Source organism: Barbus barbus, assembly GCF_936440315.1.
Source record: "Barbus barbus genome assembly, chromosome: 14".
Classification (NCBI taxonomy): domain Eukaryota; kingdom Metazoa; phylum Chordata; class Actinopteri; order Cypriniformes; family Cyprinidae; genus Barbus; species Barbus barbus.
The window spans coordinates 15,704,532-15,776,620 of record NC_136742.1 but is presented as its reverse complement, the minus strand read 5'-3'; the positions used below and the strand labels follow the sequence as shown (position 1 = coordinate 15,776,620).

Genomic DNA, 72,089 nt, shown 5'->3' with positions numbered 1-72,089 from the left:
GTCAAATTCAGCACATGAGGAATAGAATGTGACGGCTTCTCCAAAAACAATAAGATATCATCAGCAAACAAAGAAATATGATGATGAGTATTCCGTATATTTATGGGAGAAATAGTTTCAGATTGTTGGACCGCTTGAGCTAAGGGGTCCAAGGATAGGGCAAATAACAGAGGACACAGCAGGCAACCCTGACGAGTACCTGGACGTATAAAGAATGGGTTAGAGTGAACAGCACCTGTGAGAACAGTGGCTGCTGGATTGGCATACAGAACTTTTATCATATTTATGAAACTCGATCCTAGACCCAGATGCTGTAGAACCGCCCATAAATAGTTCCATTCTAGCTGGTAAAACGCTTTCATCGCATCTAGAGATAATACTGCGCAAGGAGAGGACAAACTATTCTTTGAATTAATAATATGCTATAACCTGCGTAAGTTATCCGAAGCTGAACGAGATTTAATGAATCCTGTTTGGTCATGATGAACTAGGCTTTTCATAAATTTCTCTAGATAACGAGATAGGGACTGATGTTAAATGATATGCTAAAGTACTATCAAAGAAAGTGGCCGGTAACTAGAACAGGAAGTCGGATCTTTATCTTTTTTTTAACAAGAGAGAAATAACAGCTATATTAATGGATGGGTGAAATGAGCCTTGAGTAACTGAAAGATTTATCATATCTAACATGAGGGGGCCTAAATCCGACCAAAAAGTAGTATACAATTCGATTGGAATGCCATCTATGCGTGGGGATTTCCCCTTGTTCATAGATCGAATTACTGACTCCAGCTCCTGAAGAGAGATCGGTTCAGCCAGGTATTCCGAATCCGAATCTGAATCTGACAGCCTAGATAAATCAAGGTTGGACCGAAAAGATGCAAAAGAGTCAGGGTCACCATCAGCGGAAGAAGTATAGAGGTTAGAGTAAAAAGAGTGAAAGGCGATATTAATGTCTTTTGGGTCTGTCATAATGAGACCAGATTGGGATTTCACTGCTGAAATATTAGGAAACGTTTCATTGTTGTGTAATCTTAGGGCTAAAAGGTGGCTTGGTCTACTCCCTTGAAAATAATAATTCTGCCTGGATCTTTGGATCAGGAATTCTGCCCTGGATCTCAGTTATGAATTGAGTAATGACCTAACCGCCATGATTTTACTGAGTGTATTATCTGAGAAACAACGCTGATTATCTCTAGTCAGATTCTGGAGCTGTGATTCCAGTTCAACTATCTTTTTGTGTCGGTTTTTCTGAAGGAAAGAGTCATATGAAATTGAGTTGTTCCTTATAAACCTTTTAACTGCATTCCAAAGTGTTCGAGGATCATCCACCGAACCTTGGTTAATTTCAATAAACTCAGCAAATTTATTTCTGAATTGACTGCAGAAGTTTTCATCCTGTAACAATTTAGGGTTAAATCGCCATCTAGTGGCACGAGATGGTCGAGGGATTAAAGATAATCTGCACAAATTTTGAGTCTGTCCTCGCTGCAGCCTGTAGCACGTTGACGGACTGGATCAGATCCAATACGTAGTGGATGTTTTACGCGCATGCGCAGTATTTGATTTTAATGCTCATGCGCAAAGTGGAGCTGTCATGGATGCCAGCGTCTCTCATCTCCTTCCTAATTGGCGCAAATGCACTACTTCTTTTTGCGGTGACCGGATAAAAATCTGGAAAGAAAGACAGCGTTGCTCCGTCAGAAGTTTTCACCGGGGCATGAAGTCTGACGGACCGTAGAATGAGCTCCCTGTCCATGTCCCGCTACAGTTTAAAGATGAAAACCTGTGGTTTAGCGCAATCTGAGGAGAGCCTTGTGTACACGCGATGCGCTCGCTCCACTTCAATCTCTTTGCCCGCCAGAGACGGGAGCCACGTCGGTAGCGATCTTTTCAAAAAACCCATAGGGTCGTCCTTTTCGGAACCTTCAGGCAATCCGACCAGACGCAGATTGCTGCACCTATTGTGATCCTGTAAGTCCACAACCTGTTGCTCGAGCGCGGCTACTCACCTATCGTGATCTGCAACAACTTTCCTTTGTTCTCTCATCTCCCCTGTAAGAAGATCCAGTTTAGAGCATAGTGACTGAACAACTGACATGTGAGAAGTGAACTCGTTCCGCATCGCCTTCAACTCGGTTCTTAGAATGTCCTCAAAGTCTGTAACAGTGTTTGCCATCTTGTCCATCATATCGCTCGCGGTCGGTGGCTTGGATTTCTTCTTAATCAGAGAAGGCAATGGAGACAACTCCTGCTGTTTACGACTGCATGCCATCAGGTAAAGCACCACCAATGAATAAAACTTCAAACAAAATGAAAAAATCAGCAAAAAGAGGCCAAACGTACAGAGCTCTACTCGAGTGCGACTAGGTTCATGAGCACGTCACGTGACTCCTTTTAAATAAATATAATTTTGATTACATTTGGGTGAAGACATTTGTCATTGAATAAGGATTTGTCATCTGATTGGTAGATGTTTAACCAATAGTTTGCATTTGTCCCAAAGCTCCGCTCTATCCAGATGAGGATGCGCCCAAAAAGAAGCCAGTGTTGTATGAGGAACTGCGTAGCAAGAATAGAGAGAACTATGAGGTCACGCTCACACAGAAAGCTGAAACACTGATGAAACCACAAACAGTGGCACCAGTACCTAAGAAGGACGGTGAGCTTCAGCTTCAACTGATTTCCCTAAAATTTTAATAGGTCCATGCGCATAATGATTTGTGAGACTTACAAAGATTCTAAAAGCCAATCAATTTGAATATTTAACCTCTAAATGTCAAAGCATCCATGAATTAATTAAAAAACAGTAGTGTTGGGTTGCCAACTGATGTTCAATCAATGTAACAAAGGTCCTGAAGCAATTCTAGTTTTGAACCACTGATAGATGGCAAATACACTTGTTGATACTCCCACTTCAACTGACAGGAGTGTTGAAGCTTGACTTTAATTTTGCGTTTATATGAATATTGGTCTAGTTAATAAATATTTTATAATTTCAATGTACTTGTATGTTTTAATCTTTAAACCAGTTTCTTTCTTCCCCCTCCAGTTAAAAAGAACAAATATGGAGATGCTTGGGAAGAGTAATCAACTGTCTGAGGAGCTCAAGATCTGATCTGAGATTGTCATGACTCCTGCCAGATTAGACCAAAAGCTGCAATCAAATGCTGAATGTACTTTAAGGAGTAAAACTCCATTTTTGAAATTAATGCAAAATTTTCTTTTGATAGCACATTTGTGGTTTGAAAACAAATGTTTCTCATTTTGACTTCTTGCTTTACGCAGACTTAAGATAAATAATTTTAACAAACTATCAGTGTTTTTATTGATTAGGAATTTCTGGCCAGATGTGCTTAAGAATTGCGTAAGATTCTGATAAACCCAGAAAAGAGGTAATAAAAAGACAGCATCAAGTTTGATTCTCCACTAGAAATTTAGGCCATCATAATGCAAAAAGATGTGCACAAGTGACAATTACAACAGTATTATTATGACAGTAGATGTTTAGACTTGGACTCATGATGATGATAATAATGGCATCACTCCTTGATGTTACAGTTATTACAGTCTTCAGAGCTGAAGATAAAGATATGCTTGCTCTGTAAATTCTTTTAATGAAAATTCACATTTAAATGATCAAACCTTTCAAATAAAGCCTGTGACAATTCATTCACTGCACATTAATTATTGTCTGTGAAGGTTATACATATACATTCAACTCTGATAAAAGGCAGCTGCTTACTGTCATAATTCTACAGGAACCTCCATTCCCTTCTTTATATTCTAAAAAAATAAAAATCAAATATCATTGGAATATAACATAAGAACTTAAAAATAATGTACTGATTCCTATGAGGTGGATTAATTATGCCAGATTTGACACTCTACGACAGCATACATTTCTTATTGTTACATTGTCCCCTCAAATCCACCTCAAACACTACATCTCTTAGTGCTAAAATGTTACTTCTATTTGACACACCTATCTCAATAATTGGAAAAGGTTGTCTAAATTGTCCACATAGCTGCAGTGTCTCATACTCGTAGTGTCTTAGCGTCCCCTGCTGGTTAGTTAGCATTAAGGTCCATTCAAAATGATTTTAGCTGCATTGTTTTGCATTATTTCCAAAAGAACTAAAAATTTTAGTTTTCATTAGTTTATTTCTTATTTAAAAAATGATGAGGTAATGAGTGGTGTCCTGTGGATCTCAGAGACTCTGCAACAGAAAAACAAATAGATTTAACTTTAGCATTGATTACATGGTGTTCTCTTGAACAACATGAGGTAAGGGGTGTTTGGTGGGCATGTGGTTTAAAATGTGAATGAATAGTGGCTGATGGGTGTGGTTTAGTGTGAACTGAGGTGGATCTTTTGTGTTTAGGTATATGGGTGTGTTATGTTTCTTCACCTCAGCTCTGAGTGGGTGCATCAGGCGCTGTTCCTGCGGCTTGTGCTTCTTCTTGTTTGCACTTTTCACACACATGGATGCAGTGTCTGTATAAAGGAAACCATAAACAGATATTTCAAACAACAAAATTACTGCAAAAAGCTCATGACATGACTAATCCTCATGATAATTACTTATGTCCGGGTTTACAGCCACCAGGTCCAAATCCAGCTGTACCAAACCCTTTGGCGAAATCTGGTCCCAGTTTATTGTTGAATTTCTCTCTGCAGGTCCCGACATAGGAAGCTTTGCCTACTGCATAACCCACAAAACCAGCCACTGCAGAGCAAAGTTGATTGATGGGTTTGTTTCCCCACTGTATGTTACCAAGTACAGTAATAATAGAAAACATGCCATAATAATAAGCGGTGGGAAATTATTATTCAATAGGGACTTACAAAGCAGTTTAGGGAAGTACCCAAATCGCTTGGACTTTTTCCAGACGCCTGTTTAAAAACAACAAAAAAAGCAAACTGGATTATACATTTTCAATACAGTCAATAAAAAAGACCTTTCACGCAGAATGCATTTTTGCATTCCACTGTTGTTTTTGTGCTAAACAGAAATTTTGTGCTCATGTCTTTTGAATCGTCTGGCTCAAGCAAAGAAAGTGACTTTGGCTCAAACAAAAACACATTCTGTGTTCATAAAGTGTTTCATTCATAAAGCATAAGACTGTAATTTTAAAAATTAGTTTTTTATTAATATCTTTAAATGTAATTGTTTTATTTCATATATTTTGTTTACATTTAATTTGTTAAAGCGTTTGGTTTTTATTAATTGCTTAAATTATTAGTTTCATTTTAGTACACTGAGGTAAACTAAATTTTGAGAAATGCTGCCTTGGCAACTAACTGAAATGAGTTCGTTTTTTATCTATATTATTTCATTTCAGTTAACATTTAAACAAACTCATGGCTCAAGCCTAACAGCTTTGTGTTACAACTGCTTGTTTAGATTATTCGTAGGATGAATCTTACCGCTGTATATGAGGCCAGCAGTCACAGCCATGCTGCCGCCAGAGAGTGGAAGAGCTGTGGAGACATTAACAGAGGTTAAAAAGCAACACATTATTACTCCAAATCTAGATCTAAACATTCAACATCTGAATACCAAATGGTTCCTTTGGTAAATTTAGATTCAGAAATCACCACTCAATGTATATATGTCAATTCTCTATCAGAGATGCAAGACAAGAAGCAATCTGAGGACAATTCAGTGTTTCAAATGACTTACTGAGGCTCTAGGAATTAGTATTAGTAAATTAGTAGATTCCTGCTATACTCCAGAGGGGCTGGTCAGATAAAATGTTGCTTGCATTGATGATGGATATTTTACATCTTAATTTTACCATGCAATTCTGAGTATTTGGTTACAGTGGACAACTGGGTCACAGATCACTGTCAGCTGGAAGACTTAACATGAGGCTCATGTTTCCACCAACACAAACAGTGCTAGAGTAAAACCAAATTCCAGCCATGTCAAAACATAAGCACTGGATAATAAAGGCACCACTGCTTTGCTCCATTAGCTCTTTTTTGGACAAACGTTCTTGAAAAAAACATGTACACACCTGTCAAGTCCTTTTTACAAAAGCAAACAACCTCTCAACGAATCTCTCAACGTTTTGTCCAAAACTAACTGAACAGAAACATCATGGTCTATCTCTATTAAAGGGATAGTTCACCCCAAAAAATGAAAAATATTTATTCAGTGGAACAGAAGAAATCTGAAGTCAACCAAAACAGTTTGCCTACCAAAATTCTTCAAAACATCTTCTTTAGTGTTCAGCAGAAGAAAGTAAGTCATACAGGTTTGGATTGACATGAGGGTGAGTAAATGATTATGGCATTTTCATTTTTGGGGTCAACTGTCAGTTTGAGGGATAGTAAATGAGTACAAGCGTGTCTATGTTTCTTTACCTCGATACCAGAAGCTCTCGTACTGACACTCCTTCCATATCTGCTTTATATCTTCCCTAGGAACGCGTGGATCAGCTATGGGGCACTGGAATTGCTGTAACAACAAAAAGGTCAGAGAAAAGTAAATCCTCTCTTAATGGAGATGCTTATAAGGGTTACAGGAAGCCCCATTCATCAAGCTAATTTCCCTGTTAAACAATCATCACGTGGTTCTCTAAAACCTGGTAGCTGGTTTCAAAGGATCTTCTGTACTTTCGACCATATTTCTAAATGTGTCTAAATTCTACAAAACTTAATTTACAGCTTTCTGGCTCTGTGTGAACATGGAGACCATACAGCAAATCCAGGCCTGATATAGCAGGAAGTGAGGTGAACACCTGGTTACTATCAGTCTACATGTTATCAACCACATGAACGTTGGTCTGAACAAACAATTGCTAAATGTGAATTTTACAAGCTACTCTCCATGAAGGTCCACATTAATGTTAAAGATATTTTTATTCATTATTATAAGCAACCATATGAATAGCTGCAGTCTTTCTGAAAAATAAACAAACTTCTCTTACCTTCCACCCAGACTGGCCAGGTTTTGTGTCCACCCCTCCTTCTCCACCCGTACTCTGATTTCCTTCTGTACTCATATCGTTTTCATTCAAGCGCTCCTCTCTTTTCTATTTGTCTGCTATGCTTCTCACAAAGCCACTCTTTTTGCTCTTTTATTTTGACCCCATAGAGCTCCTCCTCTCCTTCAGTGTAATGCACCTCCTATTAAGGGAAGTGCCTCGATGTCCTGTAGTTTCAACCCAAATCCAACGTCATGGTTGCATTGCAAATTTCACACATGTAATGTGTAAAATTAGATTAACACATAGATTAAGACATAAAAATGGTGTAGGATTTGCTTTGAAACTATTTTTCACACAGAAATTGATAGTAAATTTCACAAGTTATTACAAAGAAAGAAGTAACATTGAATTAAACATGACATTTTTAAGTAGAAATATTTTCTTGAAAAACCTATTCCAATAATCTTTGTTTTATTTACAACTTCGAAAAAACAAACAAAAAAAAAAACATTTTTAATACTGCAGCATCTACAGCTCAAATGAGGTGATATGATTTAACCTGAAATTGCTTATATTTTACCAATGTCAAAATTCCCTTTCATTGTGTTTTGAAGCCGATTTCCTGTTTTGACATATTCTGGTGTCAGTGAGCTCACCTCTGTCCAACATTCACCACCTGCTCTGATAAATCTTTATCAGACAATATTGCCCTAGACGCACCCTTGGCCAAATTCATACTGCTTTAAAACACTCTGTATCTCCCATTTTCATAAACCTGGAAGAATAGGTTCTAGGTTATAAAAACTTCTCCAAGAGAATCTTTTAAACTTCAGCAGCTGAGGGCCTGACCAATCCAAGAAAGACATTTGTTCATTTTAGGTCATAAAGCAGAGAAGAAGGAAGAAGAAGAGAAGACAGAGGAAACATTAATATAGACTTTCAGATACATAAGGGTGCATCAGCTCAGATGTGTATATTACACACATTGTGTATGATAAAACTACATATTCTATCTTGTGAAAACCCTCTTCAATAGACATGAATATTCAAAGTCACAGTTTTATTATGTTTATAATAACTTTTTCACATGTGCTTTATTAAATACCCATGACAGTGAATCCATCGTTGTTAAAAAATAAAAATACTGGCAACAGTTATGCTGATCCTTGGCAAGTAATGCATAACATGTCTTTTTAAAATGAAAAGGTGAACATATTTTCTTCATTCAAAATTACAGAAAAGTAAAATGACAGAAAGAGTTAGAAACCACTTGTATAGATATAGCTACCATAACGTCTCAAGACTTGGTTATCATTTCTATCTTTTAACATTCAGTAGGTCTACAGCACCAAGATTGGTTGATTCTCCCGAGAAATTGTTTTGTAAACGGCGAGACTTGTGAAGAAAACCTGCGATAAATCTGTAAACAAACGACAAGAAACGAAACCAGCGTTACAACCACACTTATGAATTAATTAATTAAGCTTGTTTATTTTCTTTGTTAACAGACATTGCTGCTTCTCTATGAAGCAGACCACACACAAATAATTTCTGCTCATTGCTCAAATTACTCAATATTTTAGTAAAACGCTCTGAGGCAAAACGTAATGAACATATACCGCCCACCGGGAACATGAGTCTCAGAGACGGGGGCTACTACAATATGACTTCAACTTCCAGTCAAACACATGGAGCTGCCTTTACAGTAAAAAGAGTAGATACTCTACTTTGAATTTTGTATTAACACACGAACAGAGTTTACTGAGGCTATCATCACACTAGAAAATAATTGCATTAAACAACATAAAACTGTACTGTGTACGAGGAAGACAATATGAGATACAAATCTCAGTGACATTACTGTGACATCAAGAAATGACCACTTTTACTCAAAAATCAACTTTAAGCACGCTTGTGTGAAATACAACATTATTGAAAATATAACACTTCAACTAACCGTTTCAATAAATGTATGTATTCTTTTCTTTAAACTTATGATCAGCCCCGCATGAAGCAGAGCATCAAAAAATTAGATTATACTCATTGTGTTCCTCCCCACGGAAATCTTTAGTAAAAGGCGAAAGATTTATACGATCTGAGGTGAAACATGAGTGTATTGGTAAGAAACTAGTCCGGGTTCAGTATTAGAGGAGACGAGACACAAACATCAATGACGGTAACTACATAGCGACCTTTAGAAATAACACTAAACAAATATATACAATATTATAAACACATCAATCTACCATAAATGATATTTAAGATGCATATAAGCACATAAACCACTAAATATGATACTAGCAATTTAAAGTTGAGCGTGCAATGCATTCTGGGAGATCAAACTGTGGCGAGGCTGTTTGCCCCAAATAGGGCTCGCTGTAGCCCACAAGATCCAGGGGGCGTGGTTGGATCCACATCTAGGGGATGGAGATGGGTAGGTTTAGGGGTGGAGATGGGGTGGGTTCAAGAATCAGGGGGTGGAGATGGATAGGTTTAGGCATATGTAAGGTGGGAAGAGTTGGATCTGGATTCAACCACGCCCCCTGTATCTTGTGGGCTATCTCCAAACGGGGTGGGAGCTCCATAATAGGGCATAGCTTCCTCCCATTAGGTGCGTTCGACTTGAAGCACGGCTACAGACGGTGGTTAACGAGAGTAGCCGCTTGCAGTCAGGGGCGGAGTTGAAAACGGAGTCGTCAAGTCGGACACTTCGGGGCTCTCGTAGTTTGCTGCATCTACCTCAGTCATGGCAGATCACGTGGCGTTTGCTTGCTTTATTGCAGACGAACTGGAAGCTATAGAAATGCCGTTATTGTTGTATGAAATTGAGCACAATGAGCAACGAAAGTGAGTAAAGGTTCAATGTAATAAGTATTGTTTTTATATATCCAAAGGGACATGGGACCATACCCAACACCAGTGTGACTCGTTATTTCTAATACTAACCAATCAATGCAATTATACTTAACAATTTTCATTAGAAGTGATTCTTTTTTTATTACTATGTTGGTTTATGTTTTAATAAACCTTTAAGATGTATGTAATATTTTGAAAGGGTGTCATCACGACAGAAACGAGTTTTAAGTAAATAAATAGAACATATTGAAAATTTGACTTGTGCAGTATGATTCATTATGTGTGTTTTTGCTACTGCAACTTAATAAAAATAATCTATGAAGATAATAATTGTATGTACTAAATGTGGTTTTCATTACAGATAAAAGAATTAGGATGTTACATATTTGTTTACTTATTTGACTATTTCTCCAGTTAGGTAAGCACATTTTAGTAAGACAAAACACCATGAGCATTCATACGTGAACACCATGAACAGGCCTACGGATAAGCCCAATTTATTTGCCTTTCTATTATGATTTATACCAGCTTATGAAAGTGTTCTGAATGTTGTATTAAGTTGACATCCAGCCAGAGTTGTTGGCAGTAATCACATGCAAGTGAAGATGGATGAACCCAGCAACTAGACAATTAGTATCAATCAGAATCCATGATGACCACATTATATTAAAGTCTGTAAGATTGACATTTGATTTATTCCATAAAAAAATGATCTAAATAGGTTATATATGCAGCTACTGTAAAGGGTCTGTATGAAAAAGGTCCAAAATAAACCTATGCACAAAACCTATATAAACAAATTAACAAAAAAGTGATTGCAGTAAAAATAATTGTAATCTTTTAATAAACATGATTTACGAGATGAAGATGACATGAAAAGTTAATTTATTTTTATTTTTTTGAAAGTCCGTATATGAGCATTAGTGGGACTGAAGTTGTCAGAATAAACCCGAAATACACGTCCTTGTTGTCATGTGGTGAATTTGGCCAATCGTGAAACAGCTGTGTCGTCATCAGCGCTCCCGCAGTCGCTCTGGAGAAATTGCGCCGGCTGAGTCAGCCGGCTGCTCTCGAAAAGCTATCGCGGTACTTTGATGCCACACGTGACAGTGACGTGTGGTCGGCGCCGGTTCAAGTCGGACTAAATTTCTAACCGGCATGCACTGCTTCAAGTCAGCCGCCGATCGGTCTGCTAAGTGCTGCATGAAGTCGAACGCACCTAATTTCTCCAGAGCGACTGCGGGAGCGCTGATGACGACACAGCTGTTTCACGATTGGCCAAATTCACCACATGACAACAACGACGTGTATTTCGGGTTTATTCTGACAACTTCAGTCCCACTAATGCTCATATACGGACTTTCAAGAAAATAAAAATAAAAATAAATTAACTTTTCATGTCATCTTCATCTCGTAAATCATGTTTATTAAAAGATTACAATTATTTTTACTGCAATCACTTTTTTGTTAATTTGTTTATATAGGTTTTGTGCATAGGTTTATTTTGGACCTTTTTCATACAGACCCTTTACAGTAGCTGCATATATAACCTATTTAGATCATTTTTTTATGGAATAAATCAAATGTCAATCTTACAGACTTTAATATAATGTGGTCATCATGGATTCTGATTGATACTAATTGTCTAGTTGCTGGGTTCATCCATCTTCACTTGCATGTGATTACTGCCAACAACTCTGGCTGGATGTCAACTTAATACAACATTCAGAACACTTTCATAAGCTGGTATAAATCATAATAGAAAGGCAAATAAATTGGGCTTATCCGTAGGCCTGTTCATGGTGTTCACGTATGAATGCTCATGGTGTTTTGTCTTACTAAAATGTGCTTACCTAACTGGAGAAATAGTCAAATAAGTAAACAAATATGTAACATCCTAATTCTTTTATCTGTAATGAAAACCACATTTAGTACATACAATTATTATCTTCATAGATTATTTTTATTAAGTTGCAGTAGCAAAAACACACATAATGAATCATACTGCACAAGTCAAATTTTCAATATGTTCTATTTATTTACTTAAAACTCGTTTCTGTCGTGATGACACCCTTTCAAAATATTACATACATCTTAAAGGTTTATTAAAACATAAACCAACATAGTAATAAAAAAAGAATCACTTCTAATGAAAATTGTTAAGTATAATTGCATTGATTGGTTAGTATTAGAAATAACGAGTCACACTGGTGTTGGGTATGGTCCCATGTCCCTTTGGATATATAAAAACAATACTTATTACATTGAACCTTTACTCACTTTCGTTGCTCATTGTGCTCAATTTCATACAACAATAACGGCATTTCTATAGCTTCCAGTTCGTCTGCAATAAAGCAAGCAAACGCCACGTGATCTGCCATGACTGAGGTAGATGCAGCAAACTACGAGAGCCCCGAAGTGTCCGACTTGACGACTCCGTTTTCAACTCCGCCCCTGACTGCAAGCGGCTACTCTCGTTGACCACCGTCTGTAGCCGTGCTTCAAGTCGAACGCACCTATTGCGCCGGCTGAGTCAGAACGCTATCGCGGTACTTTGATGCCACACGTGACAGTGACGTGTGGTCGGCGCCGGTTCAAGTCGGACTAAATTTCTAACCGGCATGCACTGCTTCAAGTCAGCCGCCGATCGGTCTGCTAAGTGCTGCATGAAGTCGAACGCACCTATTGACAGACAGGCACATGACACGCATCCACCATTTTTTTCTCCCAATCAACTTCAGCGCAAACTCCGCCCCACAGCTGATTCTAAAGATTTTATTGCTTGTGTCAATCACAGTGTTAATTTCCTACACTATGCAACAAAAATGCTAACCCCTGTTTGCTGCGGTATTCATAGATTTTTGTATGCTGGAGTTAATGAAAAAATCTGGAAACATTGTAGCTGCTGTTGAAGATAGATTACAAACTATATATATCAAGCATTTGTCCCAGTACATACAGTACTGATGGATCTAAAGATCCTAATACAGGGAGAATAGGTTTTGCTTTCAGTATTCCATCCTTACTGCAGCCTACATTACAAACTGTCCAGATTGAAGTGTAGCCTTAATGCAATTGGTCAAATCGGTGTTGTTTTGAGCAAATAAATAGCATTCCCGCTGAAAAACAAACGTTGTAGCGGGAAAATGTCCCCTATAATTTGTATTTACTTATGTCCCTGTACACAAACAGGGACACGTCAAATATTATCGGGAAACCCGCCACAGCAATAATTAATCTCTCTTCCTTTTTGCTTTGGAACTAATGTGGTCGGAACCAAAGTTTACAAGGCTGCGTTCTCTGGAACCCTCTCAAGCGGAGGACTTCTACATTCCGATTGGTTGCTGCCCAACCGCGTCATAGCTCATTACCATAAAGTTGACCTGACTTCAACTCTCCTCAACGCCCTCACCGTCCAAGACTCGCCGCACCGCTCTCACCGGAGCTCACCGCCGGCTCACATTGAAAATGAGTTACGTCCGGCCACTTTGACACTCTCGCCGGCGGCGGTGTAGGAGAACATCAGATCATGTATCAATATACACAATAGAGATGATGGCAATAGACAATTTGTAAGTCGCTTTGGATAAAAGCGTCTGCTAAATTACTAAATAAATAAATAAATAGCAACAGCAGTGGATAGAAGTGACTCAAATCAAAAAGGTTATACTTTGTACAGGTTCATGTTTGGCATTAAAGTAATTGAAATCATTCACATCGCACAGTTGAGGATATAGTAAATGAGATATATGAAAATCTGTATAGATTTAAGAATAAGAACATCATGATAATATTAATGTGGATAACGGCTCATAGGGGGATAAAAGGTAATGAAATGGTTGATGGATTGGCAAAACAGGCTTTGGAAAATGAAGAGATCATGGATATCTCACTTAGAGACTATATATGAAGCAAAAGCAATAATTAAAGCATATACCACTAAGGAATGGCAACATAAATACTGGACGTCAACTTTATGAAATACAACGAGAAGCAGGAGTAGTGAGGATAACTAAAAGAAGCACCAAAGAGGAAAATATTCTGACAAGATTAAGGGTTGGACATATTATGCTGAATAAAACCTTAAAAATCATAAATAAACATCCAGCAGGATTATGTGAGCACTGTGGAATAGAGGAATCAGTAGAACATGTTATTTGTGTTTATCAAAAGCATACTAATGAACGAGAAACAATGAAGAATGGATTTAGGAAGGTGGGATTGGATGAAATAAATCTTAAAATATATATTTACTTATGGATTAGAGTTTATTTCTTTATCTCAAGAGAACAAAGCTCATTAAGAGAATTTAGAGGGGTTTCATTTAAATAATTTATAAATAATCGGGTTTATTTGTTTATTTTGAAGGATTTTATTATTTTTTTAATTATTATGAAATGGGTAAACTCTAGTTCGCACTCCAATACAGTAGGAGGCGATAATGCCATTAAGGTTAATGTTGGTGCTACCCGTCATAAAACAGAAGAAGACGAAGAAGAAGAAGAAAAAGAAAAAGAAGAAGAAGAAGAAGAAGAATGCTAACCCCTAAACCTACCCCACACCTGACCCTAACCAGTGAATTTGGCTGCTTGGCGGGATCGGCGCTGAATAGGATGGTAAAGAAAGTTGCAGTTCAGGAGATAATCAGTTAATAAGATTATGCGATATGAGATGACCGTTCCGTAACTCCCCGACCGGACCTCACCGGACAATGGCACCTTTTTAGTTACACCCAGCGTCACTACCCCATCCTACCCTGCGACTTTAGAGCCCCGGGATGCCCCTGTTGCTTAAAACAAAGCGATAGAGTAAAATGTTTCCCCTGCGCTGGGACTATTCTCATTTATATCATTAAGAGGTTCACTCCGGTCCGAAACAGCACTGGCCACGAGCTATGGGCTCTGCTCTCACGGAGAATACTGATCTATATAGCAAATTTGATTTTAGATCAACTAGAAATTATGTTTAATTTCTAAAGTTGTATTTGGTCTTTGCGCGAATAGACCCCACACCATTTACCCTTCTCGAGACCCTATTTTCCAATGCGAAATAACTGAACTGGGGTTATATACCATATTTGTAAGAGCTTTAAGATACATAGTTTTAAATAAATATAATATCGCACAAATCAAACTTGCTCCTACACACAAGTCCTATCAATGAATTATATGGCGACACCTAGTGGTCATATGATGTAGGCCTACTAAGCTGCTGCTTGAATCACGAGCAACCCAAACAAAATGAGAAGTTACTGCAGTCAGAATAGGCTCACTATGATGATAGTTAACACTGTATAAAGGCCAACTAAAAGTTTTCTTTCTTTTATGGTATGTTAAAACTATTTATATATCAAACTGCTTACAGACATGTCGTCTTACTTCGCCGTGTTTAACCTAACACAGTGTAGAAAACAAAAAGTAAGAGAATGGATGAGGCAAGAGAAACGTACTAGCAATCAACATAGAGTGCTGGTATGACTCTTCTAACCTCACCACATAAATTCAAAAAAACTCTATAATCAACCTAACTGCACTACATCCTCACGGTGCTCTGGTTCCCACTTCCATCAACAGGATAGAGTGCGGTTTGAATGATTAACCCCTAATTACGGGGTCCTAATATTTTGTCCTTTTTCCTGACTTGTACAGGGCTTTCAAACGTTTCAGTAACCAGCTAATCAAGGAAAATAGCTTCCACCAGCTTCCCAGATGCTGGTCAGCTTGAGTCCTTTCTGTTTCTTTCAGATCATCAGCAGAGAGAACTTTGACAAAACGTAAATACTGACATATAAATGTACCACAAAACCATAGTTTGTTTTTTTGTTGGAATATATAGAGCTTAGTCAATATAGCACATTATATAATTTCTGACAGGAATGAACACAAGGCTGGAATTGCTGTTTGTGGATGTCAGAGGGTTCAATGGATTGCTTAAAAACATACTGATTGTTCGGCTGATGAAACGTCTTTCCGATAGATTTTCAGTAGGCAAAACGGTTTTTAAAAGTTGTGAAAATTACATGTGATCTAAGCCCTCTACAGCACATTGTAAAATTTAACATGGCATCTACCCTAAGGTCTATGGTTCCATTAAGAGCCTTTTAACATCCGTGGAAACAACAGCACACTGCACAAAAGATTCTTTATAGTGGAAAAGGTTCTTCATATTATTAAAATGTTTTACACTAAGAAAAAAAGTTTCTTTTAAGAGCTGTTTACAGAAAGGTTCTCTCTGTAAGAGCTACCGGTGCTAGGGGTGCCAAGAGACAAATGGCTTTACACGAGATAAACATGCATCCCTGTTTGGGGAATTTACACTTTATATATTTTTATTAGGAACCCAAAATGTATGTAATAGTATAGTAACTCTTAAAGTAGGCTAAAATAATGCCATATTTGCTCAGAAGCTTATTTGCCAGTGGTTAACTTCACAACAGCCCAGAACCTGACACTCAGTGTGCATAGGTCAGAGACTGTCCTTCAGGCCTCTAGTTAAAATATAAATCAACTAAAGTTTTTTACTTTTTGACAAAGAATTCAACAACTTTGATGGGTTCCTTGTACTTGTTAAGGAAAGTATTATATGTGAAAGTGTGAAAATGAAAAATGTTATTCAGAGAAAATAGATGTTTAACATCTTCATTACATTCCAAACAGCATAACTGATGCCGGTTGAACACTAGTAAATGTAGGATAAATAATGGTTTGAGGAAAGAACTGACTTGAGAAGCATAGCTACCACACAAAATAAATATTGTAACAGCAAGCACAGTATAAAGATTTTGTGTAGATTAAAGACTGGGTTACGAAATACCCTTTCATATAGCATACACAATGATTCACCATTTGTCTTTATAGTATATTGCCAGTGAATACATTGAAAGTAAATGGTGACTGGATCACTGATAAATGGCCAACAGATAAATACTGGTTCTAAACAACATTAGGGACAGATGATGGTGATCTTTGGGTGTGAACAACCCCTTTAATCACAATGGCTAACATAGTTGTGGTTCCTATAGGGTTCCTGCTCATTGTGATGTTTTTCATTGACTTTTGCAACTTTTCATAGAAATGTTTGGATGACAGAAGCGCAGAAACAAGCAAAAGCAACCTCGTTCAGTAATGTTTTTCACTGTATTCTCTCACCATTGTTTTGTTAACCCAAGTGGGCTCTGTGTTGGTGCACAGCTGAGCCAATAGCGTGTCATCGTGGGCTGGCTTTCTGCTGTGCACGAGGAAACTATCGTACTTGATGGGTGTAGACATACTTCTCAGCCAATCATGGGCGTCGAGAGGAGGAGCTATAGGACCGTTTCAACCAATCACGTTGGTTTAGAGGCGGGAGGTACGCAGTGTTACTTGCGCAATGTATTTGACACTCCTCTCGACCAATCATAGGCAAAAGTGGGCGTGGTTGCTGAAAATGTTGTCCATCTAAATCATTTGTGGGCATGTATAATATTGACATGTCCCGCCTACTGGCCGGTCTGCAGACTCGCACAAATACAGTTGTGTGTTTCATAAAAATGCACTCAGATGCGTCAAGTAAGTACAATAGTACGTTTTCACTGCTATTCGTATTCTGTCGACCTGTGATGGCAATTGCGAACTTGCTGCACCCAGACAAGTCGCCGTGACTTCTTTTAAGATGTATGATTCGCTGTATTGACGCATTTTGTGAGTAAAGTAGCCGTTCGTTACCCGAGCATAGAAATCATCAGATTGACTCTGAGCTTGCGAGCTGCTCTCTTTGTGTTTTTACTCCGATATCTAGGGCGCTTGCAAGCGACAACGACCTTGCAAGGAATAACGCTGCATTTTAGCCTGCTTTGCTTGAGTATATACAGCAATCCGAGCAAGGTATCTGATCCTATTTACACAATACACTTGTACACTAATTACCTTTAATACCCAAATAACCATAAGGGATCCATCTCCTCACAACTCGAGTGAGCAGTGCAAAGCAACCGAAGAGCAAGTGAAAGATTGTTTTTTTTAAGAGCTAAACAGGTCGGTTTTTTCGAGAAAACTGCGGAAAAATGACAGGGGGTGAAAATTGTGACGCAGTTGTGTAAAAAATTAGTGCTTGCAAACACGATCTGGCGCATTACTGTACGTCCATCTGACAGATCAACTGCATATCGTTGTGAAAGAAATGTCTTTGATCAAAGATAGAAAATCTTTTTTGCAGCATTTGGGTCGCATTCATCAGTTGGGGAGAGTACCGATTGAAATTATGATTTGAGGAATTCTGGGAAATGTGGTTTATTCAGCCGAACCATTTCATTGGCAAACACAGGCGTTGTTTGTCATTAGACTACATTCCCCAGAAGTCCACAGACTCCAGATACTTTGTAAAGTCGTTGCAAGTTGTGCGTGTATACACTTATATGCGAACTATGTGGCAGAAAATCCTATTTTTAACTGCAGTCGGTTATATAGATGTGAATGTTTGAAATGTGTTGGTGTGAATTCGAGTAATACTGATTCTTACATGTTTGGGGTATTTCATATTCACTGGCATTCCTGACAACTGTGTCACACGCTCACAAATAGTCTCATTTTATGTCGAGTTTGCTTTAATAAGGTCCTGGATTATATACCGGACTATGTTTAAACTGGATCTCGTTCATCAACTCTGAATTTAATGTTGTTTCAGGGGCTTGTCTACTCGCACAGCGCTTGTACAGAAAGGCCTGCACCGATACGTAATTTTCTAGATCTGAAAAACGACAACGTGGAAGTTTATAATGTGTGCAAAATGAATCATATGCGTATGTCATTTTCACATTGCTACTTTGTCTTTAATCCCTCTGAAAATTCATAATACTAACCTAGTTTTCATGCGCCAGCACATTGTTTTATTCTTTGAGCATTGTAATTAGTTTTTTCCACTTCGACTAAATCAAAAACAGTCTAATAAATACCTAATATATTATTCATTTTATTTGAAAACAAGCGTCAAAACAAGTAAAGTTAATGAAATAAAAGTTACATCAAATATAAGCAGTATAGAAGGGATTACTATGGTGTCTGATCCACCTTTGCCATAAAAATAAGATCCATGCACTTCAAAATAGAGCTTCTTTATGCTTTAGAATATGATATTTACTTCCATTGCACTGCATGAGGACAATTCTTAGACACTGAGGTATAGTGGACCTTTACAAAGATGCCATTGACTTTTCACAACCCACATCTATTCATATCTGAATATCATTTTTGATATTTCGGCTATATTATCTTGAAGAAACCCCTGAATGAAAAACTCTGGATCTAAAGGTAAGTTGATGACGAAAGAGAATTGGCATTACTGACTTTCTACGAAAAAATTCAGTTGCATCACATTATCACATACAGTGAATTAATGCATCTTCTGAAGTGTTAGGTTACAAGATTATGGAATATTGCTGCGTACCTTTTGTCCAACTGGTGTTTAAGTATATCTTTGTAAGCCTGTTTCAATCTGTACTTGGCTCTCTGTGCATATATATTCTTAAATGTATCTAATCCCAAATCTTTTTTCACAAATTCGCTAGGACCTGATATTAACATGCTAGAGAAATATGGCCTCCACACTGGCATTTACTTTCTTGATGAAACCATACTTGATAATATAAAGATTATGGATGACAGTGTTGGTAGCCGGCTGTATTCGTAATGAAGACACATAGAGCAGTTAAATGCATAGTGTATGCATTAGCCTATTAGAAACACTTCAGAATCTCACATGGCCTATCATGTTTCCCTGTCATTTTACAGGCTGACTGGAGCAGATGCTTCTTTCCTATGTCCTCAATAATTTCAATGTATACACGGTGCGAACATATATATACACACCACAACAAGCAACAAACAGAAACCCATGTACAGCCCAGATGCTTGTACATAACTGCCAGGAGTAACAGATGTTTATTTTTATATGTCCCTCACAGATTTCCAGCTGAACTCTCATTTGTCCACACTGGCCAGTATCCACAAGATCTACCACACCCTGCACAGGCTGGTAAATATGGACTCCGTTTGCATGCACTTAAATACTCATCGGCTTTATTGGCAGATTTAACATTCATGCCTTTAAATAGTTTAAACCAAGAGCATTTATACAGGTGTGATTTGTGCACGTTTTCATCACTAGATAATTGACTTTTTTGTTTCAGTGTGATTCTGGCAGGTAAGCCAATAAACCAACCTGAAATCAACAAAGTATTCAGTTTTATTCAAAACATGCTTGCTTTAAGGCCCTTACTGAAGTATAAGAACCAGTGTATCAAGACTGATCAAACTCTCTGAAATGCTAAATTTATTCTTTGCTATAGTTGAATTCAGCAAATAAAGGTTTGTGATTATGATTACGATTTGAATGCACTTGGACATTTGTCTGATTTGTCAGCCTTCAAACTGTCCTCAAACGTGACTTTTAAAAGAAAACTTTAGAATTTTCTAGAACTATGTTTAGAATAGATAGTTCATGCAGATTTTGAGACACATCTGTATTTGATAAATTAGCATAATCATGATTGTTTTTGACAAAAAAAACCTAAACAAACAGGCGAGGGATAGCAGATGTGTTAAACTATATGCATATATATATATATATATATATATATATATATATATATATATATATATATATATATATATATATATATATATATAAATAATAAAACTGCATGCAGAATTTAGCAGATGTGATGACAGCTGACATTGTTGTGTGAATATTATTAAAACAGGCCATAAATCTCTATTCCTTGGTTATAGGACAGTTGTAGTTCTTATATTGAGATTAATGCAAAAGCTGACAGTGCTGTACTGGCCGTTGTTGCTTGTCTTGGTAGATTAGCATTGTGGGATAGCAATGTTTGGCTATATGTGGAGTTGGGACACTCAACGGCATTATTACATACTACATATTAACCTTTGATCAAGTAATTTACTTAAATAACTACCCTCATAACCCTGATTCACACAGAATTTTGTTCTACATTAGCTTATTTCCAGAACTGTCCTCCGAGAAGAGCACAGGCAGCATCTATAAAGGTTACAAGAAAAAATGACGATCAGCCACCTACATCACACAAATACTCATGATTACTTTATTCTTTTTATGGTGCGGTGCTAATAGCTGCTACTCTGCTGCAGAATGTTGTTTGAGTAAGAGAGAGAGAGAGAGAGAGTGATTGTGGGTGTTTCTTTTTCACCATAGAACCTGACAGAAGACGTCGGCCCAGAGACTCACGGTACAGGTAGTGACCTCAAATCCGACATGGCGTGCTCCTCCATCCCTCCATAATCTTATCAACTAATATCAAACATAATTAAAAAAAAAATGGTACTTAATGCTGGAAACATGCATCATATGTATCAGTTTTTTTTCTTCTACACAACTATTAAAAAATGTTGGAGTCAGTAAGATTTTAATGCTTTTATTTAGCAGGGATACGTTAAATGGATCGTAAATATCATCAGATTTATGCATCAAATAAATTCTGTTCTTTTGAACATTCTATTCATCAAACAGTCCTGAAAACATGCAGGCCAACTTGGGAATGACTGAAAAAGGGGAAAAAAAAAAAATCTTTGTCTCTCTTTTCCAGCCTGCTGCTCCAGAGCCATGCCCCCCAGGAAAAAGAGGAGACCCACTGCTGGAGATGACCTGTCTGCTAAGAAGAGCCGGCAGGATAAGTATGCTCAAAACATTCACCTTTCCATTCATCCATCCATATCTCCAGGCCTTCAGCTCTGTCCATTCCATCAGTCCGTTAATTTTCCTTTAATTCACTCAAACATACACGCTTATCCATCTATCTGACTTCTTGATTAACAAATAAACTAGTTGTCTGTCAAAGCATGTCAATTAAGAAATTCTGTATTTATGAACAAAAGGAATTGAATGTTGTTATAATAAAATAATGTCAAAAGAAAGTTGCAATTATCATAACTGTTAATTGTACCATCCTTCCACCTCTTTGTGTGGGTGGATTTCTGCCCTCAGAGCATGTGTCTCTTCTTGTTTGTATCAGATGTAGCACGTTCGTGCTTTAATGTGTATACAAGTGTGTGTTAATGTGTATTTAAATAGCCTCCGCTCAGTCCTTGTCTATTCATTTCAGTGTTTACAGAAAACAGGAGACATTGCAAATCCAGGAGGCGGAAGCTTTTTCTAGCAAGAGATGTCTAGAATGGTTCTACGAATACACAGGTACGTGGGCATAATTGTAAGTCATATTGGGTTTGTCACAATACTATGAACTATTGCAATTGTATATCTCTTTGATTTCATTAGTAAGGTCTTAAAAAGAGTATAATCACATCAGAATCTGGTAAGTTTCTAGAAGGCAGTGCATAATGTCAGCTAAATGTAGGCTTTTTTTGGATTCAGAATTACATCCTTGTGTCTTCAGACACTTTCCAAATGAAGTTAAGATGTAAATGTATGGTATAAGTATATACTAGCATGTATTTGGAAACTTAAGTCGCACTTAAAAATGTCTGAATTTCATTGCATTGCATTGCATGCAAAATATGAAGATAAAAAATATCAAACCAAGTGGCATCTGAAAAAAATATGCTTTTCTTAGAACTAACTTCACTTTTTCAATTATTTATAACCATTTGGTCTCAGAGTCATTCTTTTTGTGAATATATAAAGTCAGTTCCTGTTAAGTTCAAAGTGCCCTGGCACATCAACATGTGAACATGTTCCACAGAAGTTTGACAACTAGAAAGTGTCCGAGACTTTTTGTTTTTATTTTAAACGGTATAGCTATTGCTTCATATTTTGAAACCTAAGTTAACAAACTTGCATTTTTGTAAAAATGTTTTGATTTAATTATTCTTGTTCTGCAGTTCTTTAAAATAGATGCCATGTTTTTAATGTAATACAAAGACATTTATGCATTTTTAATTGTGGCTTAATTGTATAAACACGTTTTGGGGCCTCTGTATATAATAGTAAATTGTGTCTGAATGTGTTGTATAAATAGGGTGCGAAGATGTTGTTGGACCTGAGGGGATGGAGAAATTCTGTGAAGACATTGGAGTGGAGCCAGAGAATGTAAGAACTAAACTGAGCTCATAGTTTCATAGTTTATTCTAAAAATAAATCGTCTGTAGTTTTACATTTTAATGCATGTTTCTACGCAGGTAGTGATGCTGGTATTGGCCTGGAAGCTTGACGCCCAGAGTATGGGTTACTTCACTTTACAGGAGTGGCTCAAGGGAATGGGTTCATTGCAGTATGTCTGGCCAAACATGGAACTTAAATGCATCTACTACCATGCTACTTCACTTATTCTTATCCCAACCTTCACTTTTCCTCTTCTTCTTTCATACGCAGATGTGACTCTACTGAAAAACTCAGGAACTCTCTAGACTACCTGAGGTCTGTCCTCAATGATGTCACCAGTTTCAAGCTCATTTACCGATATGCCTTCGACTTTGCCAGGGTAAGAGTGACAGTGTATATGCATTAGGACAGATGATTGATGAACATTAATCACCATTCACTTTAGAAGCTCTGGTCTTCTTTTAATACTTCAACACTATATTTGGTTATGCCAGTGGCTGTGCATCTGGAACCTTTCTTTGTTTTTTTTCCCTGCGTGCATGCTGGGCACATCACAGTCCTTCAGTTACAGTAGACAAGGGCTTGAGACTGCTGAGAGATGGTGCTATTTTGGGTTGTTTCACCTCTTTGTCTGCTCAGCAGAAGTATCTCTTGTCCATATAGTTGATTTTTTTTTTTACTTCCTTGGTATGAATTGTAAAGCGACTGGACCTTTGCTGAGTGAAGCTCTTACTGGAGCCATTCGATAGGGCCAATAAAGTGGAGGAGTACAAATAAATAGCTTGTGGCAACTTTGAATGGATAACATGACATTCATCCTGTCTAGATGAAACAGAATTGTTCATGTCTGGACTCATCTTGAATAGAGCATTTTGTCCTTTCTTGTGCACTAGTAACATATTATGGCAGTTAGTGATTTTTAAAGACATTGATATCTATTTTTGCTTATCAAGGTGCAGGGACAATAATCGTGTCTGCCCTCAGGTGGTTATATTATAATATGTTCAAGTTCTGACTGCTTAGAATATAGAGTACAGAGTACACTAAATTCCAAAGCGAAGCAACCTAGTTTTAAGTACCTTGGCAATAATGGGTCATTTACAGATTGTTACCTCACCACCATAAATTGCCAGCTAAGTATTTTTATTGTGATGTGTGAACTTGTATTCAGACTCGTTTAACTTTAATATGCTTCCACCCCTTTGTAGGAGAAGGATCAAAGGAGTTTAGACTTAAATACTGCCAAGTGCATGCTGGGACTTCTGCTTGGGAAGACCTGGCCATTGTTTCCAGTGTTTAACCAGTTTCTAGAAGTAAATAATTTAATCTTTACAGTCTATCAGTGCCACTTCAGTTATTTTACAAGATCAGTCAAATGTTTGAACACAACTTCACATCCATTATTACTACTCATTATTATTATTAAAGACATAGTTGGCTCAAAAATGAAAATTCTGTCATCATTCACTCACCCTGATGTCATTCCAAAACAGTATGACCTTTTTCTTCTGTAGAACATAAAATAAGATATTTTGAAGAATGTAGGTAACATTCTTCAACAGCAACAACAGAACACTTCTTTCACCAAAAAGCAAATAAGTCATACAGTTTTAGAACAACACAAGGCACAGTAAATGTTGACATTTCACTTCATTATCACTTTAAAGTCATGAAAATGACAATGGAATAATACAAACTTTGAAACTACATAAACCTCAAACAGATAACATGTAAGACTAATTTTAAAAAATAGTTTCTTATATTTGAGCATATATTTGATGTTAAGCCAATTTCATGCATCATGGGATGCTTTTTAAATGGTATTGAAAGCATTGACTGCTTTTTTGTTCCAACTCATCCTTTTAAGGGATAGTTCACCCAAAAATGAAAATTGTCATTTACTCAACCAGCTGTTTGGCTCTTCAAAATTCTTCAAAATATCGTCTTTTATGTTCAACAAAAGAAAGAAACTCGTACAGGTTTGGAACGACATGAAGTTGAGTCAGTGATATGAGCATGAAAATTATGCAATTTTTGTGAGTACAAATATTTGGCTGGTAGTTTATACAGATTTATGCACATCAGTACATATTGTCTTATAATTAAGTCTGAAATCTTTAACAATTTTCCCCATTTTTTTCCACAGCAATCTAAGTATAAGGTTATAAATAAAGATCAATGGTGCAATGTTCTAGAGTTCAGTAGGACTATCAACCTTGATCTCAGTAACTATGATGAGGACGGGGCCTGTGAGTACAAGCACTCACACATAAACATGCCTCTCAATTTAGACCTCCATCATTCTTTTGTACAATACAGCTGGAAGTACATCAGATTTGTCTTTCGTCTTATTTTTCCTCTTTCCTCAGGGCCAGTGCTTTTGGACGAGTTTGTGGAGTGGTATAAAGACCGAGAGATGTCGTAGCGACAGCTTCCCCATGCCTACCACCATCACCAACTAGATAGACCAACTAATCGCCAACAATCACCATGACAATGACGACAGAAACGGTTTTGAAACAAACATCTAGAAAACTGAAGTGTTAGGGACGGACTGATGGTGGCCCATGGCGCTGAGGGCTTGAGTGTGTGAGTGTTTGCATAGAATGTAATTATCAATGCACATGTTTGTATGTCGCCCTTTTAGCCGGGGCCATAGGAGGGTCACTGGTGGTTGTGTGTTGGAGAAACAGCACCTCACCGACTCCACCTAATGTCCCCCATAGCCCACAATGCATTGTGGGTAAGCACACGGCCAGTCTTGGTGCCGCCTTCCCACCCCACTGTGATGTTTCATATTGCTGTGAATGTTTCAATAGGCTCTTATAAGGAGGATGAATTTGGATTCTCCACAAGGCAGGGTAGGTAAAAACTCCCATACTGTATGAAGTTTAGGTAATTTAGGCCTGAAAGGGAAAAAGAAGAACCTGCTTGGCTTTTTACTGAAGGTCAGTGACTTATTACTAAGGTTCAAAATGGAAATAGCTTACAGTGTCGCTCTGCTGATGTGGTCCAAACACTGTTTACTACAGTTTTCATGTTGGAGGATGATGACAGTCAGGGCATGTTACCATAGATACACAGCGACCTTTGCCATAAGTTTTATTTTTACCAGCCTCACTGCACTTGGATGCCATTTAATAAAGCGCACCACATGCAAGAGTGTCAAAGACATTCTGCTGTAAGTACTTCCATTGGTGTTGTTATATCAGTATCCCTTTCACCACTTACATTCTTGATTTTGATTATGAGATCAACAAGAACAGCTTTACTGTTCACAACATTAAGAACAGTGGGTTATACTTATCATGAGCATAGAGCCCAGTATCTTTTTCCTGGCTCGCATGACCATTGTGTATTCGCACAGCAATGGCAAGATATGGGCATCTTGTAGAGGAGTGTGAGCAGGTTAAAGTGACTGTGGAATGCATTCACTATATCATTTGATTCCTTAGCAATGCAACTGTACTGTGCATGTCATGGTTAAAATGACAGGACATGGATCTAAGGGAGAGACAACGAGAGAAAGCTGTTAAAAGTGCACTTTTGATTTCTGTGATGAATTGCCACAAAAATATTAAAAACAGGTATCCTGCCCTAAACACTGGCACTATGGCAAGCCGTTTTGACTTTTATTCCTTCACATGATATTAATTCTTGATATCACCAATTCAATTTGTACTAGTTAAAATGCTAATTCTTGATATCAGGAATAACATTTCTACTAGTAACAATGTTAATTTCTGATATCAAGAATTAAATTGTTGATATCAAGTATTAAATTTTTGATATGAGATATTACCCTCCCAATTGTTGATATCAGAAATACATTTTCAGATATCAGAAATGAACATTGTCACTAGTGACAATTAAATGGTTGATATCAAGAATAGACATTTTTACTAGATTTACAAGAATTGTATTTCTGATATGTGAAATTGGAATTTAAGTAAGAAATGAATTCTTGATATCAACAATTGATTTTCAACGGCAGCCTATGATGACATTTAACTAGTGAAAATACAATTACAGATAACAACAATTTAATTATTGATATCAAGAATTAGCATTTTAACTAGTGAAAATTTAATTGATATCAAGAATTAACATTTTTACTAGTGGAAATCTAATTCCTGATATCAAGAATTAGCATTTTAACTAGTAAAAATTTAATTGTTGATATCAAGAATTCATATCCTGAGAAGTAATAAAAGTCAAAACGGCTTTCCATACTGGCACTCCTTTGGCCACATCTTCTTCCACAGATCTTGTGGTCAAATGTGATCACCTTAACCCATAGTGACCAATACCTAGCAACTATTTAACGTTCTAGTTATGTTTGTAAAACTGTTGAGTTTTGTCTATGGCTGTGGCGTGAAGCTAACTTGTCATCTGAACACGAAAAAAAATGCATGCATGCATTCTGCAATTAGAGCCGTCTTTGTGAATGAATGAGGTTTTTTTATTATTTTTTTGCTCTTATTTTTTGTACAGGTATTTGTAGAAGTGGACTTTTTTGTGCTTAATTTGGGTATCCGCGGTCATGCAGTCTTAACGCTTTATGAAAAACATGATTGTGTGATTGTATTTAAAGCTTAAACACACTTGTAACCTCATCTGTTGAGATGTTCTACTCTGCATTGCCTTCTCCACCAAGTGCTAAACTACCATGTGCATGAGTGAATGCAGCATTTCAGTATATCTGCAATTTCATGTAAACATACTAATTTTATGTTAATGTCATACAGAGGCAGAGTATGACAAAATCATTATTAACTTTATTAAAGCTTATTTAGGGTAACAAAAAAGGGTTACAAGACATTTTTGTTCTGTTTTAGGATTTTTTTTTTTTTCTACTTTCTGAAAAGGTTTCTAACCATAAATTATTTATCAAGTATTCCCCCAGCATCTAAGAAGCCAACAGTCTATGTATGCTGTGCATGCTGACCAGAATCCATTAGAAAAACGTCTACAGACACTTGTTATAATCCCATTCATCTGCACCTGTTTGTGCCTGAGGGAAAAGTGGTTTTAAAATTATTTCAACAGATACAAGTTCCCTGTGTTATGACCGTTGCTTTTGTTGGGGGAGTATGTAATGCAGAGGGCTGAGCATTCTCATCTGACTGTATATATGTATGGATGTGTGTGTATATGTGTTTGTTTTCACTGTAACCTCTCTACATTCAATATATATAAAGGGGTTTATTAACGAAACGTGGAGTCATTTAATCTGTTTTAGATAAAGGGATGGAAGACTTGGATTAACAACTGTTCTGAAGTCATGCTGAGACTTTTCCCCTGTTTGCTGGAAAGCTAGTATTCAACAAAAACATTAAGATTTAATGAAAGTGACCAAGAAACAGTCATTCAACCGCGTTGGAAGAAAGTTTATTGCCCCATTAATGGATTAAAATGTCTTGTCATTGAGTGCAGTTTATAGCCTCTGGATTTTCTTTTAGTGCTGCACATGACTGATAAAATCAAGTGTTCATATTCTTAGACAATACATATTCTTATGTACATTCATACATTGTTTCGATGCAAAAAGAACAGAATTTCTATTTATGAAATACTGAAGTTTAGGTTATGTTCAAAATTATATTACAGTTTTACAATACTTCGTAAAAAGCAAATCCCTACCCTCAAAAGCTGTGGTTTTGAAAGCATCAGCTCAAAATGAACTCTTGAGCTAAATTAAATATTCCCTATACTTTGGAGTGGACTTGGAATCAAGTGTTGATGTACTCTTAGTTTTAAGGCCCCGTAAAACTGGGGCTTCGGCTCCTTCTGCGTTACTGGAAGTTAAGGTGTTCCTTGTAGAAACACTGCTGTAAATATGTTCTGGTTCGAATGATGGTGGTACTTCTCCATAATCTGCTGGTAATCTGTCCTGCTGTTCGCCGTTTTGTTGAATGGGGGATAGGGATGCAATGTTAAACTCATCCATTTCCTTTCTCCTTTGCTGCTGTAATCTTCTGCGTTCTTGCCTTTGGATTTCAGAATTTTCTCTGAGATACTCTCTGGCATCCCCCTGTTCTAGGGGAGGTGGCGATGTCTGTGGAACTGCTGGTGGCTCATATTGTGGTGCTGGTACATCCACATCCACAACCTCATGTCCTACAGAGTGTTTGTCACTGGATGAGGAACTTGACTTCTTTGACTTCAGGCCAGTCTGTTCTACTGCACTGTCTATAAGCTGTCCTTTCGTAATATTGTCCTTGGAAGTAAACTCAGAGGTCCATGATTCTGACTGGGTCTTTATTATTGATGCAGAACCTTTTTTCATTGAGGCAGGAGGTGACACCTCAGATGGTAAATGGGACCATGTGGTTTCAATGTCTGTATTTGTAGTAGGTGTTAAATCTCTTTTCATTAATTTGGTTGAAGATGATGGTTCACTTTTTGTGAATGCAATGTACCTCTTTACCTTTGGGACGTTATCAAGAGATACACCAGTTTCTTGAAAGAACTTTCTGTCTGTTTTTCCAATGATATTAGCAGATGGTTTGACAGCTGAAGTGCTCGATATCTTTGTTTCTTGAGCTACCCCTGATATTCCAACTCTTTCAGCTAAGACAGCAGTTGATGCCCGAGCAGGATACTGTTTTTCAATAGGTGTGAATTCAATGTATCTCTTAACTCTCGGTAGATTTTCAGATGAAGTGATCTGTGTCTTTGATGCTTTTTTATTTCCATTAGTAGATGGTTGTACGTAATCTTCAACTGAAGTGCTGGATCCCCTTAATTCTGTTGCTGTCACCTTTATGGATTTAGCAACACTTGAAGATGGAAGTTTTGACTGTGCAGAGGAATAAGGTTCACATTGTGTGAATTCAATGTACCTCTTTACTTTAGGGATTTTGTCAAGAAATTCACCTGTTTCTCCAATGGTTTTGCCATCATTAGTAGATGGTTTATCATCATCTTCAGATGAAGAGCTTGGTCTCATTGTTTCTTTAGCTACCACAGATACATTGACTCTTTCAGCTGAGATAGAATTTGTTGTCTGAGCTGGAGATTGACTTTCAGGATGTGTGAAATTAATGTATCGCTTAACTTTTGGTATTTTATCAAGCGGTGCTCCAGTATGTCCACCAAAATAGTCTTCCTTAGAGGGGATGTCATCCTCAGATGAAGTGCTTGATCTTTGTGTTTCTAAAATGACCTCAGATATTCCAACTCTTTCAGCTGGTAGAGAAGTTGTTGACTGCTCCGGGGACCGATGTGTGAATTGAATGTATCTCTTAACTCTTGATATTCTGTCAAGATGTGCTTCTGTTTGCCCAACAACACTGTCTTCCTTAACATTCTCCTTAGGAGATATTAGAGTACTAGATCCTGTTTTTGTCACCTTTACAGACTTTACAGTGCTTGGAAGAGGATATGGTGCAAGAACCTGGGAAGGTTCAGATTGTGTGAACTTAATGTACCTCTTCACTTTTGGGATTTTGTCAAAAGAGTCACCTCTTTGTTTAAACACATCATCACCATGAGTAGATAGCTCAACATCATCATCAGATGAAGTACTTGATTTCCTTGTTTCTTGAACAAGCCCAGATATTTCAAGTCTATTAACTGAGAGAGCAGTTGTTGTCTGAACAAGAGGTTCACTTTCATGCTTTGTGAATTGAATATATCTCTTAACCTTTGGAATTTTGTCGAGAGATGTTCCAGTTTGTCCAAAGACATTGTCTTCCTTAGCAGTTAGTGTGACATCTTCCTCAGATGAAGTGCTTGATCTCCTTGTGTCTTGAACTACCCCTAATATTCCAAGTCTTTGAGCTGAGACAGCAAATGTTGACTGAGCAGGGGATTGACTTACAGGATGTGTGAATTGAATGTATCTCTTAACTCGTGGTACTCCGTTAAGAGACACTCCTATTTTCTCAGAGCCATCGTCTTCCTGAACATCATCCTCAGATGAAGTGCTCTCCCTAGTGGCTCGTTGTTTCAATTCAGTTTCCATCACCTTCATGGATTTTTCCATGGTTAAAGGACGAAATTGTGACAGATTTGAGGAGTATGGTTCAGATTGTGTGAACTTTATGTACCTCTTTACTTTTGGGATTTTGGCAAGATATTCACTCGTTTCTTCAGTTATATTCTCGTTTTTATTAGTCGGTTTAACATCTTCCTCAGATGAAGTGCTCCATCTTGTTGTTTTAGCAACAATAGTTACATTTACTCTTTCAGATGAGAGACCAGTTGTTGTCTGAACTTGAGATTGAATTTCAGGATGTGTGAATTGAATGTATCTTTTAACTCTTGGCACCCTATCAAGAGATGTTCCTGTTTGTTCAGAGACATCTGTTTGTTTGACATCATCATCAGAAGAAGTGCTCAATCTCTTTGCTTCAGATTTGGTTTTCACCTCAGTTGTGACTTGCAGTGTATCTGAAGTGGTGGGCGACACTATTGGAAGATGAGATACAGGCTGTTTAAATTGAATATATCTCTTTACTTGTGGTACTCTATCAAGAGAAATACCGATTTCCCCAAAGACTTCAGTTTCCACTTTCCCTTGTTTAACTACTCCTGAGGTTGAAGATGAAGATGTTGACTGAATGTGTTGTGGAGGAAGTTCAGTCTCCTTAAACTTAAGATATTGCTTTACTTTTGGCACACCATCAAAAGATACATCTGTTTTAGCAAAGAAATTATCACTGTCATTCTGAGATCTAACATCATCTTTAGACGTGCTGGCGGGCATAGACTTTACTGCCTCAGTTGTGACAGTAGGACTGGATATTGATAGTGTTGGGGAAGAAGGTTCAAACTGTTTAAATGTGATTAATCTTTTTACTTTTGATACTCCATCAGAAGATACAGCTATTTTCCTGAAGAAATTGTCGTCCTCGGTTGTCAGTTGATCATCATCTGATGATGAGCTATATCTCCTTGTTTCCTGTATAGCATCTTTCATAGTTAAGGAAGGTGGTGATCGCAGAGTTGGGGAATGAGGTTCAGACTGCTTGAAGTGAATGTATCTTTTCACTTTTTGAATATTTTCAGGAGATACCTCTATTTGCGTTAAATAGCCCTGGTCTCCAGAGGATCTGTCAGTTGTAGCTTCAGGTTTCACTGCCATATCAATTGTGACTTTTGTAGAGGACGAAACTGATGGCAGAGTTGGAGAATGATGTTTGGACTGTGTAAATTGAACATATCGCTTAACCTTTGCGCCTGCATCGAGATTTATTTGCCCCCAAAAATTGTTTTCTGTAGCATCAGATTTGTCATCCAACATGACAGATGTGCTGGAACTTGTCTCCACTACTGCCTCAGGCCTCTTGGTTGAAATAGGTGATGTTAGAGTGGGAGAGTAAGGTTTTGGCTGACTGAATTGAATGTATCTTTTAACATTCTGCATTGTATCGAGAGATACACTTATCTTCCTAAAGAAACTGTCTTCATTGGTTGCAAGTTTGATATCATCATCAGATGATGTACTTGATCTCCTTGATTCGGGTTGTGCCACTAGTTCAGGTGATATACTTTGTTTGTTCAAGGGCAGTGTTGTCGAACAAGGTTCAGTGCTTGAGAATTGAATATATCTTTTTACTTTTGGAAGGCCGTCATACGATGCATCAACTTGTCCAACAAAATTTTTATCTTCAGTGGTTTGTTTCACATCATCCTCAGAGGAGAAACTAGATCTCCTGGACTCAGCTGTCGCTATAAATTCAGGCATGACTAGCCCAGTGGTTGGTGGAGGAGATGGTAATTGGCCTTGAGGATAGGAATCAGAGTGTGTAAACTGAAGGTATCTCTTCACCTCTGGTAAACGATCAAGGGATAAACCTTTTCCAAAGAGATTGTCTTCATTAGTGGTCACCTTAGTTTTTGACTTGGTTTGAACTTGTGATTGAAGATTCCCCTCATCTGGTTCATGTTCATGTCTGTTGAACAGTCGTGCACTTAATGCTCTTAATCTCATTAGACCTTTAGACTGTTTCTTGTCAAATACATCTGTGCTGCTGGAGGAGTTATCAAAGTCAATGTTGAGGACTTTGTTTGTGTTCTTATCTGGTGTGATGGGTCCTCTGTTCATCCCAGCTGCTAATGCAATCTCTAATTTTGTTGGGTACTCCAAAAATGTATCTTCTTCTTCACTGCAAGACGATCCGTCAGTATCATAGCCTCTATTCATTCTGTTTATACTTGACCTATAGACAGGATGGACATGGTATAGTGGCAGGCTATCATGACTTCCATAGTATGATTGATCTTGTTGTTTTTTGCGTTTAGACTTTTTTCCTGATGAACCTTTCATGGTAGAAGTAGGTGATGATGGCAGAGATGAGGAATGCTGTTTATTCTGATTAATATACACGTATTTCTTCACATTTTGACTTGTATCTTTTGGTACGGTGCTTGGCTGCAAAAATTTGATTGCTTCGTCAGTTGTGGTCTCAATTTTAGGTCTGGATACTGACAGAGTTGGGGAAGAAGGTTCAATCTGTTTAAATAAAATGTATCTTTTTACTTTTGAACCTCCATCAGAAGATACATCAAAATTGTCGCCTTTAGTTGTCAGTTCAGCATCATCATCTGAGGATGAGCTATAACTTTTTACTTCCAGCATATTATCTTTTTTAGTGAAGGAAGGTGATGATGACAGAGTCGGGGAATGAGGTTCAGGCTGTTTGAAGTGAATGTATCTCTTCACTTTTTTAATTCTATTAGGAGATACCTCTATTTGTGTTAAGCATTTGTTGTCTCCAGAGAATGCATCAGTGTTAGCTTCAGATTTCACCTCAATATCTGATAAGTTGTTGTTCTTCTTTGTTGAGGTTGGAGAAAATGATGGCAGAGTTGGAGGTCCAAAATGAGGTTTGAACTGTTTAAATTCAACACACCTTTTAACCTTTGGCACTGTATCAAGACCCACATCTACACATATCCCAAATTTGTTATCTTCACTCTTTCTTGGGGAATCATAAATATGCATACTCTCATCAACACTCTCTCCATGAGTAAGTGTCAACTGTATGTCTGATGGCTCCAGAGTGATAGTCTCTTGTCTTATAAGAATCCCAGCACTAGGCATTCTTTCATTTAAGGTGACATCTTCAAATCTATTTAAAGTGACCAAGTTTGCATAGTTCTCTGAGTCTAATTCATCCAATAACGCTGGGTTTACCACATAATTGTTTGGGCCACCTACACTTTCACCACTTTCACTTGAATTAGAGGAGCTTACTATGTCAGAGAACTCAAACTGCTTTACATCATCAACAGGAAGTTCTTTACCAAAAGGTTTGTCGAAATCAAGAACCTTTGAATCAAGGTTTATTTTGTCTGAAGGTGATTCTACTTTGCTTTGCCTCCATGTGTCATCATCCTTCAGTGGGTGTCCTAAAGCAGAGCTGGAGAGATCCCGGATACTTGACCTTTCAGAGCCGTCAGTGAAAGAAAAGCTTTCTCCACTGTCATTCCACAACTCTGGGTCCAAATGATCAACATTCTGTTCTGTCAGTTTGTTTGACCATTCTGAAAATGGCTCTGTACTAAATCCTGGAATTCTACCGATTGTGTTTTTGTTTGCCGGTATAGTGACAGCAGGAGGGTCAACACTTTGTTCAGTTTGTTTTGAGAAGTTACCTTCCTGACTTGACTGAGATGATGTTGAAGAACTGCCCCTTCTCTTTAACTGGGTGATATTATCTACATCTGGAATTGGCTCAAATTCCCTATCTTCTGTTGAGCAGGGTGGCAGTTTCTTACCATTTATGACTAAAGCATTCACTTCCCCTTCCTGTAGTGAGCTGCTGCTACTGCTGTCGGCTCTTCCTCTGTGAACCTCCATCTCAAGAGCCTGCAGTTTTCCACCAGTTACTGAGGATTTATCGTTTTCAATGGTCTCATAAAGAGCCTCAACTTCTGTGTTGCTCTCAGAGGAGCCATCTGCTTGATCATTCTCTACTGTAACATAGTAAGGCACTTGATCGTCCACCTCTGTGATTCCACCAAATGTAACTCTTGAACTCACTCTTACTTCTCGTTCTTGGTCTTCTACATCACAGTACCCTTCATTCACATAGGGCTGGGGCCCAGTGGAGGAGGTTGTTGTTGGTGGTGGTGTAGATTGTCTCTTGGATCGTATTCTCCTCCATAATTTGTCTAAGAGTGGTCTCAAAAGAACACCAAGGATAAAGGCTACAATAAATGTAATGATGACAGAGAGGCAGACAGCAAGGACAAAATCTTTCTGGTTCCTTGTTTGCCGTACAACAGGATCATTCCTTGGTGTGTTTTTATTTTCTTCCTCATCCAAGATGGTTGCTGTTTCCCTACGTGGTCTTGAGCCACTGCCTTTTTTATAGACATGTAGATCAAATACTGATATGTGCTCCCCTCGGAGCCCTGAAATGCATACATAAAGTCCTGCATGCTGCTTTGTAATGTCCTTAATTAGAAGTTTTGGTTGGTTATCTCTGACTTGGCCATGTGGAGTCCACCAATGAACCTGCATGATATCTAGAATACAAATAACAGGAAATTTCATCATTAAATGTGCTTTAGCATTTACATTGTTTACATGTAGATTTTAGGAGTTCCATAGCTTAAGTTATGAATAAAACATTTTTTCAGTAAATTGGACTGTGGTTTTATAACTTCAGTTCAGATAAAGACAAGTAAGCAGAAGTAGCACCTTGACTGTCATTGCTGCAAGGAATTGATATTTGCATCCCCTCGTCCACAATCATGTTATGATAGTAACCAGATGTGCTGGATTCATGTGCTGGACAAGTAAGCTCCGAATCCTTCAGGTGAAGCAGATGTTTTCCTGCATGATGTGGTGGAGAGGCACATACCACTTGCCAGGAAGCATCACCAATTTCTGTATCAAAGCTAATCCATCTTCTCAAAGTCTGCAAGTTGCAGTCACACGTCCATCTGTTGAAGAAGACATTGACCAAGGCATTCAGGTTCCGCAGGGACTGGTAAGTAGGAACAGGAATGGTGACCAGCTGGTTATAGCTCAGATCAAGGACCTGGATGGAATTAGTGAGTCAGTGAAAATGTTTTCCACATTGTAATGCATGCTGAGTTAGATTAGTTAATTTATGCAGTAACTACTGAGTCTGTCAAAAGACATGCCACTAGGGGGAGCACACTCACAAACGTAAAATTGCTCTTAAAATTATTTCCCTTTAAAATAAGATTACAATATCAAGTGGCAGGTATTAAAATGACACTAAAATAAGTTGAGTAGTTATGAGATGTTACCTGCAGCTGTTTTAGGTCTATAAAAGCTTGTGGGTGAATGCTTATGATGCTGTTATGCTGGAGATGAAGCTCTTTCAAATGAATGCAGTTGTTCAGGTCAGTAAGACCTATCTTAGATATCTGGTTAGAAGACAGTTGAAGAATCTGCAGAGACTTTATGCAGCCCAGCCCTGAAAGCAAAATGTATCTTCAGAATATCAAAAGGTAAACATAATGCAATAATTAACAAGCATGCATTAAAAAGAGAAAAACAGTGGATGGCTGAAAAGTGACTCCATAGCTCATGGATGTCCTATAAATTAAGTGTTTGGCTGTGCCCAGATTTAAATCTGAGCTCTACCTGTTACAGCTTGCCTTGACCACATAAAACACAAGCATCTGTTTGTGCCAATATCTGTTGCCGTAACAAAACCTAGCATAGTAGTGCAATGGTTTGGAATGCCACATGAATCACCACTTGTTCAAATCAGGGAGGTTCTTGCAGCAACACCGCTTGAATAACTTAAGGACTTGACTCTCAAGATGTTGGTAATGGCATTCTCATTTATAACTAATAATATTTGCATACGAGTGGCTAATAATTTTTTGTCTTAATATTTAAATGCAAACTATGGTGCTTAAAAAAAACAAAGTATTCAAACCAGTACATCACAAAGGTTCTTGAACACAAAGAATTGAGTTGATTCAGAGAGGAAGGCTTACAATGGTTCTGTCAGAGAAGAGATCGAGAAGTCTCTTGCCTGTTTTAAGAACCATGTTGACCGCCGAGTTGAAACGAGGTTCTGCTGGACAGGGGTTTATCGCAGAGAAACGTTGAGGCTGTGCTCTGAATCACAAGGAGCTGAAAAACATTGAGGCACCACCATCTAATTCAGTGCTTACAGACTGGCCGGATTGGGATCTGCTAAGACTAAGAGCACAATTTAAAATCTGATTCTTGGCCTTTGTTAACAAGTCCCTTTGGATTTCAAACAAAAAAATGACTTTCAAGGCTGACACAGAACCATTAAAAACCTGCCAAAATTGCCTATCAACTGGCTATTATTGATCACATCTTGGAACAGGACAATATTCAAAATCTAAGGCTGATGATACATAGGGCAACTTTTTGAGCAATGTTGCTTGGCAACTTTGGTTAATGTTGCTGTCAATGGGCAACCAGGTGATACACAGGGCCCATGACCAATGTTAAGTATCCAGATAGAAATTAGTTACCCATTTTGAGGAAGTATCCAAGCAACACTGCTCAAAAGAAAAGGTGCTTGGCAGCAGTGCTCAAAAAGTTGCCCTGTGTATCATCAGCCTCAGGGAATGGTAAGTGTTTGAATTGGCTCTCTGTTCCCCAACATTCTACAAGACCTCCAGTTAAATTTCTCTAAACATTTTAACAAAATGCTTTTTGGTGTCTATTTTAATAGTGTTTCTATATTATAATCCAAACTGACTTATTTTTTGGTTAATTAAGTGTGCCAACTGGGTATTTAAAGTGTATTTTCCTTTTTGGAATTTTGAGTGTAAACACACTATGCATATTATACTACAAAATGTCATAGAATAGTGCATAAATACACAAATCGGGACACACCTATAAGTTTACAAAACCTTAAATAGCCATCCTGCACTGTAAGACTTTTGGACACATTAGGACTCAATGCACACATTTATGTAGGATGGTCAAAATACAAGGCCATAATGAAATTCATCCTCTGGAATGTGTTTAGACCATTATTATCCTTTTACAACCTGTTATGAGGCACAGGAATGCCAGCGCCCAACCCTTGTGACTAGATCCCAGGTGATTTCTTTTCACCTCATGCGATTGCACACTCTTCTGACCTAAGTTCCACTGATGAGGCAGTTATTTACCACAGGGTGGAGAATGTGTGTGGGTTTTATGAATTTGACAGATTTAACATAATAAATGACTTTAAATAGGATTCTATTGCAAGTTAATTTAATCGATTTTAGTAGCTGGACACCTAATCTGTTTGTCTGTATCTACCTATCTGTTATGTCCTGTTTTATTTTTGATATGTTTTTTTTGGTCAAAGGAAGGACAGAGATCATTTTTTTTTACAATAAGAGTGTTGAAAAAATTACTAATGCTGTAAGGTAAAGTATGTCTCACGTACATACTCCTGTGGCACATACCCTTTGGTAGATGTTTTAGATGGTTTCTTTCAGCAGACAGCAATTGAAGGTCAGGTGCCCAGGACATGCATTCCTGTCCTCTACTTGACAGGGTCCTAGCGCCTGGTCGATCCTTCTTCAAAATCAGAGACAGGCTCTCCAGAGCATTACTTCCCACCCAAAGTTGCAGAAGTCCCTTCAATTTTACATGACCATAGCTGAGAGGAGCCAGAGAACGCAGGGCATTATTGGATATGTTCAAGGAAACCGCAGTTGGTGGTATGTGTGTGGGAATCTCAGTCAGACCCAAAGAAGAGCAGTTCAGGAAGGGACCGCGTTGGCACAGGCAGGGAACAGGACAGGCAGAGGTGGGGAAAGATTGTGTCCTCCAGAGGTGGAGGAGCAACACTGCCACACCAAGCACTGAGATGTACGCTGACATTATAGTCAGCCCTGAATGATATAAACAACAAATAAGAGATTGGAAAAGTGAAAAAGGAATCCTGACAGAACATGGTATACTCACATTTGTATGGTACTATAGAAAAGACATGCATTTTTAATTTCTTTTTACTGAGCTGTTTAGATAAAAGCAGAGAAATTCTCCCTCATGAAATCCATTGCTGCACCACAAAGTCAATGAAATCAATATTATGTACATGCACATATATATATATATATATATATATATATATAGAGAGAGAGAGATGAAGATGGCGCCGGTGAGATCGGCTGCCGTCACGACTGCTCCGACCAAACTTTGTCTCTTTTTGTTATTTTTTCGTATTGTTAACTATAAACACCGGTTTCTTTTTGTAAGATGGCCATTCTTACATACGACAGGGCCACTCTTATTTCTATTGGTGCACAATGCACTAACCTTTCGCCGATTTTGAACCCGGACCCATCCTGGCCAAGCGAGATCCTGAGGAGGAACAAAGGACCCGACCCGTACCGGCGTCCTCGAGGGAAACGAGCCGGCGTCAGGAACAGGCTGAGGGCTCGCGCACACCGCGCTCCCTTACCAAGTGTCCTGCTCGCCAATGTCCAGTCGCTGAATAACAAACTCGATGACCTCAGGGCAAGAGTCAGGTTCCAGAGGGACATTCGGGACTGCAACCTTCTCTGCTTCACCGAGACATGGCTGAACCCAGCGGTACCAGACCACGCCATCCAGCCGGCCGAGTTCTTCTCGGTTTACCGCATGGACAGAACGCTGGACTCGGGGAAGACTAGGGGAGGTGGAGTATGTCTGATGGTGAACGAACACTGGTGCGACAGCGCGAGCATTGCTCCCCTCTCACGCTCCTGCACACCGAATCTTGAACTTCTGACCATCAAATGTCGCCCTTTTTATCTCCCTCGGGAATTTAGCTCGGTCATCGTCAGTGCCGTTTATATTCCACCTCAAGCGGACACGGACACTGCGATATGGGATTTACATGAAACACTACACCTTCACCAGACACAGCACCGGGACGCCGCATTCATTGTTTTGGGAGATTTCAACAGTGCCAACCTCAAGCGTGCACTGCCGAACTTCCATCAGCACATCAGCTGCCCCACCAGGGGCGAAAGGACATTAGATCACTGTTACACCCCATATAAGAACGGCTACAAGGCACAGTCACAACCACCGTTTGGGAAATCGGACCACGCCGCCATCTTCCTCATGCCTGTTTACAAACAGAGGCTGAAACAGGAAGCCCCGGTGCAGAGGGAGGTCCAACGCTGGACGGACCAATCGGTGGCCGCTCTGCAGGACGCGCTAGATGACGCAGACTGGGACATGTTCCGGCTCAGCTCTGATGACGTCAGCTTGTTTACGGAAGCGGTTGTGGGATTTATAGAGAAACTAATGGATGATACGGTGCAGAAAACCATCATCAGGACGTTTCCCAACCAGAAGCCGTGGGTGGATAAAACCATCCGCGACGCCCTGAGATCCTGCTCCGCTGCCTACAACACAGGGCTCATCACCGGGAACATGGATGATTACAAGGCTGCATCTTACAGCGTGCGCAGATCGGTGAAGGAGGCGAAGCAGCGCTACGGGAGGAAACTAGAGTCGCAATTCCAACATGGCGACTCTAGGAGCCTGTGGCAGGGACTTAGAACCATCACGGACTATAAAACACCACCCTCCAGATCGGGGAATGCGGACGCCTCTCTGGCTGACGAGCTGAACACTTTTTATGCTCGCTTCGAGGCTGCAGCTAATCTCGCTAACGGCGCTAGCGGTGCTAACTGCATGCACGCTGAGGAAGCCGGTGAGGACAACGTATTCACCATCACGGAGCATGACGTGAGGAGGGCATTCAAGAGAGTGAACATCAGGAAGGCAGCAGGACCAGATGGCATCACAGGTCGGGTTCTGAAGGCCTGCGCTGACCAGCTAGCACCGGTGTTCACCGAGATCTTCAACCTCTCCCTGGAACAGTCCATAGTCCCCTCATGCTTTAAGCAGTCCACCATTGTTCCTGTCCCCAAGAAACCGCAGCCCACCTGCCTAAACGACTATCGCCCTGTAGCCCTCACATCAGTGGTGATGAAGTGCTTTGAGAGACTGGTCAGAGACTTCATCATTGCATCACTACCAGACACACTGGATCCACTACAGTTTGCATACAGACATAACCGCTCCACGGAGGATGCCATCTCACACCTCCTCCACACCACAACAAGTCACCTGGACTGCAGAAAAGGGAATTATGTAAAAATGCTGTTTGTGGACTACAGTTCAGCGTTTAACACCATAATTCCCTCCACACTCACCTCCAAGTTGGAGGTCCTTGGTCTCAGCACATCCTTGTGCCAATGGATCTCTAGCTTCCTGAAGGACAGACAGCAAGCCGTACGGATGGGTAAACACACCTCATCCTCCATCACCCTAAGTACTGGAGCCCCTCAAGGTTGTGTTCTGAGCCCCCTGCTGTACTCACTGTACACTTATGACTGTGTGGCCACTTCCAACTCCACCACCATCATTAAGTTTGCTGATGACACTGTTGTGTTGGGCCTGATCTCAGACAACGACGAGACGGCCTACATACAGGAGATTAAGAACCTGGAGAGTTGGTGCCAGGTGAATAGTCTACACCTGAACATCAGCAAAACTAAGGAGCTGATAGTGGACTTCAGTACGAAGCAGGAGCGGTCATACCAGCCGATCACGATCAGCGGGACTCCAGTGGAGAGAGTGGACAGCTTCAGATACCTGGGTGTTCACATCACGCAGGACTTGACTTGGTCCTGTCATACCAGCACCCTGGTGAAGAAGGCCAGGCAGCGTCTGTACCATCTGAGACGCTTAAAGGACTTTAGACTTCCCTCTCGGGTGCTTAAGACTTTTTACACCTGCACCATCGAGAGCGTCCTGACGGGCAGCATCACTTCCCGGTTCGGGAACTGCACTATGCAGGACAGACGAGCCCTCCAGAGGGTGGTGCGTTCAGCGGAACGTACCATTCACACCGAGCTCCCTAACCTGCAGGACATCTACAGCAAGCGGTGCCTGACCAGGGCCAGGAAGATAGTGAAGGACCTCAGCCATCCCAACAATGGACTCTTTTCTCTGCTGCGTTCAGGGAGACGCTTCCGCTCCATGAAGGCGAACACAGAGAGAATGAGGAGGAGCTTCTTCCCGCAGGCCATTCGGAGTCTAAACCACTCTCCACTCTAAGCACATCACCCCACACTTCCACTTTGCATTTTTCAAGTACAATCTGCACTAATTTGTAGAAGGTTACGTAAGGATAAATGAGTGGGACTTACATACCATTTGTCTTTGTCTTTAGTATCCTTTTACTCACTTATACACTTTACTGCACTGCACAGCACAGCACACGGACACTTTATCACTGACATACACTTTACTTTTTATAGAATCTATATAGAATCATATTATATTTTTTATTCCTCATATCTATTTTTATTGTCATATCTATTTGTTATTTTATTTTATTGCTAGTTTATTCTGTATATATGTTTACTGTACTTTTTCTATTTGTATTTTTGTAAACTTGAGGTTTTTCTTAATTTTGTTGGACAATTTGTTGGACAGTCGTACAATACATTTCACTACATGTCGTACTACGTATGTATATGTATGTGACAAATAAAATGTGAATTTTGAAAAAGAGAGAGAGAGAGAGAGTTGAAAAGAGTGTAAATGATTAAACATCAGTCCTTTAATTGCCAAAGCTTAAGGGAAAATTCAAGTAAACGTTTATACAACTCACAGATAGACTTTGAAAAAATACCTAGTAGATTTGTTTAAAACTAACCTTTTAGGGTAGCAATTCTCCACTCGGCTCTGTCTGTAGCTCTGGATAATTACCAACAAAACACTGAGACCGACTGAGAAATTCTTTTATTTTAACTCCCAACTTCCCTAAGATCAAAGTCTGAATAACATTATGGCACCAGACACACACACACAAAGAACAATCTTTCTACAATCACTCACTTGCCTGAGTTAATGTCTTACTCAGGTTTGCTCCCTCCCAAGCATATTAAGAATATAAAAAGTTAAATAAATGAAAATACATAAATAAAAATACTATTTAATGTTAAATAAGAATAAAGTTTTTACATACATATGCAGTGATATATTAGTCAATTGCCACTAGATCATTGACCAAAATGAATAATCGACAAGTAAATTAATATCTTAACTCAGTTGTCACATGATATAGTTAGCAGCTCTATTATTTATTGTTGAAATGGATGCATCTAACAGTCCCAACTATCACGATACACAGTTTTTTTTTCAAAAAAATTGCATTTGCATTTATTAACAAAAACACTGCAATATGAAAGCATTTATTTGTGACTTCCCTTCTGACAATGTTGAAAAAATCTAAAACCATAGAAGATCAGATGGTTTCAGATTAACAGACTTATCCTTATAGGGTTGAAAAGAAAGTCACATCTGACAGTCTCTTAAGATTTTTAGTTTGGACATCACAATAATACTGTGTTCAGAAACAACAATAAATATCACACATGTAACCAGATGAACCAGGCCAAGAACGTTATATTGCACAAAATATCACACTCAGGTAACTCAATTATATATCATAGAAGTTTCCTGTTTTTTATCTTATCAAAAGATATCATACTGGTACAAACCTCTGAATGTGTCATTAGTAATTTCTCATTAGTCCATAGCACTCAAGAGAAGGTGATTGGGCACTATGATACAAGCCTTGAAAATATGTTTCAGGATCAGACTTACAATGTTACTTATGTAAAATGCAGCTTAAAGCCAGTTGCTGTGCTGATCCTGCTTCAGTGAAGACAGAGGTTATTACAAAAAATCATCACCAAGTAAACATTTGTGATATAAAAATCAACCCTGAAAAAATCTCAATGACATCTGAGCTGTTTAATAATATTGGCCTCTTTAAATCCCCTCTTCTAAAACCACATTGACCAGGTAGAACTAGTCTTTCAGACCAAAGAATGGAGAAGGTTTAGACACACACTATTTTAACCCTTGTATCAGTCAAACAACACCCCTCTTTTTATGTGCCCATTTGATGGTTATTAATGACAGGAGGGGATAATAAAACAGTGTAATAATATTGCTCAGAAAATCACTGGACTCAATTACTCTGCTACAAAACAATATAAAAAGCACATGCAGTGAAGGCTGAAAATAGGAAGCTTAAAGGCTGTTAAACACTGAGGTGAGCCAATGACAACACACAGGGAGCTCTCGGCCATAAAAGAAAACGGTACTGTTTGTGCTGGGTTGGATTTATGGTTATAAGGGAGCCATTATCATCATAGAGGTATGTGTGTATGTGTGTGTGTTCTTAGAACTCTAATAAAGCTGAGTATGTAGAAAAAAACTGTCCAAGTGGGTAGGTGTGTGAGGGTGGATAATGTGCATTTTTTGTGTATTGCATGTGTATACACTAATATTATAATTATTGTCCAGCTTTTTTGGAAAATAAAAAACTAAATATTACCATCTTTGTATCTTTTACCAGTTCACACTAAATATTCATATTAAGGCATTAATGAGCATGTGTATGTGTTTTCCAGTGGTATTCCTTTCTCTTTCATTAGTGTGCTGCTCTACACGGATTGTCGGATGTTTGGCAGCCCATGTTGGGGTATTTGACCTGCACTCTGAATAGCGTCCCGTCTGCACACATGCAAAGTTTATACCTCTCCAGCCCTTCACTGAAGTACAGGTCTCCCCCTAAAGAGGAGTTCGGTATACGTGAAGGACTGAACATCACTGAGCCATTCAGAATAATGCTGTTTTCCTGCACACAAAATAGAAAAAACAACATTCATACACTCTTATTTATATGTTTAGATTAATGGATTAATGGATGACTATCTTATTATAGCATTTAAGTTTCATTTTTTATTTTTTTTTTAAGAAAAAGTTAAGGCTGTCAAACAATTAATCGCAATTATTCTCATCCAAAATAATATGTTTAAATATAAATATATATAGCGTCGCAATTAATCACTTGACAATCCAGGAAAAAATTAAATTAAGTTAACGTACACCTAAAATATTAACAAAAACCTTTCAATTATTTTAATTACATACCGCTTTTAGCTCAATGCCCCCACCCATGCTGAACTCCACGGTTTTGCCCATGATGTAAACTCCCTCGTTGCCACGAATAATGGCCTTACCATCTCCTTTGATAGTGAGGTCTGATGATGCATTGCTGGTGATCTGCAAAAGATGGCAGTGAGTCACTGTACAAACAAACCTCATATTTGACTAATCAAAAGACCTAGATTAAGATGATCATATATCTCATATCAAGACTTTTCATATGTACAATTTGTCCTGACATATAAGTGATGTATGCGATGTGATAAAAATTGCACTCAATTATTCAGGTTTAATAAGACTATGAATCAGGACTATGAGTACTGTTGCTTACTCTCTCAGTAGAGGCTTTCTTCACATTGAGAACCTTGACCTCTTTGGGCAGGTGGAACTCATGGGTGTCAAAGTCAGTGCTAAAGAAAGTCTTCTGAGTGCGGGGGTCAGTGAAGGAGATGCCCAAGTCGCTGACGATAGACGTCTTATCTTCCTCGACGCTCAGCTTGGTGTTGCCCTGCCGGAACACCACCTGTAACTCACACAGAGAACCCCTAAATCAACACACTTTCTCATGTCATCACTCAGAGCTTGTTGAAAGAAAGTCAGATACTATGCTGACTGACTGGGTTATTGTTGCCAGTAATGACAAGGTCCTGGTCCTTCCTGCCGCCCACTGTGCTTTTGTGTAGTGGATGGACAATGCCCATATCGGCCTTCTGCTTGAAGCGTAGCAGTCCACTCTCATGAAACTCCATACTTTCACAACCTCCAGGACCAATCCGTATCACTGTCCATATCACCAGTGTTATCTATAAAACACAAAGAATGTACAGATAATGATTAAGTGTCTCTGTATTCAGTGAGAGAGAGATGAAACTCAAATTATATGAAAATGTCTTGTATTTTTTTCCAAAATTATTTTGATGCTAATTTTTGAGTATATCCTTTCATATTAATATCACAGACACAACAAAGAACCGATAAACTCACAATGAGGTTGATGAGCGCAAGCAGAAAAAGTAGGATGATTATGCCAATGGCAATGATGCCCTTGCGACCCCTCAGTCCTGTTTTGTGGAGTCTCTCCTCTTCAATCGGAACATATCCAGCCTTAAAATTACTGTTGTGCTCTTTATTAACTGATCTGCGCTCAATAGCTTTCTCCCTCATGGACTTCTTCACCGGTGCATTTGGGATTTCCTGTGTATATTAGGAAAAAGAAGATGGTACATTAGATGCTACAATTATTGTCTGTTACTGCACATTTACTAGACACTCTGCTACAAGTGGTTTACCATACAAGAACCCTTTCAAATTATAGCAAATACTCTTACTTGATTTACAATTAAGATATTTTCTAGGCTTCGGTGATGAATTTGGGTGTAAAATTTCAATTATGTAAGTATGTATTCAATTATTATGATAACCCTTGAAATGTATTTTTTTCCAAATAACCAACCAACCAACTGTTTTCAAAGTTAATTTTGACTAGATAAAATGAATTCAGTTATCCTCCAGTTCACACAGGTGTAATAGCATAATAACCAGCGGTGTAGTTTGTTTTATCATCTTCACTAATCATTGACAACCACACAATGTCAAAATACTTTTTAATTTAAACAGCACATGTCTTTTATATAATAACGTTTTATCAAATTTGTATCTAATTCCTAGCATATATATTTTTAATATGCTTGCAATAAATATCATTTCAGTCTAATATTTTATTATATTTTAATAATTTATATTTAATTATGTAACTCCATGTTAGTTTTAAGCATGCTGTAATAATTTTGGGACCAGTAGTACAGTGTGTAATAATAATACTTCATATTCTCAGTACTTATATATATATTTTGTCTCATCTTTTGGAGTATTTAGTAACTTTGGATAGAGCACTAAAAGAGACACAAATGATTTTCAAACTGAGTTACAAGGGAGTCTGATGTGGGAATATGCAAAAAAATAACCAATCTCAGCCCCCCCCCCACTACACATTAATTATCAATAAACACATTCAAGCTATTAAAGAGTGACGGCTAAAAAAGAAAGCAGTGTTGCAGTCTTCAGGAATGCAGTAGCGTGTGTCTGTAAGTTATGCCTAAAAATAAATGACACGCAGCCCTTTCCTCTGTAATAAACACGAGCGAATGGTTTTATTTTAAAGCTCCAAAGAATCACCATCTAGTATAACCACTATAAACTGTAACCCTCCGTATAATGAGTCAATTTTTCCATAAACGGACAGGGCATAAATCGCGTTATTCATTCACACACATCGCCATAGACATCTTTACAATTTTAAAATGATCGCATTAACGTTCAAAATCGCTTGAAAAGCAATGCAAATGAGCAAACATTTACAATTCACATTGAAAACAGACCTGTTCCGACGCCATGCTGCCCCTCCCTCTCCAGACCACAGCTTCACAGACACACAGCCTGAGGAGAAACCACTGCGAGAGAACCGATATCAAGCAGTAGCTACTTTCAAACAGACAAACCTTCACACGGATTATACGCTTCAAACATGGCTAAATGAGGTTTTCCATACATATAGGCCAGTGTTGAAGATGAAACGAGTTACTTTTAAGGGAGCACTATAGCTATGTTAGATGGTTTGTTCCTCCGCTATAAAGAGGACACACATATATATAGACTCGCCGTATAAGGAAAGTAAAAAAACATCAGAAAATTTCCCAACTTTTTGATTTTAGTTCAAATTTCTATTTTCACTGAGGAAATATTAACAGAAAAATTAAAACAAATATATAACAACCCTATCTTTTAAAATACATATATACAATTGTTAAACGTTTTTTTTTCAAAATTAAAAGTAGATTACATCAGACACTGCTTTTGCAAAATATTGTTAAAATATTTTTTAATTAAGCATTATTGATAGCAAAAGTAGCATTTCTCTGCGTAAATAGTCTGTTTATTTATTTATTTAAGTATAAAGTGATCAGTTATGTGCGTTTAGGTGTTTTGTGTTGTGTTTATTGAATTGTTTTAGTGTTTACCAATGCGTAACCTCTTTGTTTTACTAGGTCACAGTTGCTGGATAATTTAAATTAAGTCATGCAACAGGTACAATGCAATATTTGAAATTATTTATTTTCATTTAATTTGAGATCAGGACAGAAGCTTGTGACTGTGTCACGTGGTATAACGATGGAAACTCAATGAAGGCATTACACCTGCTCTTCAAGAGAATGTAAATAAAGATCTTCCTGCACTTGACATTTGACACCCACTTAACAGTGTGAGATTTCATCTCTGAAAACTGAGCTTCACCTTCAGACAGAGACACTGAGTAACATAATAAGAGGCCGTGTTAAAGAAACACAGCTCGTATGGTTCAGGCGGTCCATATTGTGTTTATACAGCTATATTTCCTCAAAGTGAGAAGTCTAGCAAACCGTTGCTACAACTAAAAGCGCGTCCATGGTTTCAGTGAAAGTCGAGGGAGTGAATGGTGGGCTTTTACTAGCAGTATAAATACCAAGAGCACAGGATTACAGCAGCAGATCTGCAGCTATGGCTGACACTTTACGAAGACTGGTCAGATCATCTCCATACGGTGCTTTGCAGGACAAACTGGAAGCTTGGTACAAAGACTATCATGTAAGTCATCAATAATTCAAGCTGCACTTAGTCTGGGATCAACTAAGTTTACTATAGTCACAGACTTTACATTCTGTTTAATCAGTTATGTGTATAATATCAACAAGTGCACAAATTCAGGATTGTGATATTTGAGATTCTGTCTGTTTTGGGACTGTTTTCACTACATGTATTTAAAGTATTTAGATGCTTTGTGGTTGGACTGAATATGCACAACAATCTGCAGTTGTTAGATGGCCATAATATACTGGAGTAGTTGCCAAGCATCCTGAATATGCGCAATAGTGTCCTGCATTGTGCTTTTATAACAACAGACCTGAGTTGGAATATTTACTTTATTACATGGCTTTTCCAGCAGAGTTAGGTTTCTATGGACGCTCGTTGTCAGGACAACTCGGACTCCATTCCTGAGCACTTCTGATTGGCTGAGAGCAAACGTGCGCGCTCCCGTCGAGCTTGTGTTTTCTGAATGGAGAGACTTTATACTGTCTTCTTGTGTAATGCAATTTTATCTTCAAAATTTACAATTTTACAATTAGTAATCATCAGTTTTAAACACACATGGGTCAATGAAGTATAGTTTATTTTATTTATCATTAATTTATTCTAAAAAAATATGTCAAATAGAATGTGCTGAGAAGAGATTAGCCTAATTAATTTTGTACATGCTAAACATGTTTTTAGTTTTTCAGTAATTTGGATATTTTTGTGGGTCAAAAATGTCTAGTTGGTGTCTCTTTATTAGGCTGAAATTCTTTTAAAAAGAGATAAATGTAGTAGATAAACAGTTGTAAATATTAAGCAATTTTACTTTTTAAGCTTGTCCACCAAGTCAAAATAAGCGTGACAAGAAGCGATTTTGTTTTAATTTGTAAGTAAAAAAACTACATTTAAATTAAAAGTTAAATAATACTTAGTTTTTTAATTGTTTTAAATAAAAAAAATTAAAAAGGCATATTTTGTTAAGGTCAAATGAAGTAACGTTATGACTGCTGATTCTTTTTTTTTTTTACATGAATACAAAGTTTGCAAATAAAGAATTTGGAATATCAGAATGAGTTGTTTTATACCTATTTGTCAGTATTAGCAAAGCATTATTGCAATGCCAAAAATTAAATTGTTTTCATACTACTTGATCAGGAAGTTCGATATATGATTCAGCCCATTATTGCAGTTGGGGGGCATTTACACAAATGCTACTTCACTTGTCGCTGTTAGTTTCACACTAACTTGCTACACCTCATCTTATAACAACCTTTGGTCATATTTTCTCACAGGTGTTCTCATGTGACCAGAACCTGAATAGGTGCTGTGAGCTAGTGGAGCTCACCTCTAAAATTCAGGGTCAATTGTTCACCATACTCAACCTTACAGCACAAGAAGGTAACACATGGATCTCCCCCTATCTTTACCTTCAGTATTTAAATACAGTATAATCTAATTCACCTTTAGCATGTCACATGGTAATTTCTTCTATCTGACAGTTTTAACAATAACGTTCAAGCAGATTCTCTGTCCTCTTTCTTCCTCAGGGGGACATTATTCAGGTGTTGACACACTGAAATCTCGCCTTTTACCATGGCTTGGCTCTTGCTTCACCATTGCAGCTTCGTCTGTCTCTACAGATACCAGCCTTAGCCTCATTCAGGTCAGATGGATATCCAGAATCCTCTGCTGTCTTTAACATTTGTTCCACATGTTAGCAACCACCAGTATGAGTTTTGTGTATAATGGTTGTGTTCATGAGTAAAATAAATATACCTGCATGTATGTGCGTGCATCTCTGTGTTGGCGCTTGTGTACTTTTGTGTGTGCTGATCAGGAATCTATGGGGAAAGATCGGAAGATTCGTGAACTATCCTCAGTTCATGAGAGCGACATGCAGAAAATAGAAGACAAGCTTTGTTCTACACGTATCGAGTTGGGCACAGTTAAACAGGAGTCGGTATCAATTCTAGTAACAAGTCTAAATGAGATAGTTGGTGATATGAGTGTCAGTAGGGATGTGAAATTCTGTATGAATTTCTTTATATAATTACCAACATCCTAATCAGGGTGCAATTTACAGAGAGGTCTGGGGGAATATTTGAAAAAGAATGTCATTACTAGCTACAGTACGTTTACATGCACCCAAAAAGTCTGTCAGTAATTGGACTGAAAAGCCTTCATGCAAACGCCTTTCTAACATCTTTCTAATTGTTTTACAAACTGGTCAGTTTTGAGGAGACTGGATATTTACTAGTATTTTTGCTAAATAATAAGCTCTTCTGACATATTTTTCAGATTTTTTGGGTATGTCATCAAGGTTAAAACAACAGTTATACTCCGGTAATATTGTAGCTGTGGCTTTCTCCAGTCCTGAACACGGTGACTGAAGCACTGTATATGCACTCAAGTTTTGTTCAGAATACATAAATGCACATGTAAATGAAAGTGTCAATTGGATTGCAAAGTTAAGGGCTCATATTAACAGAATGCTAACCCCCAACAAATTGCACCCTGATCCTACACAATACACTGTAATACAGACATGCTAAAGAATCAGTGTTACATCTTATACTCCATACAAATCAATCAAATTCAGCTGTATTGTTTATTTGATACCAGGCTTGCTGACACCCAGATTGAACTGGACTCTACAAAGAATAAATCTGCAACCACCCTGTTGGCCACAGAGGATGAAATACTACATCTAAAAGCAGAGTGAGTCAGAGATGGTCTGTTTTTTCTCTTTTTGGATTAAACCATAGAACATAAAATGTTTGAGAATTTTAAATGTATTTTTTGTTAAATTACTGAATTATATATTTGTGTCAGGTTGAGAGTTGCTCAAGATCAGGTTGATCTGTATAAGAGAAAGCTGGATGTACTTGATGACTATGAGAGGCAGGTCAGAATCCTACGAGATGAGGTCTCGTTTCTCACCGCTGAAAAAACTATTCTACAGGAGAGGTACATTTGACATGAAAACACCTCGTTGCTTAGTGCAAATGAGACTTAAGCAGGCCTAACTTTCTCTCTTGACTCACTTCCAGATTGGTCAGGAGCCGTTCACCTAGTCCTCTTCCCCGCCGGAGTCGCTCTGTTAGCCCTGTGAGGGGTGAGTCTCCTACACGCGCACAGCTCACCAGTTCCTCTCGGCACGCGCGGCTGGTGTCCCGTTTCTCAGACCTGTACGCCACAGAGAGACTGGAGTCCCAGAGTCTCCTGCGCAGATACATTGACGACCTGGAAACAGTCCAGAAGATCCTTTTTATCGCTGTTGTGGTAACAATAACACTGGTTATCTATTTCCATCCTGTGATAACCAATAGTGTTAGCTAATAATAATGTTATGGTGCTTTCTAAAATTTTAAAATAGTAAAGAACACAGCAGTTACTTAATTTGAACAAATTATATTATATTATAGCAGCAGGGAAGATGCTGTATTATGCTGTATTATAATATTTTGTTTTGTCCAATAGGAATCATTTCAGGCTGCTAAGATGGCCTATCGGCAGTTTAAAACACGTGTGAGGAAGACACTTTCCTCCACTCACATTGGTCCTGAGAGTCTGGAGGACGCAGTGGTGGATTACATTGTGAGAAATCTGGATCTGTATGATGTGCAGACGAGCGTTAATGTAGGTTTGACCATGGTTGCACACTCTGATACATTTTTGTGATTAATTATGGCAGCTCTGAAATTCTAAATGTTTTTCATGTAATTTATTGTTATAAGCCTATTTATTACATAGTTTTTTTATTGTAACGGTATATTTTATTTTGAATAGTATTAGTAACAACACTGCTGTGTTCATCTAATGTAGTTTCCTTTAGTGTTGTTGAATAACATTTCATCTGTTCATTGTTCATTTCCATCTACAGGATGTGATCAACGCGATGAATGTAAACCCACTCATCTCTTTCCCTCCGGAGGTGGACTTTGTTCTGATCAGCAGCTTCATTAGGGTAGCATGTCGAATAGCATTTGCTATGCAGACTCTGGACCCAGCACTGGACCTGGCCTTCAGCTCAGATGGAGAACTCTACAGTGACGTTAAGTGAGTGGAGCTCATACATCAGACACACTCATACATACACATCAACACATCTTGAGATGCATCTTTTATCTCCTCACACACAGAATTTGCAGAATTTGAAATGCAAAACGTTTTTAAAGATGCAAAAATATACTTTCTCTTCCTCTCAGGTACAGGCGCAGCTTTGACTCTGAGTTCACCGCTCCGCTTGTGGCGTATCACGTGTGGCCTGCACTGTTGGAAGGAGACACTGTCATACTGAAGGGAGAGGCGGTCACTAGGAGAGGAGCTCTGGTATGTGGAGGACATTCAGAGAAAATCAATCTAAATAGCATTCATACTAGTCATGACATGACCATACTTCATAGAAAAGAAGAAAAAACTTATCTAAGAAGAAAAAAAGTAGGGTTTTTGTGGATATTTTTGTTAATGCTTTTTTAATAAGTTTTATGCATTATTTTGAAAGAACTATTACATTTGTAAATCTAAACGAATAGTATTATAAATGATTAAACATGAAGAATGTTTAGGAGTTTAAAACTGAATAAACTGAATTTGATTTAAAATTGGAAAGAAACTGAAATGATGTTTGTGTGGATGTTTTCTCTAGTGGAGAAGCAGAAGTCGTAGCTCCAGTCCTGTTCGCTCTCGCTCAGGAAGCCCCAGCCGCACATTTGTGAGTTTCTACTGACAACTCCAGCAGTTAGTCTTCCAATTTAAGGAATAATTCACCAAGAAATATTAAATTGTCATTATTTACACACCTTTTTTGAAAGCTGTATGAATTTCTTGTTTCTGTGGGACATAAAAAAGTTATTTTATAGTAGAATGTCTAAGGTGCTGTTTTCTTTATAATGTCTGTCAAACAAGAACGCAAAGTGTGATGGGTCAATCACAAGCAACATGTCAAGCAAGATTTTCAGTTAATAATGATTTAAGTCAGCTGTGTTCCTCACACAAAGCTATCATATTTTTATAGTTAATATTATGGTGTGTTTTGGAGCTTGACAACCCCTGGTCCCCATCCACTTTCACTGTATGAAAGAGAGCAGTTTAGACTTTCTGCTAAACCCCCGCTTTTATACCTCATACAGGTTTAGAATGAGGGTAAATAAATTATGTCAGAATTGTCATTTTGTTGCTTAATTCCTTAAACATTCCCAAAAGCACACAAGAAAAACAATATAGTCCACAATATAGTATACAGTCCACAATTCATTGTGCCCATTAGTTTTCTTCATTTTCTTGCACAAGCTTCCTCACTGAGTCTGAGGGTTAGTACAACTTCTTTGCAAATTCTTGTATTCTACAGTGGAATTCTTACAAAATAATTTCTGCCGTCTTTTAAGTCATGTCACTCTCTGTCTCTCTGTCAGATTCCCAGTCGTAGTCGAAGCCCTTCCCCTGGACGTCTCTCAAGTAATCGACTTTAAAATTTGATACCTGACCTCACTTCACGCTGGATACAGAACCAAACAGAAACAGATTTATCAAAACAGATTTATTTTCCAGTTTTAACATATTTTTTTCTATGTGTGGGATGAGTTAGAAACTAAAGTGGAAAACAATTACCTTTAATAGTGACTCAGTACTTTTTTGTCATTTAGTCATTTTTAAACAGAAAGCACTATTTACAAGCTCCAAACTAACATTTTCTGAGTGGACTGCACTTGACTGGACTGCACTTGACTTGACTTGCCAGTTAAACCTTAATTATATTAGATCAGCACCATGAATATGGATTGTACTGATCTGTGACTCAAAGTGAGGGAACAGTTCTCTAAACGTTAACATTTTACTCAGTGAGTCTAACAGGACCATTGCACATTACGCTACCATTTTTTTAATTAATATTTTTTTAAACTTTTGAATGGTGGTGTATGTGCTTGTTAAGGTGCTCTGTTTGTCTGTGATAGCTGGACAAGTCCTTTAAGGTGCTATTCTTTCTATTTTTTAGGATGCAGTGTTTTCATATATATTTATGTGATTTTTATCTATACAGTAGGAAATAGAAAATCTGTTGTCACACCTGCACACCAGCACTTTTGTAATTCAGATTGCCTGGAGAATATTAATTGGCTCTTTTGCAATGAGATCTGTATTTTTGTCATCACTCTAAATATAAGTGCTGTATGTGAAGTGTTTCTAGTGAACTGTCATTAATGAGTTTCTTCTGTGTAGTACATAATCTTTTACAGAATGCATTGAATGTATTTTTTTAAGGCCACTTTTAATGTCAATTAAATTTTTTCCTAATGTTGGTGCTATTTTTTTTTTTTTTTTTTTAACTTCGGTACAAAAGAATCCGACTGCAGTGTTTTGATATTTTAAGCTGTTCAAAACCTCAATCTTACAGTATAAATTTAAGGTGCTCAGTCTGTTCTCCTAATTTTGTCATGTTTACTCAAATCATTTAATAAATTTGTCTAAACATACAGATATGTGTGAGTGTGAATCATTTTTAAATTGTTAAACAGAGATAAATTATTTTACTGTATGAAAATAACCGAGTGCATGTAATAAAACCCAAAAAAATGACTCAGTGTTCATACCATTAATGTATGTATGTTATTACTTAGTTTTCCTAGTCATAATAGAATATATAAAGGAAGCCAAGGTTACATAAAAGATGGGTTATGCTGACGTCATTATAATGTGAGCAGTCTAAATACATTATTCTGTCTGTACCCACGTCCACTCGTCTTCCACTTCCACTAGAGGTCACTCACATCCTACTAAACTGAGGAGAATACAGCTTTATTATGCATCCATTGTTCCATGGAAACTGGGATAATATAAAAGTTCCAATCAGTAAATAAAAAAGTGATTTCTTCTGAAAAGTCATTTTAAAAATAATGTACACTCTGCAACTTCAGCATCCTAATAAAAGCATCCTAATTAAATAATTAATGTAGGATCAAATAAATAGCTTAAAATAAAATAATTTAAATATTGTTATATTATTTATTAATATTTTGAATTTATTTGAAATTATTTTGTTTGTTTGTTTTTAGTTATGTTTATTTGTATAAATTTTTTGGTGTTGTTGTTGAATATTTGTATTTTGCTTTAATTAATTTTTATTTTAGTGATTTTGTACTTCAACTTATTTAATTTCAGTTAGTTTCCAAGGCAACATTTTTTTTTATATGTTCTTCAAGTAATATTTATTTTTCATTTTATTTCAATTAACAAAAGTTCTTTTTAATAGTTTTGGTTCTTGTTAGAAACTAAAAGCTGTTTGATTTTACATACAGGTTACCATGTTGAGATCACATGACCAGCCAGATATTACTCACTTTATCTCGGTAACTCTCTTTTATTGGATTTTTTTTTTTTCCCCACAGAATAAATGAATCATGGCTGACTACAATGATTTCTACAATGACACTTGTAGCAGTGTAACTTCAAGACAGCACAAAATAAACAAAACATTACTTGCGTTCCTTTAAAGTATGAATTTTCAACTGTAAGGGGAAGTCGTGGCCTAATGGTTAGCGAGTCGGACTCGTAATCCAAAAGGTTGCGGGTTCGAGTCTCGGGCCGGCAGGGATTGTAGGTGGGGGGAGTGAATGTCCAGCGCTCTCTCCACCCTCAATACCACGACTGAGGTGCCCTTGAGCAAGGCACCAAACCCCCAACTGCTCCCCGGGCGCCGCAGCATAAATGGCTGCCCACTGCTCCAGGTGTGTGTTCACGGTGTGTGTGTGTTCACTGCTGTGTGTGTGCACGTTGGATGGGTTAAATGCAGAGCACGAATTCTGAGTATGGGTCACCATACTTGGCAGTATGTCACTTGACTTCACTGTAATAAAAAACAGAGAAAGATCAAAAAAAGGAGAGTGGATTCAATGAGACCTTCTTAACCATACAGCATCCCCACACACACGCACACCAGCTACACTGTAAAAAAAAAAAGTTGAGCCAACTTCAAATTTTAAGGCAACCAGCCTCAGCAGATTTTTGAGTTCTCTCAACTTTTTGTTGTATATACTTAAAACAACAAGTTGAGAAAACTCAAAATTCTGCTGAAGCTGGTTGGCTTAAAATTTGAAATTGGCGCAACTTATTATTATTATTATTTTTTTTTTACAGTGTACAGAGACAAGCATCTGTTTGCTGCTGACTACAAATAAAAGCATAATTATATAGTTGCTATGGCATCGGATAAACTCCTGCTGTTAAAGGATGAGACAGGATGAGAGGATGGCGAGGAGTGTAATTGTAGAATGACTGCAAGGCCAAGTCATACCAACAAATTATAAAGCAGGCATCAGTAATCCAGACCAGTGCAGCATGAACTCATACTCAATGGCTATACTTAACATTTTCCTGAAATAAACAGATGCTGTATTTTGCTCCGTGTCCTAGAAATACCCCAACCAGCAGTTATTCTGAGTGCAGTTGCTGCCAGACCTGGACTGTCCTCTGAAGCAGACTGAGATCTGAGACCTCCAGCAGACCAAGGTTAGAGAAGTCTAAAGCCTGCATGCATAAAAAGCAGTATATGCTAAAATGTCTTCATCATTCAAAGTTTCATTGGTTTGGATAAACACTGGAAGATTAAAAAAAAAAAAAAAAAATTCAACTGCAGCTGCAGGAACTGTACATAAATTAGTCATAAAATAACACTGATATGTTGGAGTTCACATACATTTTTCTAAACTACACTGCGAATGTACACATATAGCCTATGGCCAAAACATTTGTGAGGAAATATAATTCATCATATACCTTTTCCAGAAACAGTTCTTCACAGACAGGGTATGAAGACTATCAGACCGTTTCTTATGTTAACTGAAGATCATTGAGGAAGCATTGGTTTGAATTGTGCTCTAAAAACTATAAGAGTTACAGTAAATCATGCTGAGCCACTAGGTGGAGACCTTGCGTTAAGTTTGAGACACTCCTCAGCTCATTGCATGAACCACGAGAGTCTAAAGTTTACAGAATGAGACTGAAAATAGTCATAGAATTATGATAAATAATAGGTTGTGTTCTCTTTAAAGAAATAGAACGAGAGAGAAAGGGTGGAGAGGGAATGAAAGTCTGAGGCTTTTCCTTGAGTCTCCAAGTTCAAGTTCAGTCAGAGATGAATGCATATGAGAGTGTGTAATTGAATTAGTCTTATCCACAAACTGACTGAGAAAGACTGAGAGCAGGAGACTTCAAGAAAGATAAATAGTAACAATCTTTTGAATAATATGTAATAGTTGCACCACAAAATTAGGTGTATCTTTTTGCACACTTATAGATTGTTGATTACAGTGTTTTAGAATGCTGGACAGTTTTCATTGTTAGCTTGCCTGAGTTCATTGAGTCCTGGTGGTGATGCCAGCAATAGTGTGGAGTCATGGTTCACAGCTGCTAATTAACACTAGGAAATTGCTACATGCTAATGAGCAGAGTTGTTCGGTCAAGCTTATTTGCAAAGCTTGGCAGCATCTCTTGGGCTTTTGCCTGGAGAGAGACTTAAAGAAAGAGAATGGCATGAAGATAGATGCACTAACGCTTCAGATTGAGTAAGAGGGCACAGAACACGTTTACTGCGGAAACAAGCGTTCATCCTTGGATAATATAGACCATCAGCATTATCAATCTAACCTTCAGAAGAAGATTCAAGTTTCAAATGACGATTGCCAGCGTTGGGGTAATGGATTATGAAATTAAATTACTTTCCCCAAGTAACTAGTAAAGTAATGCTTTACTTAATGCATTTTAAATTTACAAGAAATATCTGAGTTACTTTTTCAAATAAGGGCCTTTACAGTTACCAAGAATATAACTTTTGGGTTTTTTGTTACAGTTTTTACAATCATTTTTGCACTAACGGAACCATCATGTCATTTTTCAAAACTCTAGACACAAAACTCAAAACAGTCATTATTTGTAACACAAGCTAAAACTTGTTCAAAACTTTGCATTTTGCGTTCATATCTTTGAAGAATCCTTGCATTTGCAGATGCATTGGTTAATACTCATTTTTTATGAAAAGTCATAGGAACATTACATTAGATCACCCACACACAAGATACCAATAGTTTCACTGTTTAGTTGTTAGTACAATCATTAAATATAGTTGTTCAAAACACATGATGCAGATTTCATTATGGTTCTACACATTCATGCATCATTGTAATAGACTAGAGAGAAAGGTACAGACACTGGAATCATTACAGTAAACAAAATTTGAAAAATATTGATGAAATAATCAACACAACAGGTTTTTCAAAAAACCTTAAATAAGAAAAAATTTGATACAAAAAAAAGATAAGAAAAACTACATTAGGTCTACAGTAAAATGTTCCAGTTTTTTTCGATTGCTAACGAGCATTATTCAATACTGAAACCACATTTTCAAAACTGTTCATACAGTCTGCATTACCAACATGAATCTTGGCCCAACGGTTCATCTCACCTCCAAATGCACTCAGACCAACAAAACACTTCATACAGGTCTCAAAATAAGTTTGTTTCATAATAACACTGGGATAATTGAATAATTCTCATTCAAAAAAACATACATTTCATTCATAATACACTGATCTAAAAACATACTAACAACAGGGAGCACTACAGAAACAATGAACTTTTATCTTTGAAGTTTGAATGATTTGTCACATAAGTATTTCATTTTAGGATAAGAATAACATCTTTTCATTTTACTGACTGTATTCCTGCCTATGACCCAGGAAAGGCTCCAGCCTCCTGACCCTTCAGAGGACAAGCGCTAGGAAAATGAATGGAATAGATGGATGGATGTTCAGTACTGTGAGGGTTCTAGTCCTCCCTCTCTCTGCCACTCTTTTTTCCCCACTAATGTGTCTTCCTTGATTCATGTTTCCAAACAAAATAATTCCGAAGCCATCCATTTATCAAAAGATAACCAAAAAGAAAGAAAGAAAAAAGAAAGAAGAAGAAGAAAAGACTAAAAATAGTACATCTGGCTTGCCTTTCAGTTGAAATTGCATTTAGTTGTGTTTGGAATAATTGTTATTCAATTTCATAATAAATATTCTGCTAAAATTTTATATTTCAATATAATTCCTGCAGAAATGGACAGTTTGCCATTGTTCTGATTTGAATGTTCTTTTATCAGTTTTGAAAGCAGTGTGTTAGCATCTGAAATGTGTGCTGAAAATGTACAGTACTTTGCAGGTTGTGGAGTATGTATGACAAAAGAGTTTGTGGATTTTGAAAAATGATGTCATTGCATGCATTTGAAAAATGATTCACAGTTTGGTCCGCATAGACTTTTGTATCGCTGAATGTGTGAACAGTTTTGAAAATGTGCCTTCAGTATTGAACAATGCTTGTTTGCAATTGAAAAAAACTGTTCACTCAGGTTACAGTAAGGAGAGGAGAGTATGGAGGTAAATACAAGGTGATAAACTGTGGATGATCCTGAAATCGTGATTGCTCTCAGTCCTGTCCCTAGGAATTCTGGGCCCATTGCACTGATTTTGCTATGGGGCCCCTCAAAATCACATTCAATGGGGGTCAAACTCTCCTCCATTTCTTGGCCTGCCTCATCCAAAAATATGAATGGTTTTCATCAGCTTCCAGCTCTATCACCCTCTAAAAAGATATTTACTGTCGGAAAAACAAATACTGATAACAATGATATAGAATTTTTTTGATTTTTTTCTCTCCCAACAACAGGCATCTTGAAACTGATTATACCTGAACATACTCAGTCTTCTGTTGCTTCACTTTCGTAGTGTTGTTCATAATTTTCCATAAAAAACTATGCTTCAAGAGTAATGCAACAGTTATGTAGCATTTTGAGTAGTTGTATCAATTGATAGTTAGATCATTGTAATGAAACGAATAAAGACTCAATTCAGATGCAATGCATGAGTTGTATTTTGAAAAAGTAATACTTTGATGTTGAGTTGTGTCATTTTGAACTGGTGATTTTAGCTCAATGAACAAAAGGTCTTTGGCTCATGTGTATTGTATCTAAGCATTTGGAAAAAGTGTTGTGTTTTGAAAAATGTGCATTTTGATAATCTGTTGTGAATTATGTGTCTAGAGTTTTGAAAAATGACATAAAGGTTCTGTTATTAGTGCAAAACTGGTTGCAAAAAGCTGTAGTAGTAAAAAAAAAAATACAAGCTCAGAAACGTAAAAGTAGCGGATGACTATCTAATAAATCAATAAATAGTAACTAAGTAATGAAATTAGTAAAATTTTTATGGAGTAATGCAATATTTTAATGCATTACTTTTAAAAGTAACTTTCCCCAACACTGAAATTGCACAGTCAATGCAGTGCATGTTTGGAGTAGCATATTAGCGTTCTTCTGAAGTAACATGTATGCAGGATCTACCACATTTTTTTAAAATCATTCATTATTTTATCAGACTGCCAAAGGGTATCTTTTATAATAATAATAATAATAATAATAATAATAAAAAATACCAGTATTGTTTATATAATAATAATAATTATTATTATTATTACATTAACGACAACAATAATAGTCATAACCATCATCATTAATATAATTTATTATTAATATTAAATGAATGATTAATTACATAAATTAATAATAATATGCTTATTATTATTTAAAAACAATTTTAATATTTTAAAATAAAAGGAAATTGAACTTCAATAAGTGTTGTAAGGCATATCATCCTCTCACATCTGGCTTTTGTTGATGAATTTCAGTAGTTATGTCTGCAGGCATGTGCAGATCCATTAGTCTTACAGATTCATTATATCCAGTGTTTTCCTGTTGCTGTAAAAACAATTTCATGCCTATTAACTAGGATTTTTCATTGTAACACCAGCAGAGATTGATTTTATGATATGTTGTTTAACTTGGCAGGTTTTCCGTCAGCCGTGTACTGGATCATGCATTTGGCTAAATTCTTTAGCCTACAAGACATTTGGAAATATGAATATGTCTGCTGAAACAAGCCAAAGAGATGTGGAGAAGTGTGGCTGTTAGATGCTCCAAACCACAGTTTATTTTGGAACGGATTGAAAATGTTGAACATTTCTTAATGTTACATGTTGTAATCCAGTGTTTGGCAAGATAAACAGACGATTCTTCCTCTGGAGTCTCCTCAGAGGGCTGTTCAGGTGATCACACTCACCCCTGTGCCAGTCTGAAATTGCCCCTTTTATCGTCTCTGTTTGTGTTCCTGCCTTTTCCCTGGAGGTCTGTAGAAATATCCTTCCAGGGCGCACGTTTGGGATCTCCATGATGAAAACAGCAGCCCAGAGTGTTCCTACACCCAAACATCCAACTGGTCTGCTGAGTTGAACTGAGGCAAAACGCTCTAACAGGGGTCAGTTGGAAAAGCTTGGTGTGGTTTGGTGTAGGTCAGAGGCATCTGGGCTGATCAGGCCCTGACGCTCCGTTACATATCCAGTGGAATGTTTATCCAGTTGTGCTGTGGTTTGAGAGGCAGGAGAAGGTAACCACAGATACCTCTTGCTTGTTCACTGGAGGTAAGCTCTGCAGGGGCCTGTAACTTACTGTACTTTCCCGACACTGTGTTGAAGGAGGGGGTAAAATATATAAGTGTGTTTAGAGATGTCCTCCGACTGCCATGCATATATCAGTTCAAGTGGGCATCCATCAACAGATCTTTCATCAAATCTTCCTACCAAAGCCCTTCTTTAAAGGGGTCATATGACGTTGCTAAAAAGAACATTATTTTGTGTATTTGGTTTAATGCAATGTGTTTATGCAGTTTAAGGTTAAAAAAACACATTATTTTCCACATACTGTAGGCTACATTATTGTTGCTCCTCTATGCTCCACCTTTCTGAAACGCATAGATTTTTACAAAGCTCATCGTTCTGAGAAGCGAGACATGCTCTGATTGGCCAGGTATCCAGTGTGTTGTGATTGCCAAATATCTCAAGCATCTCAAGCATCTCAAGCCCCTTACCGTATTGTGATGCCGTGTCCCGGCGCGATGACACAAAAAACCATAAAACCCATTAAAAACGAGGCATTTGTTGCATCCAGTGGGGACATAATTACTGATTATAACGACTTGTCTTTTTATTGCTCAAAACTCACGTTTGAATCGTCAGTGGCAAATTCTTTAAATATGAAAACGTATTTACAGTCTGTGAGTCAGAAGCGCCAGACTGTTCTTGCAAAGTTGGAATTGCCCCACTTTATAGAAACTGCAGGCTACTCCAGGTTCAGGAAATAGTCCTCTGTAAAATGCGCTGCACACACTCTAATATTTGGGTTGAACTGTTCTGGAACAGTGTTGTAAGTTTTTACATTTATCAACTGATTTCTAGTTGTGTCCTCTTTTGGAAGCCCAAACAAAGTACTTTTGCTTTCGCAACGAAACACAGCATTTCCAGGACATGGCGCTCTCTTTCATTGCTAAACATTTGGGCGGTGTTATGCAAATCTTCCCACACGTGACGTAGACATGTGGGGGCGTATTTGAATGAGCCGTTTAAGGGGGGCGTGGACGAGTCTTAGCTTTTATAAAGAATATCTCTTTGGTTTTGAGACTTTAGTCTTTGCAACTTCAGGGATCTTATCTATGCACGAACAGCTTGTAACAATCCAAAGAGAAAGGAAAACTTGAAATCGCATCATATGACCCCTTTAAGGATGAAAGCACTGCACCAGCCTTTAATCAAATGTCCAAATACTAGAGGATGACTGCAATAAATAATTTGAGACAATACTTTTTTGAAAATCAATACATTGTTGAATATGTTAAAAATGTATTTCAGACCCATAGAGGACACAGTAGTCCAAAATATATGAAATCTGTCCAGTTTATTGTGTTAACCAAAATGCTAGTAATAACCAAATTAAATGCAATCTGACTTCTTTGATACATTTAGCTGGAAAAACAAAAAATGTTTTCAACCAACAGTTGGGTTAAATGTTTAACCCAACCTTCTGGGCAGTAACCCAACCGCTGGGTATAAACATCCATATCATCCATATTTTACACAGTGCTGGGTTATTTAATTGTATGAAATATCAAACACATTTGTTTTCTGATATCAAATATTCTAAAAGCTGTTATCGGCACTGATTAATCACAGATAAATCTTTGACTAAATACAAATGTTATTTAAATATAATTTTATATACCATTATAGTCTTTATCAATATTTTCAAAAAAAAAATTATATTTTCGGTTTTCTTTATAAATTTTATTGTCGTTTTTAGGTTTAATTTATTTTTATTTCAGTTTTTGTTTTTATTTATTTCCAGTTAGTAATTTAATGCTTCGACCTGTTTTAATTGCTAAGGCAACAGTTCTTATTTTTGTTTAGTTTTTCGTTTATTATTCATATTTTATTTATTTTAGATTTTTTTTCTTTTATTTATTTTAGCTTTATTTCAATTAAAAAAAGTTTTAATAGTTTAAAAGTTAATTATAACCCTTAAACTAAATGTTCTATAACACAGAACTTTTTTGTGTGTGTGATTCTGTGAGATGCTCAGAGATGCTTATGTAACAGGTTACTGGTAGTGCATGGCTGGTCAGTGGTGAGCAGCCTTAACGGGAGCCGTAGTTTGAACCTGAGAGGTTGAATTTTTGTGGTTCAGCATGTGATGAACCCATTTAGACCTGAGGCCAAGTGCAGCATTCAGAGCATCAAAGCCTTTAAAGATCTACAGTCAGCTCTTAAAAACACAAGCTAATGGCCACTAGAGACGCATTTCCTGCCTTTAGAGTGGCCTCTCTGCCACTAGAACCTTTTACACATTTTTCACACACATTTACTTTTAGATTTGGTGTGACAACATACTTCTTCATGAAGCAGTGGGCCTCTCTGGCTTGCATGAGAATAAAGTGCATGATATCATTGATACTCATGATGGATCGGCCCTCTCGTCTCCCGTAATTAGATATATGCTCTCATTTTAAAGCATTTTTTGAACTCGGTCAACATTTCATTCACCTGAAATATTTCTGCGCATTACCTAACCCCCTCCATTTTCTACTTTATCACACAAACTCTCAATCTCTCCGTGAAGGGGCATTTGATGTGTCCCGGTTGTGTTTTGTGAGATGTGTTGAGTGAGTTGTGTTTTGGCTGGCTATGAGCTCTTTCTCTCCAAAAGGAGTCTGAAAACTGGGCTGAACCCTGAAGTCGAGTGTTAACACATTCATTTATCACTTCACACACACAGACAGGTTACAGGTGACCACACCACACAATATAAATCACCAGTGATATAAAAATCATGAAGGGAGGAGAGGAAAGAAGAGGGGATAGTCAGAATGATACAAAGAAAAAAGAGGACAAGAACAGAAAATTAAAAACAGAAGTGATGACTAAAAGAGTAATGGTGATTTCATGTCGGTAATTGGAAATAAGATAATAAAATTGAAATAATATAACTATATATACAATTATATATAAAAATCTATAACAACAACAATGCCCAGCTGATTTCCTGATAATTTTGAGGTTTATAACGTTTTTTGATGTGAGATGAAGTTTGGCATTCTATCTCATGTCCAATTCGTACATATTTTACGAGGTGGCTAATTCGTCCGATCTCTGTGACTGTTAAGTTTAGGGGCAGGGTTAGGTGTGGTCCTTCGTACGAATTCCTACAAATTTGCCACCTTACGTGTGTAATACGTAAGCCTTTTCACAAATTGTATTGAGCCACTCTAGGCTCATTTTTAACTTTTTTTAAAAATTGACACACATTTAAAAAATGGTGCTTATCCACAAAATATTGTAAATGCAGTGATGTGCAGTACAATGATGGCCAAATACATGTTCTACTCTGTTGAACATAAAAATATATTTGGCTACTTAAAAACTTTTTTAGATATATTTTTGTTTATACAGGACATTATGGAGAGCAGATAAGGAGGCCAAGTTAGAGAAAAGGGGGACGGGTTTGGAAAAGACAATTGAGTTACCTGCAGTGCTACCCATGTGGCTACTGGCTCGGAATAAAAATTATTTTTATTCTCTATGTAAACCTGCACTAAATGTGAGTTTTTTGTTGTTGTTGTTGTCCTCATGCATTAGCACTCCATTTCAGCGCTGTTTCTCAAGTTTTTCAACACAAGAACGCATTCAGTGTGAACGTCCCCTATACCCACCCCCATACAATCACTTTCTCCTCTTTCACACACACAAACAAGCACATACCCATGTAAAATGTAATAGGCTCTGACCCATGCAATAGTATAGAGAGAGCCGTTTATGAGACACTTTTTGACTGTTACCTATGTCTTGGCATACTATTCCTGACTGAGGTAATGTGCAGCTGAATCACAAATACATATTCCCACAAACACATCGAACAAAGTCCCTCCAGCGCCTCAGGCCCGTTAAATACATCTGCTGCAGTTCTACTGAGTGACCACTGAACTGCGGTTTATGACTGGCAGGAGAATTGACAACCGTGAGGTTATATGAAACATCAGCCAAGATATCTTAGCTTACATTATTAATGCAAGGCAAGTTGTCCCAGTGAACAAAAGCCCAATTAGCCATGACATTACAACTGTCCGGTCCAGCGATGTCATGGTCCAACCCCTCCACCGAGACATTAGCTTATTTCCTCAACAAAGGTCGATGTCTTTCATAAATGTTCAATCTTAGGTCCACTCTAGTCCTCATGGTCAAACTTTCTTAGTCATGTTTTGTAGTTATTTCACATCTGCTAGTTTTCACAAGGTTTTAGTATTAATTTAGTCACCTTTTTTTCCATCCAGTTACTCATCAGCTGAAAGCTTTGAGGCTGCTGGTGGACTTTCTATTAACTTGAAAAGGGGCTGTAACAAAACAAAAAAGGGATCCGTCAGTGGGCTGTGACTTTTATGGGAATGTTTCATCTTTCCATTTGTCACACCTCAAAGTGCCCAGTTCTTAAATGAAAAGAAGTGGATATGGTGAGAACCGACAAGCTTGGCTTCAACTGTGGAGACAAATGAAAAAAAGGAATAGGTAAAAAGTTCCTGGACAAGAGCTGTGAAATCACTAAAATAAATATTTTTGAATTAAAATTGCGATGAATTTTATGCTGCATAGTGAAGCAAAAGAAAGGGGCCATGTTTCTGACAAGACTGTTTTTTACACATCGTTAAAAAAGGTCAAAATGGTGAAAGAGTAATGTTTCACAACAGACGAAAAAAAATAAAAATTTCAGAGCACCGCATGAGGCCTCAGACAGGGCATGCTTCAATGGGAAGGCTACATGTGTAGTGCTTTAGACCAGAGGTTTTTAAGTCCCCAGGGGACTGCAATAAATTTGTAGGGGGCCCACAGAACAGGAAAAAAATATATACAAAATGTATTCTGTCATTATTTACTCTCAGTGCACTTATTTAAAACCTGCAGGAGTTTTTTCTTCTGTTGAGCACAACACAGAAGATTCTGAAAAATGTTGACGGTCACCAAACAGTTGATGGTAGACACTGACTTACACAGTACCGTCAACCGTCAACCGTCAACCTTCAAAATATCTTTTAACTTTTTTGTTTAAAGATAATATCTAGGTTTAAATGAAAACCAAAACGTTTCAGTGTGGTCTCAGAGTTTTGAATCTCAGTATATATGCATTGTCACATGTGCATGTAAATGTAAAGGTAAATGTTGGTAGCTCTAAATGATTTCATGTTGACTGCTGTCAGCTTATTGGGATTTGAGCAGTGCACGTCGAGGTAGGTAACACAACTAGAGCCACTGACCAAACACAACTTGTAGCACATGATAGCAGTTAGCACTGGCCCCTCACCGCTGCCCTTATAAGAAACATATGGAGAATTATGATGATGGGAAAAACAGTGGTGCGTTAGTGAGCCATTCTGCGGGGAGGGAGAGTGGGATCGTCCAGGTGTGAGTCTCTCTAGTTTACAGCGCTCAAGAGACTTTTTAGTGAACAGGCTGAATTGATCCTTGCATGGAAAGCAGAGGACAAAGCTCCAAATCCCTCTGTAATACCAATTACATTTCTGAAAAATGTGGTTCACACTCTGAGAATGATGATAAAAAAAAAAAGAGAAGAAGTTTCTGAGGTTACTGAATATGGGTACAGATTAAGCGGATGTATAGTGGTTAATGTGGTCATCTGAGGAGGGAGGCAGACATCACATCTATATTCATAAGGCTGCAGTCCGACCCACTGATTGAGTTACAGCAACATGACTTTATGGGCCAGCTGCAATAGCACTTATTCAAAATTAAACACCTATACACATGCAACAATAATTACACACTTAAATGTTACATACTGCAAATTAAAAATTCTCTTTAACTTTAATGTTGATAAACTGCTACTTTTCCCATTTTTTGCCATTCTAATCTAACTAAGCAATGATTTTCAATTGTACAGAATAGTGTTTAGCACTTGTAGATGGTAAATGTGCAGTTTTTAGCAGAAATGGGAACAAAAGGTATAGTATCTTTCTACTAATAAAGCAAAAGTGTTTAGCAGAAGAGAGTAAAATAAAGCAAATAACATTTAAAAAACACAATACACTCGACTGTATAATTCACTCAGCATTCACCATATGCTGATGCACACAGATTAAATAACACTTGTACATTTTTTTGGAATGAAGCACATATAATTGAAAATATTAAACACTAAACTATGGAGGGAAAAAGGTTTGCTAAAATCATACGGAAACCACATGACTAATCAGCTATTATAAAACAGCACAAATGAGTGATGTTTAGCAAATGTTTGTAGACTTTGTTTATTTCATGTACTTGGTTGTTCTTTGGTCTTCCACATGAAAGAATCAAAGGATCTTAATGGTAACGCTCTTTCTCTAGTCACAGCAAACCACACACAACATGTATTACAGATGACAATTCTAGGCATTTAAAAGCTTTATGGCCTCACAATAAACAGCCCTATTAAATTTAGGGTAAGTCTCCATGTTGTGGCTGCTGATGCTAATTTTAGGGGTCGTGGTTTGTTTCGAGTCCATTTTTCCCAGCATTAGATTCAGATCTGTGAGAATGAGTCAAATTGTTTTGGTTTTGTTTGTTATAGGTTAGAGATTACTAGCTTCCATTTACACTGACCACAGAAAAGAAGCAGTAGGAGATGGAGAGAGAGAGTATGAGTCACACTGAAACAATGGCCATGTAGCATTTCTAATTAAGATCCATAAGATCCTGTGTCTGACGAAAGTCATGGGACCGAAAAACTATGTGAATAAATCTATTTCCTACATGTTTGCAAGTACTGATGCAGGATTCATTTGTTTTTGTTTTGATTTTTGACTTGTGTTTAGTCATTTGTCTTGCGCAACTACCGATCACCTGCTGGTGTGTGAGGGTAATTGTTGATAAATTGATAGAAACAAAAAATATTGATTTAACCTGTTTAACCTGTATGATCATAATCTGAATATGAACAGTTTATGAGAAACAAAAGTGAGAGGAGACAGAGGTATTTAATAAATAAGAAAAAGTTAAATTAGAATATTTGTTACAATTGTACTTAAAGGGATAGTTCACTCGAAAATGAAAATTCTGTCATTAATTACTCACCCTCATTATGCTCCAAACCCGTAAACCCTTTGATCATCTTCGAAACACAAATTAAAATATTTTTGATGAAATCCGAGAGCTTTCTGATCCTCCATAGAGAACAATGCAACTGAAATGTTTTCAGTCCCAAAAACGCAGTAAGGATATTGTTAAAATAGTCCATATGACATCAGCGGTTCAACCGTAATATTATAAAGCTACGAGAATATTTTTTTGTGCACAAGGTAAACAAAAATTACGACTTTATTCAACAATTCTTCCCCTCCTCATCCCATTCTCCGCCATTATCTAGAGTACCATGTGTGTGCCACTGACATTAATCTACTGTCTAGTTTTTTTGTCAGACAAAAATTGCAGATTCAATGTTATGATTGGTCAGCTCGCTCCTAACTCGGATGTTCCACAAGCAAACATGATTACACTCTTTCATTCCCCTTTCTTTAAAACTCTTTCAGCTGCACTCACTCAGTCAGACACAAACATATTCAGACAGTCTTCTGGAGCAGAATCAAACTAAAGGCATTTCCTTACAGCAGGACTGGGAGCCTATCTGTGAGGTTATTCATGTCCCACAGTGGAGTGTGAGCAGGGCGTTCAGGGAGCATTAGAGATATGCTGGAGAAATGTTTCCACTCTGTGGGTTTACAGAACCATGCCCACTAGCGTTTACATATTGCACTGCAGCTCAACACATCAACACTTGATGGCAGTGTAACTCCATGACAGAGTCTATATGAGACAAAAACACTCTCACACACACACACACACACACACACACACTGCTTGTGGAAGCCTACCATATAATATCTCACCAGTAAATGTGATAAACTTCTCTCCTGTGTCATTTCTCTCTCTCTGTTGTCACTATATCTCCTGACACTCAGACATGAAGTATTTGCTGGCTGATGAACACGCTGAACTTCCCAGAGTGCAACAGGATCCACATCAGGTTTTTTAAGTCACGGTAATTCGTCTATTTAACTATTGATAAATTGCAAGCCGAGGTATTAAACCACATCTGCGACATTTTCTATGTCATATCCTGTCAAATACAATTACAGCTTCTGACTAAACAGATCAAACTGAGTCACCAAAGACCCCAGAAACAGCAAAGAGAGATTTTACAGATTCACAAAGGGAATATGTTTTATTGTCAGCAAAACAATCTTATGATTACTAATGCTAACAGAATTTGAATAATCTAGCATGAGTGGCAGCCATGGCAACAATCTGGAGCATGGGTCATGGAAGAGGGGGGGCCTGGGCCCGGGTTACTTTTGAGGTCTGGTACAATATATGATAGGCTACAAAAGTACGCTATAGGCTCATATGTATGCACGATTAATCTTTAAAAGATTGCAATCTCGATTAAAACATTAACAATAAATAGAATAAATCTTATTCCTAAATGACGATTCCACTGTCTATTAAACCTTTGAAATGACAGTCAGTCACATTTTGGATCAGGATATATAAACCTGCTTTACGCAGTTTTTAAAGTTTATATCAGTTTAAAAAGAAATGCACTTTAGCATACTTTTAAAAAAGAGCAATTGTTACAGAATTAATACACTTCAAATGAAAACTTGATTGAGAACCGAATGTTATGTTATGTTATATATATATATATATATATATATATATATATATATATATATACACACACACACACACACACACATACATACCGAGACTTGCTACTGCCAATATAGCCACAACATGCTGCGGTGAGCATGTAAGAAATACTGCTGCTGCAAATACCAAAACAGGAGAGAACCAATCAGCTGTGCGATATGATAATGATGTCATTAGGTCAGATTGAGTTAGACCTATCGGACTGCGCCGTCTAGAGTTTCATGCCAGAACTCTGTATAGTAAAATTATATTAAATACATTTAGCCAAATTTAGTTTTAAAATATGGTTAAACTGTACTACTGTACTGAATGCACTGATAAGCATTTATGGTAAAAATAAATTATACTTTGATTGCATTTTCTACTGAAACTTGTACAGCATGTCATGTATTTAAATATATTTGCAATTGCACATTTGTAATAATCAAGTTCCAATTATTTAAAAAATATATGGTAAATGTAACTTTACATGTAATATCAAGTTACACACTTCAGTTCAAATGTAAAGTCCTTTACATGTGTTTTAGTGAGTTAGTTAATACATCAAAATAAGTACACTGCTTTAAAGCGCAAAGTAGTATTATTTTAAACAATGATTTAAAATGTCCTTTAAAGTAATTTTTTTTTATTTGACATTACAAAGCGCACATTTCAAAAGTGTACTTAAGTGTGTTAAAAAGTGTTCTCTCTTTAAGTAAGACTAACTTCAAATGGCCATTTATTTCATTAATATATGCAAAAATATACTTTTCTGTGATGTTTTGGACCCCATTGACTTTCCTTGTATGGACAAAACAATTGAAACATTCTTCAAAATATATTTTTTTGTTGTTGTTTGTAACATGAAGGTAAATAAGTGATGACAGAATTTTTTTTTTTAGTGAACTCGTTAAAGTTTATAGTTTGATGTCTTTAAAACCTTGCAGTGTTCTGTGATTACATTCACTACAGATACACAACACAACAGATGTCATATGATTGTTATGGTGCAAGATTACACAATCGTGATACATTCTGAGGAAAGGATAATATCTTTTCTATCTCACATTCACCAGAACATCTGCAGTTAAACATAATGAATAGGGTTATAAATCCTTGCTCTCCCCTGTGAAACAAGGACCATTTTCTCTTTGGCTTCTTCAAAACAATTCCAGTTGTAACCCATGTTAAATTAATTCTACAAGTTTAACTATTGCTTTTGACACTATTGCTTTAAGGTGATCTACCTTTAGCAAAACTCATCAACATGTCTGAATTCAATTATATTTTTAGAATGAATTGCTGATCAAAAATCAGATTTCATACTGGTCACATAAAGGAACCTGATCCTAAATTCATGTGTCTGGCCTCCACCCTTAAACGCAGAACCAGATCACAGTGATAAATACAGTCCTCTGCACTATATATCTACTGGAAGACTAAATATATAACTGTAGATGAACACTTTGGAAGCCGTGTGTTTGTAATGGAGGGCTGCTGTGACACCTTAATGAAT

The 72,089-nt window shown here is 37.5% G+C and overlaps 5 protein-coding genes across 10 annotated transcripts in view; 3 read left to right on the top strand and 2 right to left on the bottom strand.

Annotated features, from left to right (window-relative positions):
- The window catches only part of LOC306879964 (OCIA domain-containing protein 1-like), a 7,596-nt gene extending 3,911 nt beyond the window's left edge, over positions 1 to 3,685 (top strand). Inside the window, exons 7-8 of the mRNA XM_079433193.1 lie at positions 2,507 to 2,662; positions 3,053 to 3,685. Of these exons, the coding sequence (XP_079289319.1) occupies positions 2,507 to 2,662; positions 3,053 to 3,090 (194 nt within the window). The 3' untranslated portion in view covers positions 3,091 to 3,685. The remainder of the gene's footprint in view (positions 1 to 2,506; positions 2,663 to 3,052) is intronic.
- LOC306879965 (OCIA domain-containing protein 2-like) lies at positions 3,421 to 7,115 on the bottom strand. Its single transcript, XM_079433194.1, has 7 exons — positions 6,940 to 7,115; positions 6,374 to 6,467; positions 5,432 to 5,485; positions 4,850 to 4,897; positions 4,586 to 4,730; positions 4,413 to 4,498; positions 3,421 to 4,220 (listed from the first exon to the last, which is right to left on the bottom strand). Exons 1-6 carry the CDS (start codon positions 7,012 to 7,014, stop codon positions 4,414 to 4,416), a joined length of 501 nt encoding a protein of 166 aa, XP_079289320.1. The 5' UTR covers positions 7,015 to 7,115; the 3' UTR covers positions 3,421 to 4,220; position 4,413.
- Positions 7,116 to 14,286: 7,171 nt separating this feature from the next.
- Positions 14,287 to 28,080, top strand: LOC306880633 (DCN1-like protein 4; the record flags this gene model as incomplete). 5 transcript variants are annotated; one of them, XM_079434279.1, is made up of 12 exons in its annotated part: positions 17,282 to 17,342; positions 19,560 to 19,615; positions 19,733 to 19,803; positions 21,004 to 21,043; positions 21,395 to 21,482; positions 21,911 to 21,999; positions 22,784 to 22,854; positions 22,944 to 23,035; positions 23,137 to 23,245; positions 24,075 to 24,179; positions 25,013 to 25,115; positions 25,236 to 28,080. In XM_079434279.1, the coding sequence occupies 8 exons, from the start codon at positions 21,412 to 21,414 to the stop codon at positions 25,289 to 25,291; spliced, it is 696 nt and encodes a 231-aa protein (XP_079290405.1). In that variant the 3' UTR covers positions 25,292 to 28,080. The 5 variants fall into 5 exon arrangements, with proteins under 5 accessions (XP_079290406.1, XP_079290404.1, XP_079290403.1 ...); XM_079434280.1 differs by lacking the exons at positions 17,282 to 17,342; positions 19,560 to 19,615 and adding an exon at positions 14,287 to 14,411; XM_079434278.1 differs by lacking the exon at positions 19,560 to 19,615 and having other exon boundaries at positions 17,249 to 17,342.
- A 14,321-nt stretch (positions 28,081 to 42,401) lies between these two features.
- LOC306880187 (beta-sarcoglycan-like) lies at positions 42,402 to 47,491 on the bottom strand. Of its 2 annotated transcripts, none has more exons than XM_079433524.1 (6): positions 47,203 to 47,491; positions 45,809 to 46,018; positions 45,442 to 45,627; positions 45,156 to 45,347; positions 44,810 to 44,941; positions 42,402 to 44,513 (listed from the first exon to the last, which is right to left on the bottom strand). In XM_079433524.1, exons 1-6 carry the CDS (start codon positions 47,215 to 47,217, stop codon positions 44,307 to 44,309), a joined length of 942 nt encoding a protein of 313 aa, XP_079289650.1. In that variant the 5' UTR covers positions 47,218 to 47,491; the 3' UTR covers positions 42,402 to 44,306. The 2 variants fall into 2 exon arrangements, with proteins under 2 accessions (XP_079289650.1, XP_079289649.1); XM_079433523.1 differs by having other exon boundaries at positions 42,588 to 44,513; positions 45,156 to 45,353; positions 47,203 to 47,233.
- A 492-nt stretch (positions 47,492 to 47,983) lies between these two features.
- On the top strand, positions 47,984 to 53,231 carry LOC306880084 (mitochondria-eating protein). The gene is made up of 11 exons (XM_079433376.1): positions 47,984 to 48,445; positions 49,723 to 49,828; positions 49,978 to 50,093; positions 50,268 to 50,386; positions 51,053 to 51,148; positions 51,263 to 51,397; positions 51,481 to 51,712; positions 51,911 to 52,069; positions 52,314 to 52,489; positions 52,639 to 52,762; positions 53,079 to 53,231. Exons 1-11 carry the CDS (start codon positions 48,359 to 48,361, stop codon positions 53,157 to 53,159), a joined length of 1,431 nt encoding a protein of 476 aa, XP_079289502.1. The 5' UTR covers positions 47,984 to 48,358; the 3' UTR covers positions 53,160 to 53,231.
- The last annotated feature ends 18,858 nt before the right edge of the window (positions 53,232 to 72,089 follow it).

Bases quoted from the DNA above. Each gene is read 5' to 3' on its own strand.
- LOC306880084 (XM_079433376.1), top strand. From the start codon at position 48,359: ATGGCTGACACTTTACGAAGACTGGTCAGATCATCTCCATACGGTGCT. The intron at 52,070-52,313 runs GTAGGTTTGACC...TTCCATCTACAG, and splicing joins ATGTGCAGACGAGCGTTAAT to GATGTGATCAACGCGATGAA. The intron at 52,763-53,078 runs GTATGTGGAGGA...TGTTTTCTCTAG, and splicing joins TCACTAGGAGAGGAGCTCTG to TGGAGAAGCAGAAGTCGTAG.
- LOC306879965 (XM_079433194.1), bottom strand. From the start codon at position 7,014: ATGAGTACAGAAGGAAATCAGAGTACGGGTGGAGAAGGAGGGGTGGAC. The intron at 6,468-6,939 runs GTAAGAGAAGTT...TTGTTGTTACAG, and splicing joins CTGGCCAGTCTGGGTGGAAG to CAATTCCAGTGCCCCATAGC. The intron at 4,499-4,585 runs GTAATTATCATG...TCCTTTATACAG, and splicing joins GGCTGTAAACCCGGACATAA to ACACTGCATCCATGTGTGTG.
- LOC306880187 (XM_079433523.1), bottom strand. The intron at 45,354-45,441 runs GTCAGTCAGCAT...TCTCTGTGTGAG, and splicing joins TTACTGGCAACAATAACCCA to TTACAGGTGGTGTTCCGGCA. The intron at 44,942-45,155 runs GTAAGCAACAGT...CATCTTTTGCAG, and splicing joins AGAAAGCCTCTACTGAGAGA to ATCACCAGCAATGCATCATC.